Source organism: Stegodyphus dumicola, chromosome 1 (genome assembly GCF_044657685.1).
Source record: "Stegodyphus dumicola isolate Sdum_Otavi_A_Nest chromosome 1, ASM4465768v1".
Lineage (NCBI taxonomy): Eukaryota > Metazoa > Arthropoda > Arachnida > Araneae > Eresidae > Stegodyphus > Stegodyphus dumicola.
Genome location: NC_140768.1, coordinates 143,105,476 through 143,177,564, shown reverse-complemented (window position 1 = coordinate 143,177,564; position 72,089 = coordinate 143,105,476). Strand labels below are relative to the sequence as shown.

The window sequence follows — 72,089 nt, the reverse complement described above, 5'->3', positions numbered from 1 at the left end:
GTTAGATAAAATTTCTAGCATAAGTGTAATTCGGCTAGTAGATTGTTGGAAGAAGTGTTCAGTAGATAAAAAGAAAAGAAACATGTCTTTACTTCGTGAAGACAAAATGGCGGCAGGAAAAAAAATAGAGGGTTGCTGTAGGAGAGTTGGTCGCAAATTTTCGCCGAAAAATCGCCAAGTTACCATAATCTAAAGATCAACCAAAATATCTAATTTGCCCTGCTATCCAAATGTTTATGACTGAATTTTTTTTAGTCTAGTTTATGCATTCAGTTTCAAAATAATATGTGTGATCAGATTGCTTATTATTTTATTGCAGCAATAAATTTATGTTAAATAGTTTGAACAATTGTATAAAAATAAGAGTTTGCATTGTTTTGTCCAAAATATGTATGGTTGAAACATTATCTTAATCTAGTTTGTAATTCAAGTTTTTTTGGAGGTACTGTTCTGTTATTGGGACCAGAATCGGAAATGTATGAACCTGTGTTCGTAAGTATGTGCATAGATGTGTATACACAAACATACAAATATACAAGCATACATAAATACAATTCTGAACCCGGTCCTGATAACAGAACAGTACCTTTTTTTAATCTTTTTTGAATATTTTATAAAAGGATTAAGCATTTTTCAAACTGCATATCATTTTAAGATTCGACTTGCAGGAAGACAAAATATGGTCATTCAATCAAATGCTTATGATTGCTTTTAACATTTTCTCATAAATATTGTTTGCATTTTTATTGTATTTTAGATACTTTAGTTATGTAAAGTGAACATGAGAATATTAGGAAAGCTGAAGAATATGAATAGCTACCATAATACATGTATTTTTTCATCGAGCCCATTGTTTTAGAAACCAATGCACCATTATTATATTCTGGCTTATTTTATAGTTATATGCAGTTTAATTTTATGTTCATGTTACTGTAGTATTGTCATTATAATAAAAGTATTGATAATTTTTGTTGAATCTTGCAAGTTGCCTAACATTCAGAATTATTACTACCGAATTTTACTGATAGGTTTTTTCGAGTTGACATAATCTGTCTGATAAATAAAATAAACTGGTGTTTAAATTATATGCATTTCTCTTAATGTTTCATTGAAAGTGAGATGGAAATATAAATGCTATCCAGAAAAATGAATTCTTTTTGCCTGAAATAACAAACTGTACTAAATGATTAATGTTTATATCATTTTAGAAATGTCAATATTAAAGTTTCTCCCCGTTCTCTTCTTTGATTTTGAAATAATTTATAATAAAATAATATATGCATAAGTGTAATTAATGTAAAGTGTCATTCAATAATATAATTTATTTTTATTGATATTTTTATATTTCTTATCTGGGTTTTCTTTTGGTGTTAGAAGGAGGAAAAGACTGTAATGTTTTAATTAAGGAAATAATTAAAAAATTACAGTCTTTTAAATAACACAGTTACAGTAATGTTTATTGAAGCAATCAGTACTGTGCGATTGCCAGTGATTGAATAATGTTAAAATGCATTGTTCATAAGGAAATTTGCTTATGTTTGTGTTATAGATTTTATTTTGACACAAGCTGAAATTTGAATTATTGGAAGCACTTTGAAAACCCGAATTATTTCCTGAATCATTAATCAGGCCAATATATAACATACAAATTTTCATACAAAATTATTTCTTTGAGCATATTATAAAGAGCTCATTTAATTTTATTATTTGTACAAATTTTAGACAAAAGTAGCATGTAACAGTTAAAGATTTATTGAAGCCTACTTGTTACTTGTGGTAACAAAGAAGTGTGAAAGATATTGCCACATTAGCGAACATGACTGTAATGACCTTACGGATTAATAAGGCACCATAAGGAAAACGACACCAACATTTATTAAAAATTAACTTTCAAAGAATAATGAAAAAAAATTAACATTTAAAGAATAAAGGCAAACTCGGAGCACTACCTCGCTCCTACAACATAATTAACCTACAACCTGCTTCCTCTGAGGCTAACATGCCACTGTCCTCTCTCTCACTCGCTGGGCTCTGCCAGGCAGCTGATTGGCTCACCGCTGCCAGATACATGACACCCCCCCCGGTAAGATTGTGCTACGCCAAAGCGAAGCAGAATCTGAAAACTGAACCAGCAAATACAAACTTAAATTGTATACTCCACATACCAAATTAATTCAAAATATATGAACATGTATACATGATGTAATAACATACTTTGAAATAAATGCAATAAACATTCATCTCACAACAGATGACTTGATACAATACCGGAGTTCTGTAATAAAACATATATGCAATACTATTTCAAAACACACTATTATAATGCAATATTAAATGGAAACCAGTAATTTGATTTTCAAAACAGATGGAAAGTAGCTCTCGTACAATTCCGGAACAAAAGAAAGTAACTAATGCAAAGTTTTAAAACATATTAGTTCATACTTAGTTCACACCTATTTCATTCACCCACTAGTCTTGAAAGACCATCTGCATTTTTTAATTGTGCACCAGGGCAATGAGAAATATGAATAACATAGCGCTGAAGTGCCATTGCCCACCTCTGTAATTTGGCTGAATGCGGTGCCGACTTATAGAAATATAATAATGAATTATGGTCTGTGATCAGCTCGAAATTCGATCCAAACACCCAACACTCGAACTTTTTTAATGACCACACAACAGCATAAGCCTCGCGTTCAATAGTTGACCAGTTCTGCTGAGTTTTCGAAAGTTTTTGACTGGCAAAGCTGATAGGATGCAAACTGCCTTTGCTGTCTCGTTGTGACAAGCAAGCACCAACACCATATGAACTAGCATCACACTGTATGGTGTAAGGTTTTTCTGGTTCTGGAGTGTACAGTTTTGGTGCTTCACACAGTCGACGTTTCAGTTCTTTAAATGCTGATTCCTCAACATCAGTCCATGGAATTATCTCAGGAATTTTCTTTTTCGTAAGCTCCGTCAATGGGCGAGCTATTTCTGCATAATTCTTTATGTAATCACGATAATAGTTGAATAAGCCTAATGCACTCTTTAGAGCAATCTTTGCTTTAGGACTTTTTATAATTTCAATGGCTTGTAATTTTTCAGGATCAGGTTGATGTCTTCCAGCTCCTATTATGTGTCCTAAATACTTTATCTCCAAAATGTGCAAAAACACATTTCTTCACGTTCACCGTAAACCTGAGATCACTTAATGTAGTTAGCACAGCATCTAAATGTTTGAGATGCGAATTCCAATCTGGTGAAAAGATAGCAATATCATCAATATATGCTTTGCAAAAATCACTATGTTTTCTTAAGGCATCATTCATCACTCGCTGAAAAGTAGAAGCTGCATTTTTTAACCCAAAAGGCATCACTTTCCAACGATACTGGGAACGATGTGTCTTGAATGATGTTAAATCACGACTTTCTTCTTCTAAAGGTATTTCCCAGTAACCTTTCAAGACATCTAAACAGGTGATAACATTCGTGTGTCCAATTTTATTGATTAGATCAGTCACATTCTCCATTGGAAAATCAACAGGCTGGGTTACTTGATTCAACAACCTGAAATCAATACATAAACGCATACTTCCGTCTTTCTTGGCAACACATACGACTGGGTATGCTATTTCAGCTTCACTTGGCTCAATAAGACCCAAGCTCTCCAATTCCTCGATCTGTTTATCTACTTCAGGTTTCAAAGATTCTGGGATCTTATAGATATATGGCTTTTTTCTTTCAGCTCCAGGTAACAACCGAATTCTATGTTCACCAACGCTGGCTATTTGGATCTCCCCAGAAAATAACGCGATGTGCTTTAGTAAGAGCTCGTGTAATTCCTTTTGTTTGCTATCCTCTAAATGACTAATATCCACCTCGATGTTCCTTCTAGTTACTGCGCAATCTCCTTTATCTGGAGTGGTATGAATTTCCCCAAACTCAGAATCATCTTCAAATATCACTCCCACAGTTTGTGCTCGAACATAAAATTTTCTTATTTTGTTCACATGAACATGCCTCACACTCCCATAGGGTAATTTAACTTTGTAAGAATGAGGATTTACTCTTTCAACAATTTCACCTGGACCTGTCCACCTAGCATATAGCTTGTTGCTAGAGTCTGGTATAAGTAAATATACTAGATCACCATTTTTAAATTCTTTCAAACTTTTGCGACGGTTAAAATAATATGCATAAGCTTCTTGTTTTTCCGCGGCAGATAAAGAAGCGAGCTCAGATGCTTTCTCTAAATTTATCTTTAATTCTTGTAGATAATCAACTGCTGAATTACTCAGATTAAGAGGTAATGGTATTTCACCGGACCATGATGATTTTAACACAGCTAAGGGACCTCTAGCTTCACGACCGTACATAAGCATAAATCGAGATACACCGGTAGTGCAATTTGGAACTTCACGACACGCAAAAAGTAAATAAGGTATGTGCTTGTCCCAATTAACAGGATCTGTGCGAATTACATGATGTAACATTTGTTTAAATACCCGATTCCATTTTTCCACTGAGCCGTTTGATGCTGGGTAACCAGGTGTCGAAAAACGAGGATGAGTTCCTAACCTTTTTTCGAATTCTTGAGTTAATTGTGAGGTAAAATTAGTGCCTTGATCACTACAAATTATTTCTGGAATACCGGTTCTCATAAAAATATCTAAAAGAGCCTCACAAGTAGCTTTAGCAGAAAGACTTTTTAAAGGTATGACTTCTGGCCATTTTGAATGATTATCTATCAAACACTAACAATATTTATGTTTCCTTCCTGAAGGAGGTGAAATTTCACCAATAATATCTATATTTACCGTATGAAAGGGATATGGCGCGCGAACAATAGGAGTAATCGGAATTTTATCCGATTGTCTTTCCGGACTTTTTAATTGACATCTTTCGCATGTTCTACAATAATTTTCTACATCTTTGGATATGTTCGGCCAATAAAATGAAAGCTTAATTCTTTCTTTAGTTTTCCTCATACCTAAATGATTTCCAAATATAGAATCATGAGCTAATTGAAGGACTTTATTTCGATAATTCTCGAGCAAAACTAACTGTTGTATGTTTTCCCCACAAATTTTTTCTTTATGAAATAATAATTCATCCTGTAAAAAGAAATTATTCTTCCCTACTTCTGCGTCCTTAAAAGAATTTATTAACGTTTGGCAGTTTCTCTGATCGACCTTAAATTTATTCGATTCCGAATAACTGTTTAGTCTTTCATCATTCTGATTCGCAACTGAGCTATAAAAAAGATTTACATTTGACAGTTCAACGGCGCCAACCTCAAGTTGTTTTTGTTTATGAGTTTCCGGTTTCGTCTCGGGGAAGACTGTTGATTCATTCTCGTCTTCAAATATGCGATCCCATACATCTGGTGTAATTAAACATTGAACCTTTAGCTTATCTGTCAACGCGAAAAGAGCTTCTACGCGCGAATATAGACCACTGTTTGGTTTTTTGTAATAAATGGGAATAGTTGCTAACGTTGCCTCTATGACGTCGCCAAATGCGGAACTTAAAATGATTTTACCCTTACTTTCTATTTTTAAATCAGGAATTAATGTAGTGTTCAAAATTGGTATTTCCGTACCTGAATCTTTTATAGCTTCTACTTGCTTCCCTGCAATATAAATAGTAATCTTTTCCAAGGAATAAAAATTAAGTTTTCCGTCGGAACACTCGGGTTTTTGTAAATGTTTAGAATTTACATTTGTAACAACCGCATTGTCCTTCGACTTACTTGAAGTGTTAACTTTCGGTTTGACCGGGAATTTATCGTTCTGTTTATTGGACCTCTCAAATTTATTTCGCCTGTTCGGGCAATCCTTAGCCAAATGTAAACTGCTACTACACACATAATATTCTCGCGGTTTAAACGAATGTTTCTGTTCATTTACCACTAAATCTTTTCTTAGCGCTGGTGGAATATATTTAGAGTTTTTGTTGTATGAATCACGAAAATTAGCGCGTTTTTCACCTCTTATGTCATCAAAAGATTTACCTTTCGCGATGAAGTAAGTGTCGCATTCCTTCGCTAGTTCTTCTGTACGTAGCCAACTTTCACCTTGTCGAACTGCAACATGGCACGCTAAATCACTATCCAATGTTTGAAAAAGTTTGTCAGAAATTATTAAGTTAATTAAAGACTCAAAATCATTGACGTTTCTACTTTTACAATAATGGATCCAACATGATCTTAAACGAGAGGCGAACTGCAAATGAGTTTCCCCCGTCAACCTTTGAGCTTGGCGAAAATTTTCTAAACATATAATTGGCGATGGTTCATATTCCTTAAGAATTAAAGATTTAATTTTTTCATAATCTTTCAAATCATCATCTTTAATATATACTAGAATATTAGAAGATTTATCACCTATCAGTTTAAGTAAAATTTCAGACTTAAACTCATTTGGTACGTTCTTATGCTTAAAAGCCCTTTCTATGGAATCAAAAAATAAGTTCCATGCTTCACCCTTTTTAGGTACAGAAATCGATAATACCTGTACAGCTTTCAAAAGCTTATCTAATGAAAGTGTATTTTCTACGTTATTACTAGATTCGTTGCTACTTTCGATTTGCATTAAACGCAATTTCACAATTTCTTCTGACTTTTTCCTTTCTTCAACCGTAGTATTAAGAAATTCAATAACAAAATCTTTATCTTTCAAATATTCTTTAGAACTTAAAAGCTTATCTTTTAATTCTACAACTTTTAAACTAGAATCGGCTTCTTCACCTAGTTCCTTCAACACCGAAATCAAATCACTTTTAACTACTCCTTTAAACATATTTAGAAGAAATTTTCCTTAAAGTTACAACAAAAATTTCTCACCTATTCTCCAAAATCCAGTCGGCTTCGTTAGCTCTGGTTCTCGAAAGAGAGCGTGCTGTAATGACCTTACGGATTAATAAGGCACCATAAGGAAAACGACACCAACATTTATTAAAAATTAACTTTCAAAGAATAATGAAAAAAAAATTAACATTTAAAGAATAAAGGCAAACTTGGAGCACTACCTCGCTCCTACAACATAATTAACCTACAACCTGCCTCCTCTGAGGCTACATGCCACTGTCCTCTCTCTCACTTGCTGGGCTCTGCCAGGCAGCTGATTGGCTCACCGCTGCCAGATACATGACAATGACGATCATTGATGCTTAGTTTAGTAATTTAATAATATATTGAGAAATGCTGGGAACTTTCAGAAGTAGACATTTCGGAAATGATGGGCTTGATAAGAAATTTACATGGTTTTATTATTTATTCTTTAGTTAAGAATGGATTTTAGATGTTCATGTGAAAGAATTCTGTTTAATTATATGTGAAAGAATTGTTAAAGTTTGGCATTTAAAAAAATGAATTAATAATATGCAATTATGTTTTTATTATACATGTATTACTATATATTTCTAATGCGCTATGTAAATGTCAGTGCTAAACAATTGAGATACTATTGTCAGGGCAATCTTTTCTTATACATGAAAAATTCTGATACTTTCTTATCATCTGCCCTCACAGCTTCAACTTATGCTAAAACAGCAAGAGTATGCACACGATAATAGCAAACTATGAATATGCATACCACACACATGTATTTACATGCTTTATATTTAATCTTTATTTCTGAATAGTATTCCACTGGATGAAAAATATGTGAATATTGACCCAATGTATATATTTTTGTGTGTGTGCATCCTAAAATTTCTTGTTTCTTATAAAGTGCTTATTTGAATTACTACTTGTGAACAGAGCAGTAGATATGAACCATAAACTAACCATTTTGCCAATTTTCACAGCTTTCCAGATAGTCAGAAAGCACCAAAATTTGTAATAATGTTAAGTTTAAATGATGTTCTATACTTTTGTGTTAATTTTTCTATTCTATTAATTCTATTACTGTGTTATAAAACTTTCTGCAGGAATTTCAACTGGTTAAGATGTTATTACCATGTGGAGTAGAATTTGGTTTTCAAGCTAGAAAAAATTGCAGCTGAAGGATTTTGTAGAAGGTCAGTCAAACTGGTTTTAGTTAATTATAATTTAATTTTGGGTGAAGAATTCTCAAATTTATTTATCATAAGTGTCTAAAGGTCTAAATTAAATTCTGCTTGTTTTTGAAATTTTTCATGACATTCATTCTTTTATTATTATTATTATTTTTTAATTTACTAACTTATATCCAGGCACATAATGTTGCATTTAATGCCGTACCTTAAATATAGTAAAATGTTAAAATAATACATTTCACTTAAAAATGTGGTTGTGACAGTAAATTTTCTGTTACATTTAATCATATCTATAAACATTGGTATACATTATTTTTCAATAATCTGTATATTATTTTGTGCATTTCTTTTACATCCAAGATCTGGCATATGACTTGCTTTTCAAACTGATAACATGGTGTAATAATGTAATCTAATGGTTAAAGTTTACTATGGAACGGGCCAAATTTAATAAATTATTCTTTGATAGAAATTTATTCATGTGTTCAGTGTGTCTCATCTCTTTAAATTGCTAAAGTAAAGTTTATGTACTTGCATTTAGGAATTTTGACTGTATCAGAGTAATTTTGTTTCAGTTATTATAACATGCAAGGGAAAAAATTCATTCATAGCTCCGTATTTAAAATTAGTTAATTAAAGTCCTTAATAAAGAGACGTTTTGTTGTTTTTAATGTCGATAGAGTTTAATTCAAAAATATGCCACATTAAAGGTTACTTTTTAACCTAATTTAAAATTTTCATTACTTTAACATGTCCGATAATTGTTATTTTAACTCCGATATTGCAATAATATCAAAATTCCTTACTTTTTGATAGGTAATTCAAATGTAAACAAGAAAAGAAAAAATTAAAATCTAGAAGTATATTTATTTCATACCTCTAACAAATAAAAACAACACAAGCACTTTTTACTGTCTATCTGCATAGTGTGGTGCATGTCCCGTAAGACTGAGATTTGTATGGTCAAATCCATGTTTCAGTTAAAGGAAAATGCATGCACAGTCTTCTGATTTTCCCTTCGATTAAGGATTCTGTATATACTAGCATAAGAAATATATTAGTTAATGCAGTGTTATACATCAATATTTAGAGACAATTATTGTGGCTATGTTTATTATAATTTTGTTCACTGTAATGGCTGGAGAGCCTAAACCATCATGCTGTGTAAACAAAACTCAAATCTTCATCTCTGCATACTGCTCCACTAGTGTTTAAACCACTGAAATGGTGATTATGGTAGATTATCTTTGGTAAAGATAACAGTAAAGATTAGCCACATCTTCATTTTCTACTGTTACAAGTACTTCTTTGGTAAATTTCTGCGGTTAAATTCAAAAGTTTAAAATTGCATTAACATGATCAGATTCAGAGTCATAGCTAGGGTTTTCAGCGCTCAGGGACAACTGAAGATTTCGCGCCCCCTAGTGCTTGCCAAGGATGGAAAACATTTAATTCTAAAATGTTCTAACATCAGTTTGGCGCCCCTTGGATTCTGCACCTGGGGACAGATGCCCCTCCTTCCCCCTCTAGCTATGCCCCTGATCAGATTTTATTTTCTGCACGTAGCTAACAATTACATACGTGTTGTCAGATAAATGTTACCAGATGCAGTTAATTATTTTTTACTTGCCAATCTCATGAGACAAGTCTTTTTGGCTCCTGCAAGACTTTACTTTGTGTTGCAAAATAAATTCATTCTCACTCTTTTTGGACTTGCCTACACATTAAATTTAAAATAGTTTTATGAATAGGTAAGATGTGATTATCATAATTTTGTTTCTCTCTTTATCTTGGCAACTTTATATGTTGATTCAGTATCCAGGTTACCTACCAGTGGCTGATTGATAAAACTGCTCATATGTTCAGATGGTGGTTTGAGTTTATTTTCTGACATAAAAATTTTAAAAGGCATCCCCCATGTTTATTTTACTATAATCGAAAAATCAAATAATTGCTACTCTGTTTATAGGTACTAAATGTTAAAATATTTTAAATGCTTCCTTTAATTTGCATTCTAATAGTCATTTGTTTAAATTTAATTATGAATTATATTTACATATAGTAATTGTGAGTATTTTTTTTATTTTAGGTGCTGTGAAAGGCAATGACAGAGATCCAATTTATCAAGAGTTCTTATATACATAAGAATACATGGATATAAGATTGTTTTTCATGAATTCAAATAAAATGTGATAAATTGGATTAATAAAAACTATTTTGAATTTTGAAAAGTGTTTTTCCTCTGTTAATCATAATATAGTGCCATAAATTTCTGAATGTGTTTATTTTTCATCCAAATAAATAGCTTTACAAAAATTTGTCATATTAATAGATATTGCATAATTTAGCATTATTATAAATATTTATTATAGGAGATTTAGCTGAACTACTTTTTTAGTCTCTTTGCAGATGAAGTCACAAAGGTAAGCGGTTAGATATTTTTCTGTATTCCCCATTAAGTAATTTTATCTGGTAAATTACCATTACTTATATACTAAAGGTGAAAGAATAAGCTTTCCTTGAAGATACAAAAATTTGCAGATCTTTCAAAAAATTGGTATACGTAAAAAAGTTCTTAAATTGCCACATATGCGAAACTGAAAATGTTATATATGAAATAGTTCAGAAATATAAATATTTTCACTATTTTTTAACTATAATTCACTGCATTTGTTATATATAATCACAGTTTAAGGTAGCAGTGCTTTTCTCACTGTGATTTCTCATGTATTTTGATTCATAAATACACATACATAAATCCACGTATTTTGATTTCTCTTTTGAGACTGAATAAAAAATGAACTAAACATTCTCGTTGACATTGAGAGTTGAATAAAAGCTCACCTCAAAATAAAATGAATTAATAAATTTATGGAAAATTTTACATTGCATATATTGAGCAGAAAGAGTAAACTGAATATACTTAATGGAATTAATAATTGGTAGAGTTGATAGCAGAATAAAATGCCTTAATTGCATGGTAAACAGTAGATCGTTTGAAGTTTTTCTATGTTGCGTAAAATGCAGATTTAAATTTTTGATATTGATTGTCGTATAAATGGCAATTACTGTTTTATTTTGCTCTGAAATGAATGGTTAGTTATAAAATTCTGGATGAGACAACCTTTAACATGCGCTAGAATTTATAAAGTTTAATTTGGTGCTGATTTCAACGGGTAAATTTCATTTTACTGAATTTTGCGTAAAATAATACCAATGAACCATTGCAAATTATTTTCAGAACTTTTTTTTTAATCTAAAAGGACTATTAGTTTTGAAATGTGACTTCATATCGTCAGTCGTAAACTTGTTTCGCTTTTCATTCAAGTCTTGCCATTTGGCAAAATTTAACATATTTACCTTTAAAATCTAATATATTATTGACTAACAAGCCAAGCTATTTAAAAGCATTACACACAGTTCTTAACAATGCTTTTTTTTTAATTTTTAATCTGATTGATTTAAAATGCATTTAATTCATGATATATCTAATTGAAAACATTTAATATTTCTACATAATTACATGATATATTTCTTCATTTTTCAAATATATAGATATATAACTTTCTGGTGTCAGTATCTTATAAAACGTTTTGCTATTTCCACTGCCCCATCTGTATTGATAATCTATGCATTCATAAACTTTTAGCCTCTTTGAGTGACTGCTAAAATCTGAGGCCTTTCAGATTTTTTTTTTTTTTTTTAATTGTGTGAACAGAAAGATAGAATTTTAGAAGAGCTTCTTGAGTTACCTTTTGAATGATATAAAGAATTGTTAACATAATGTCAAATTTTTACAACTAAATATTAAATATATAAAAAAGCCTGCAGCATTCTCATGTTACGAAAACATATTTATTTATTCTGAGGCTAGGAATTGATTTAGTTTTAAAAATACAATTTATTCCTTTTAACAATTTCCCAACAGTGTCATCAAAACACTATAAATTCCTTACATGTTTTAAAGATGATTCATTTATGTAAAGATTATTAAATGGGTAATTTTATTATTCAATTTTTAATACAAATTAACTGAAATTAGAAAGTGATTTTGTAAAATAATTTAATTATGAATAATTCAGTTTGGGGGCTATTGGATGTTTAAAAATGATCAAAAGATTTTTAATATCTTAAAAATAAAAGCAAAATTTTCAGTTTTAATATTTTGTATTAATAATTCATTTTAATTTCCTTGGTCAGTTTTAATATATTCACAAATTCAGATTTAAAAACAAAATAAGTTGTATAAATATTTTCAACATTTCTGATTTTTCCATAGTAACCATAAGAGAACGATTTGAGACTATCTGTGTAAAAAAAAGTAGGTTTTAGATCATCACACCTTCACATACTTTCACTGGAATTTTCCTCTGTATATATACTGGGATGTGACACTAAGCAGTTGAGAGTATGTATTTAAGAGGTTAAAGGGATATTGTAACTAGTGTTTCAAATCCTGATAACATCCCATACGCTGTCGGTGGGACGTAGATAGGATGTCCTAAGGATATACTGGGATGTGACATTAAGCGCTCAGCAGGATGAGTTTAGGATTAAATTGGGATATTACGAGATGTCCTGAGGATGTAGCAAGTAGGACTTTAAATCCTAATAACATCCCATATGCTGTCGATGGGACATAGATAGGATTTTTTAGGATATAATGGGATGTGCTTAGGAGGTTTGTGGGATGTCCTGAGGATGTAGTAAGTAGGAGTTCATATCCTAATAACATCCCGCACGCTGTCGATGGGACTTGGTTAGGATGTCCTGAGGATATCCCGGGATGTGACATTAAGCACTCAGGAGGAGGTGTTTAGGAGGTTTGAGGGATGTCCTGAGGATGTGCGCATATCCCGCGAGCAATATCCTTGATCTAATTTTTATCAAATTCAATAATTTTTATTTTCCATTTCAGAAATGCAAAACTACATTTTAAATAAATCATAATATTTTTTAATTATTAACATTGATCTTAAAATGATTAAAGCAAAATATTACCATCTATAAATTATAATACAATTAACGTATATATGCAATTTTTTTAAACGTAATGTACTCAATTTGGAAATTAATATCACTTCCCTATCATATTCGGTGACGTATGATAATATAGCATTCTTAGAATATGAAGAATTTTCCGAATAAAGTACTGAACATTCAAGAGAGCACAAAATACTATTTGGCATTTCATATTTCACTTTGACGACCTTCAAAGCACTTTGGATGTTTAATTTTCTTTCTACGCGATGATCGGAGATGCATAAAAATTGTGAATAATCGAAGAGAGCAAGAAAGATTAACCATATTTCACTACGTTGGCGAGACTGACCTTGATTCCGAACATTTTCGATTTTGAACTTACAGATTTACTCGATGATTTTCGAAGCACTGTTTGAATATGCCGTTAAATCCCACACCGGAAATGAATTTGATGATTCATTGGTAGTTTGACGCAGCAGAGTTCGAAATCCATTGGGAAAAACTTGCACCAGGTTAATCCTGTCGACTTTTTATAAATATGTAATGATTTCAAATGCGTAGATGAAAACAGTGGACCTCCCAACAGCTTACGATACTGCTTAGATGACCGGGAAGAGCGTAGTGGCTTGAAGGTGGCAGAGTGGAAAGCATGATGACGCAATTTAGCACAACATATCTGGAAAAATCGCAATCTTTATTTTTTCCATGCATATCAAATAATCCTTTTTCAGACAAGATATTTCTTAATAATATTTTAATAGAATAACTCCCATTTTGAAGTACGACGTCATCTTAAGCAAGTAAGCGGCAGCACCATGGGTGCAAAGCATCTTACCAGCAGGAGAGCTAACGCGGAAAAGGGCAGAGTATCATAGAACTTCAGAGGAAGAAGGGTGGGAGTCGGAAAAGTTTCAGTTCACAGTTCTGGTTTACAATTAATTTGATTGGACAAGAGGCATCTGCATTAAAACGTTACATAAGATAGAAAAGTCTGGAATCTGTGAGATAAATTTAGGGGCAGATTACCAAATTTAGAATGTTAATTTTGAGGTCGTCAATTATTTTTTTTGAAACAGCTATCATATTTTGTTATATCTTACATGTATATGTATATATATTAATTTATTATTATTTTTTTAATTAATTTAGATGCCTTAAAATGGCAAGAGGTCTTTTTCTATACTCCTTTATTTGGTAGTTGTAGTTAAGCATGGGTATGGTGGGATTGCATACCCCTGGTATACTTTTATAAAATCTGTGGGCCAGGGTGGCCATATACTCGTGTATATAGGGAACTTTCGTCCGACATCTTGCTCAAGTATTTGCGCACGATTGCTGACGACGGGCTGCGAGAATGTAAACACTTTTTTATTTCCTTCAAGTGTTATTCTCAAATTATGCACCCTCTATTTCTACAAATTCCAATTTCACATAGCCACGCCTTCCCGCCATCTTGGGTCACCAACTGGAACCCAAATGTCAACACTTTTGATTACGCCGTATCGGCGAAGAGTTTACAGCTTGTATTTCTTTAATTTTTTATTATTTTTATATTTGCCAGCGCCTCAGGGCAATCTTCCAAAATTTTGGGTAAAAGCAGCGATGTTCACACCCTTTGCAACATCATGTCACAAGTACAAGTCATCCTACTTACGCCCACTCATTATTACCATTTTCTCTATCGGAATTTTTTGATTGCCTTTTTATAAAATTTCCTTTAATTCTTTTTCCCCTTCATAACTTATCTTCAAGTATGTTACCAATCCTTGCAGGTGCCGATGACCTGTAATAGTTCATAAGGGAATATCGGCGTCTCATACACTATTTTTAATCCGATGAAGGCGTGGCTACCTTTTAGGAAGCAGGTCTATTTTTGTTAATTTTTTTTTTTTTCTTTTACGTATTTCTCGTTACTGACAAATATTCTATTTACCGCTTGTTTATTTACTTATTTCCCCTCTTACCTTACGTTTTAAAATACTTTTAATCAATATGAATTAGCTTTTAAGAGATTTTTTTTTCTCCCATGAAGGCGCGGCTACCTTTAATGGGCGGGGCCTTCTGCCACCTTCGGAAATCTCGATATTGTTACAGCATCTGCTGATACTATTTCATTAATCTTACTCCGTTCCTTCATTCAAGGTACAACTAGCTGATATCATTATAATAAGAAGTTTTCTTTTTTTTTTTTTCCGTAAAGACTTACTTACAGGTTCTTGATTGCTGCAATACAAAGTGCTGAAACAGCTGCAACGACTCAGAAACTCAGAAATAATATTAAATTATCCTTCAAACGACGACCGGGAATTTCAAAATGAAAAACAGTTTGTATATGTATTTACCGGTAAGGTTTTCTTTACATTAGCATGCCTTGTCTTCCCAGTGGTGCTCAAAATTATATGATATATTATATACCTTGTAAGTCCAACTCCAACTTGCTTTATTTGCCGCGATTAACCTGCGAAATCGCAGGTTGTGTTCCGGCTATCGAACTTTGGTGCTTCTAGGAGCGCTGCAGGTAAGGAAATGCCAAACGTAGTTCTGATGACATGATTCTCGTCATGGACGATGAAAGTGACGGTCGTAAGAGCTCAGAGCTCCTGCACAACAATGGAAACACGAATTCGGCGCCGCCAGCTGGTACTTCTACCGCTGCCTCTCAGCAACTAAGGATCAATACTGATATGGACACGACTGCTCCTCCACCTGCTCTCCTTCAGCCATGGAACTCTCGAAAAGTGCAATCCAAATCTACGCCCTCAAAAATCGTCATACGGACTTGCTATTCGACATCCAGAGACTTCAGCGTTCTGATAATCCCTCCAAGGACCTGATGATTAAACAGATGACCGACGAGGGTGAGAAAATTTTATTTTCACTTCATACCTTATGTACCAACCTCGGAGTAAACCTCTTTACCCTTCCTGCCACAGAAGACGAATTTTTTAAAGAATGTCAGGCAAAATCCTCAAAACCCGATGTTTCGGAACACATCACTCCAAATTCTCCTAAAACAACCCCCCACTGAAAACCCTAAAACCCCACTAGAAACTCCAAAATCTGATCACAAGAAACGTACTCGCCCTACAGATGCTGAAGGGTTTGTCATACCACCAAAACACTTAATAGCTAAAAAATCCCAAACCAAACACATCTCTACTGAAAATAATAATAACATAGCTACTCCAAACTCTTTTAATGTTATCCAAACAAATACTGACAATACAGAACACACTACTCAGCAGCCGGCAGACACTCAAAAACCAAAAGTACAGGCACCTCCACCAATTTTTATCAAGCCTCGTGCTGATTGGTACTTTCTTCTTAACCAACTTAAACGTCATGCACCGACAGTCCAATCAAAACAGAATATTGACTTCCTCAAACTTAACACCTCAAATGAAGCAGATTACCGGACTGTCGTAAGATTTTTAACTGACAATAGCATCGAATTTAAATCACACACTCTTAAATCAGACAGACCACTTAAAATAGTTATTAGGGGATTACCCTCGAACACACCACTCAGTGTTGTGCAGACTGCGGTGGAAGTCTTCGGTTTCAAAATCCATAAAATTTCACAGCTCAAAAGATGGAAGACCAAAATGCCGATGCCCTTATTCTACCTCCAGATATACAATAGCCTGAAAGCAGATGAAATATACAACATCACGGAGCTACTGGGAACGGAAGTTGCCATGGAGCATTTCAAAGGTCAGAAAGGCCCTTCACAGTGCTGGCGCTGTCAAGGGTTCTTTCACTCATCCGAAGTGTGCACGCTCCCAAGACGCTGTGTGAAATGTGCTGGGCCACATCAAGCAAAAGACTGCCCGAAACCATTTGAAGGCACATAATAAATGTGCAAACTGCTCCGGAAATCATGCGGCTAACTGGCGTTCCTGCCCAAGATACCCGGGTTCAAAAGATAGATCAAATCCGAAACCGAGCACCAAACCCAGCCTGACCGCTGAAAAAACCAACGCAGACAAAATTAATCCTCAAAACAACATCCAATTCTCAACACTGTCGGCTGCACCCACACCCAGTGCAAATAATATTCGCCCTGGAGTTTCTTTCTCCGCAGCACTTACTGGTATGCAACAAGCTGCACCTCAAATTATTCCAAATTTATCGGTCCCCTTAGGAGCTAATTCGACGCTAAATTGCACCGAAATCCTTTTGGCAATTATCCAAATTTCAAACCAGCCTGGTATTGACCAGAGCAGACTTCTTTTGGCATTCAAAAACGCCTTACCGCAGCTCAGAGTGGCTCCATCTGGTGCTGACGCGGCTTACTACATCTTTGAGAGTTATATTACTCTCCAATTCTCTGATATCCCCAGACAGTAAAATTCAATACTTTGAAAGGATTGAAAAACTTAAAACTATGCACCTGGAATGCAAATGGCATTCTATCCAAATTCCATGAGTTTAGAGACTATGTGGAAGAGAATGATTTTGACATTATTTTTGTCCAAGAGACCAAACTCCAGCCAGGGAGAGCTCCCAAGCTTGCAAATTATGCTTTATACAAAAATGACAGACAAGCTTCTAATACCCGTGATGTTTATCATGGTGGCACTTGTGTCTATATTAAAAATTCAATACCACACAAAAGAATTGACACTCCGAGTATGAGTAAACTCGAGGCAACAATCATTGAAATTTTCATTCAAAATTCGCCCTCCCTTGTAATGATCTCTGCCTATCTTCCACCAGGTGGAAATTTACCTGTGGTTGATTTTAACAAATTGCTCACCTTATCCAACAATCTAATCATAGCTGGTGATTTAAATTGTCACCATCAGCATTGGCGTTGTCATAGATCAAACCCTGCTGGTCGTGGCCTTCTAAAATGGGCTCAGTGCGCCCAAATTAAAATTATTGCGCCAGATTCCCCTACTAGATATGGTTCACGGGGTGCCCCTTCATTCATTGATTTGGCACTCTTTCGAAACGTCCCTTTTGGATATCACGTGACTGTTGAAAACTGTTTATCTTCAGATCACAACCCCGTAATCATAGACCTTAACTGTACTATTTTTAATCAAAATTCTCCGGCACTCGTCTCTACAAACTGGGACAATTTTCGTTTCAAACTTAAAAGAAAAAAATTTGCCCTTCCTTGAAATTAAATCCAGCCATGATATAGACTCGGCAGTCGATCACTTAACGACCATTTTAACAGATACTCATAAGGAAGTATCAAAACCCACCCTCAGACCCAATTTTCGTAAATTACCTCAAGAAATTAAACTCAAAATTAAAGAAAAGAATAAAGTACGGAGACTTTGGCAAAGAAATAGAAATCCTGGATTAAAAATTGAACTCCGTGCTCTCCAAAATGAGATCAAGGCATCATGTGACCATTTCTTCTAATCACAATACACGAATTACATTCAGTCCCTAACGACCAATGATAACAGTCTTTGGCGCGCATCAGCCCGCCTACGCAAACACAAATCTAACATTCCGTCCTTAGCTACGGACGCACATGGGGATTCGCGTCATGGACGCCAAGAGCGACAGACGTGCGAGCTCAGAGCTCCGCAATGCGAAAACGGATACCACGAATACGGCGCCGCCAGCAGGCAATCACTCGACTTCGCAACCTTTGCAAGTACTTACGGATATGGACACTACGAACTCAACTCCTCCTGCTTCTCCTTCAGCTCAAGAACTTTCAAAAAGCGCACTTCAAATATACGCTCTAAAGACCCGGCACACTGATCTTCTATTCGACATTCAGCGTCTACAAAGATCTGAAACTCCCAACAAGGACCTGATGATGAAACAACTACAGGATGAGGGTGAGAAAATTTTATTTTCCTTACACACACTCTGCACCCGCCTCAACATTAACCTCTTCACTCTTCCTGCAACAGAAGATGAATTTATTAAGGAATTTCAAAAAACCACCAAAGCCTCTGAACCTGAAAACAATAATCCAAAATCTACCTCACCCTCATCCTCAGACCCACCCAAAGAAACTTCTCAGACTGATACCAAAGAAAGATCCAGGCCAGTCGACAGTGACGGCTTTGCAATCCCCCCTAAACACTTGATTGCAAAGAAACTACCCAACACTAAAGAAAACTCTAACAACATTACAATTACAAATTCTTACACTAACATTCAAAACGTCTCAGAAAGCACAGAAAACTTAACGCAGCAGCCGGCTGAAACTACAACACCTAAAATTCAAACACCACCACCCATCTTCATTAAACCGCGTGCTGATTGGTTCTTTTTACTAAATCAGCTACGCAGACACGCACCGACTGTCCAATCCAAACAAGACATTGAATTTCTACGCCTCACCACCACTAACGAAACAGATTATAGGACAGTCGTTAGATTTCTCACTGAAAACAACATTCAATTTAAGTCACACACACTAAAATCGGACAGACCGCTCAAAGTGGTCATTAGGGGATTACCCTCCAACACACCGATCAACGTTGTGCAGACTGCGGTCGAAGTACTTGGTTTTAAAATCCATAAGATATCGCAGCTGAAAAAATTCAAGACAAAAATGCCTATGCCACTCTTCTATCTCCAAATTCACAATAGCCTCAAAGCATCAGAAATCTATTCAGTCACCGAACTCCTTGGCACAGAAGTGGTGATGGAGCACTTCAAAGGGCAGAAAGGTCCCTCACAATGCTGGCGTTGCCAGGGATTCTTTCATTCTTCGGAGGTCTGTACGTTACCCCAACGATGTGTTAGATGCGCTGGTCCGCATCAGGCGAAGGAATGCACCAAGCCCTTCGAAGAACCCAACAAATGTGCCAACTGTTCCGGGAGCCACGCAGCAAACTGGAGATCCTGTCCAAGATTCCCTGGATCCAAAAATCGTCAACCACCAAAGCCAAGTACAAAACCCAGTCAGACCGTTGGCAACACGAACAAATTTAATATACAACACAATTCATTTCCAACACTGCCGGCTGCACACACTCCCAGTGCAAATAATTCTCGTCCTGGAGTATCCTACTCTGCTGCCCTTACGGGTATGCAACAGACTGCACCCCCACTTATTCCAAATTTATCGGTCCCCATTGGAGTAAATTCGAATCTAAATTGCACCGAAATCCTTTTGGCTATAATCCAAATTTCAAACCAGCCTGGTATTGACCAGAGCAGACTTCTTTTGGCATTCAAAAACGCCTTACCGCAGCTCAGAGTGGCTCCATCTGGTGCTGACGCGGCTTACTACATCTTTGAGAGTTATATTACTCTCCAATTCTCTGATATCCCCAGACAGTAAAATTCAATACTTTGAAAGGATTGAAAAACTTAAAACTATGCACCTGGAATGCAAATGGCATTCTTTCCAAATTTCATGAGTTTAGAGACTATGTAGAAGAGAAGGATTTTGATATCATTTTTGTCCAAGAGACCAAACTCCAGCCAGGGAGAGCTCCCAAGCTTGTAAATTATGCACTTTATAAAAATGACAGACAAGCTTCGAATACACGTGATGTTTATCATGGTGGCACTTGTATTTACATAAAAAATTCAATCCCGCATCGCAGAATTGACACTCCAAATATGAGCAAACTTGAAGCAACAATTATTGAAATTTTTATTCAAAATTCGCCATCCCTAGACATGATCTCTGCCTATCTTCCACCTGGTGGAAATTTTCCTGTGGTCGATTTTAATAAACTGCTCAATTTTTCAAATAATCTTATCATAGCTGGTGATTTAAATTGTCACCACCAGCATTGGCGTTGCCATAGATCAAACCCTGCTGGTCGTGGCCTCCTAAAATGGGCTCAGTGCGCCCAAATTAAAATCATTGCGCCGGATTCCCCCTCTAGATATGGTTCACGGGGTGCCCCCTCTTTTATTGATTTGGCACTCTTTAGAAACATCCCTTTTGGATATCAAGTGACTGTTGAAAATTGTTTATCATCAGATCACAACCCCGTAACCATCGACCCCAGCTGTACTATTTTTACTCAAAATTTTCCGGCACTCGTCTCTACAAATTGGGACAATTTTCGCTTTAAATTAAAATATAAAAGCATACCCTTCCTTGAAATTAAATCCACCCATGATATAGACTCGGCAGTCGATCACTTAACGACCATTTTAACAGATACTCATAAGGAAGTATCAAAACCCACCCTCAGACCCAATTTTCGTAAATTACCTCAAGAAATTAAACTCAAAATTAAAGAAAAGAATAAAGTACGGAGACTTTGGCAAAGAAATAGAAATCCTGGATTAAAAATTGAACTCCGTGCTCTCCAAAATGAGATCAAGGCATCATGTGACCAGTTCTTCCAATCACAATACACGAATTACATTCAGTCCTTAACGACCAATGATAACAGTCTTTGGCGCGCATCAGCCCGCCTACGCAAACACAAATCTAACATTCCGTCCTTAGCTACGGACGCAGCGGTGGCTCATTCAGACGCTGAGAAATCCGAATTAATTGCGGATTCTCTTCAAACTCAATTTACACCACATAATGAAGGAATTTTTGCGAACAGCGCAAGTTCTTTCCCACAAGATGTTGAACGTTTCCTCTCCTCGCCTTCCGCGAGAGAAATACACTATACATCCATGAGCGAGGTAAGTGAATACATTACCAAGCTCAAACCCAAAAAAGCCCCTGGTATGGACTCTATTTCTAATCGTATGATTAAAAATTTACCCACCAATTATCTATTTTTCTTAGTAATGCTTATAAATTTTATGATACAGCATTGCTATTTTCCTCAAAGCTGGAAGCAAGCACTTATTGTGCCTATTCCAAAACCAGGCCAAAGCCTTTCTAACCCTCAAAATTATAGACCTATCAGCCTCCTATCCTCGTTATCTAAGATATACGAGTTTGTGTTACTTAAACGCCTGAATGATTTTCTCCGAAATCACAACGTTCTGATTGATGAACAATTTGGATTTCGAGCAAAACACTGCACCACGCACCAGCTGCTGAGGACAGTGGAGTTCATTCACGAAGGGTTTCGTAACAAAATGCTTACTGGCGCTTTATTTCTTGACATAGCCAAAGCATTTGATAGGACTTGGCATATAGGAATTATTATCAAGCTCATACGACTTGACGTTTCGGCCCATTTAATTCATATAATTAATTCGTACCTCAATAATAGATCTTTTTCTGTACGAGTTAATTCTTTCATTTCGGCACCCCGTCCTATACTCAGCGGCGTCCCCCAAGGGTCACTTTTAGGCCCAATTTTGTTCAACATTTTCATAAATGACATACCAAAATCACCTAGTATCACTCTTGCACTTTATGCAGATGATACGGCCATCCTAGCTCAACACAAACGCCTTGAAAACTTGGTCCAAACCATTCAGAGTTATCTCTCTAGCCTTGAGCACTGGCTCATCACTTGGAAAATCAAAACTAATGTTGCTAAATGTGCTGCTATGATATTCAAGCGTAGCCCCCTCCCGTACCCTTCCATTAATTTAAAGTTTTTCGACGATTATGTTCCCTGGTCAAACTCTTACAAGTACCTAGGAGTTGTACTTGATTCAAAATTAACCTGGCGCCTTCACATTGAAAGTGTTCTCAATAAAGCAAAAGGTGCTAGAGCCCAACTTTACCCATTTTTAGCTCGCAAGAGCCAACTGTCAATTAAAAACAAAATTCTTCTCTATACATCAATTATAAGACCTGTCTTCATGTATGCATGTACAATCTGGGGTACTGCTGCAAAAACTCATGTCAAAAAACTTCAATCTTTTCAAAGTAAGACCCTACGTATGGCCCTGAATGCAGCCTGGTACGTCCGTACAGATGTGATTCATTCGGACCTAAATATTAAACCTGTAGATTACCATATTAAAAAGCTTAGTCAAAATTTATTCCTCAAAATTGAACAGATTGATAACCGAGCACTTCAGCGGATTCCAGCATACGATCCTGCTATTCGCAGCTCACAGAAGAGACCGAGAGCCGTGATTGGCCGAGAGTTTGGCATCTATCCGCCATGTAAAAGGGCAAGACACGCCCTCTCAATTTCAGTTCCAGCCCCCGCGCCATGAAGGAAGGACGTCTCTTCAGCGAGCTGCCATATAATTGCTTATTACATCCTCTGCTACTACTATCAAGATCTTCATGCAAAGTTATCAATCTGTTTACTTAAGAATCACATCTCCCGCAGATTTTAAATCTGCCTAAGAATATTTTCATCGCGATCTCAGTAATTATTTGCACTCTCCAACACAAGTCACATGCCAATGAGCCTATTAATCGTAAACTCTTTCCTATCCACTTTTTGCTTTAGTGTTTGTACTGTGTATAAAAATTATAAAAAACCAAAAAAAGTATAAAATATAAAATACAAAAAAATTTTAAAAACCTAAAAACTTATAAAAAAATTATGAAACTTAAGTTTTTTATTTCTCATCTCTATCCCTAAACTCTCTCGAGCCTGTGGCTCCCTCTAGTGTGCATCAAGTAAATCACTTATACCAAATTTTTCCTATTTCTGCTCGCTTTTAGCAATTCTGATGCGGAGGTAGATGGTTTTGAACCATAGGAACTCCGAAATTTTTAAATCATTGGCATTGGCAAGCTACGGACGCAGCGGTGGCTCACACAGACGCTGAGAAATCCGAATTAATTGCGGATTCTCTTCAAACTCAATTTACACCACATAATGAAGGAATTTTTGCGAACAGCGCAAGTTCTTTCCCACAAGATGTTGAACGTTTCCTCTCCTCGCCTTCCGCGAGAGAAATACACTATACATCCATGAGCGAGGTAAGTGAATACATTACCAAGCTCAAACCCAAAAAAGCCCCTGGTATGGACTCTATTTCTAATCGTATGATTAAAAATTTACCCACCAATTATCTATTTTTCTTAGTAATGCTTATAAATTTTATGATACAGCATTGCTATTTTCCTCAAAGCTGGAAGCAAGCACTTATTGTGCCTATTCCAAAACCAGGCCAAAGCCTTTCTAACCCTCAAAATTATAGACCTATCAGCCTCCTATCCTCGTTATCTAAGATATACGAGTTTGTGTTACTTAAACGCCTGAATGATTTTCTCCGAAAGCACAACGTTCTGATTGATGAACAATTTGGATTTCGAGCAAAACACTGCACCACGCACCAGCTGCTGAGGACAGTGGAGTTCATTCACGAAGGGTTTCGTAACAAAATGCTTACTGGCGCTTTATTTCTTGACATAGCCAAAGCATTTGATAGGACTTGGCATATAGGAATTATTATCAAGCTCATACGACTTGACGTTTCGGCCCATTTAATTCATATAATTAATTCGTACCTCACTAATAGATCTTTTTCTGTACGAGTTAATTCTTTCATTTCGACACCCCGTCCTATACTAAGCGGCGTCCCCCAAGGGTCACTTTTAGGCCCAATTTTGTTCAACATTTTCATAAATGACATACCAAAATCACCTAGTATCACTCTTGCACTTTATGCAGATGATACGGCCATCCTAGCTCAACACAAACGCCTTGAAAACTTGGTCCAAATCATTCAGAGTTATCTCTCTAGCCTTGAGCACTGGCTCATCACTTGGAAAATAAAAATTAATGTTGCTAAATGTGCTGCTATGATATTCAAACGTAGCCCCCTCCCGTACCCTTCCATTAATATTAAATTCTTTGATGACTATGTTCCCTGGTCAAACTCTTACAAGTACCTAGGAGTTGTACTTGATTCAAAATTAACCTGGTGCCTTCACATTGAAAATGTTCTCAACAAAGCGAAAGGTGCCAGAGCCCAACTTTACCCTTTTTTAGCTCGAAAGAGCAATCTGTCAATTAAAAACAAAATCCTTCTCTATACATCCATTATAAGACCTGTCTTTATGTATGCATGTACAATCTGGGGTACTGCTGCTAAAACTCATGTGAAAAAGCTTCAATCTTTTCAAAGTAAAACCTTACGTATGGCCCTAAACGCAGCTTGGTACGTCCGTACAGATGTGATTCATTCGGACCTTAACATTAAACCTGTTGATTACCTTATCAAAAAACATAGTCAAAATTTATTCCTTAAAATTGAACAGATTGATAATTCGAGCACTTCAACAGATGCCAGCATACGATCCTGCTATTCGCAGCTCACAGAAGAGACCGAGAGCCGTGATTGGCCGAGAGTTCGGCATCTACCCACCATCGAAAAGGGCGAGACACGCCCTATCTACCTCAGGACATCAGTTTTTGGGGCTTTTTCGATTGAAGGTTGCTCGTCAGCCGTCACCGAGGAAGGTCGGACATTTCGCTGCTCCTCATTTCTAGTGGATTTCACCTCGAGTTCCGGCTCGTAGCCCTGCTGATCTACCTGTCTACCTGCTATTTTAGCTTTACTTGTATCTCGCTCTGAAAAGGTTAGATTCTCGTTGAACCTCGTGTTCTGAGAACTGTAAAACGGCCTTGTGTGGGATACAAAACGCACAATTATTTTCAGACGCAATTTAAGTAGGCCGTCTGAGCTTTCACTGTTTTAATTTTGTGCATTTATTTTTCTTGGATTAACATCTCTGTGATACCTGATTGTAAGATGGCTACCTTCATTCAACAACTGGTCTCTGAGTACGGAAGATTTTCTGATCTCGTTAAAAGTAACGAGACTATCACCCCTGCTGATGAATTTGCTTACCGCATCCTAAAAAAGATGATGAATTTCATCTCCACGGAGGCGTCCACTCTAAACCCAAAGGATTTTCCTCCACTTACGGAGGAAGCTTCAAAAACTGAGGCAATGGATTCCACGGATTTCATTCAAACAAGATCTAAGAGACCACGCAGTCCCATTAATGAAAACCTGGAAGCTACGGAAAATCTGCATCACAACAAATTCTCCGCATTAGAGGATGATGTGGAAGATCCCCACTGCCCCATGACAACTGACATCTCTGCTAAGCAGGGTAAGAAGAAAAGTAGCAAGTCAAAACCTAAAGCACCAAAATTACCAGAAAGTGCTTCTAAGGTTCTTTCCATCGGAGCCATGAAATCACCCAAATCGCAGGAACCCATCTCTGGAACGCCTAAACCGCAGGAAACCATCCGCACACCAAACCCCCAGGCAGCAGCCAATGAAACTGCTACTCCAACCAATAGCTTACTTCCGACCAATGAGGAAACACGGGAAGAAGTGCTAAGTGGTTCTGCAGACACGGAAGATTTCCAAGGCCCAAGGCGATATTTTCCGGAGTACCTTTGCAACTTAATGCAATTACCTCCACAACTTCGTTAAGAAAACTGAAGTGATTAAGAATAAGCACTGGCTAAAGGGTAATGAAGGAGACCATTAAGGGTTTACGGGGAAGAAGTGAGTTAGGAGTCCGGGCTAAATCGCAGAATAGGCTGCATCAGTCGATTCTGTGTTTACTTCTCTTATGCTTGGACACGCCTTTTTATGACGTAATATTGGTTACGCCTCTTCTTCAAAACAAGTTATAAGTATGCTATAGCTTCGTATTTAAAGAAAACTTATATTATATTTTAACTGAGTTGAAATGGTAGGTTTATAATGTTCTGTGCGAGATTTTTTAAATTGTAAATCTACTTTTGTGTGTTGTGTGGTATTGTTAGCATTTAACGCAACGAATTATCTCTCACAAATGTATTATTAAGATACCAAACGATTGGAAACGATCATTAGCAAACGATTGAAAATATTGAATGCATGAATTAAAAATTATAACCGTAACTTCTGAAAATGCAGAAAAGAATTCTTTTGCTTAAAGAATGTTTTGATTATTCATGAGTGTGTTTAATTCGGTGCTTACTGCAGAATGGATGAGTATTTGAATCTGGATTTCTTTTATCAGTTGGAGCGAAGAGATAAAAAATGTGTTATTGAGTGGTGTATGGAGAAAGGTTTGATTGCAATAGCGTATAAGTGCCCGATTTGTGGAAAAAATATGAAACTAGTAGAGCGAAAAAACCGTATAGACGGTTTTGAGTGGATGTGCAGAGTTACTGGAGGCGAATGTAGGCATCGAATTTCAAGATCTGTTCGAAAGAACTCCTGGTTTGCGAAGAGTAAATTGAGCATATGTGATGTTTTGCGAGTTACCTATATGTGGTTGGGTAAGTGCGGGAATGATTTTATACGAACGGAATTACGTATTGCTAAAAATACGGTGACAGATTGGAAAAGTTTTTGTAGAGAAGTATGCATGGAGTTATGTTTGAAGGAGAATGTTAAGTTGGGTGGGGAAGGTGTCATTGTCGAAATCGACGAAAGCAAGTTTGGCAAGCAAAAGTATCATAGAGGGAAAAGAGTCGAAGGAAAATGGGTTTTTGGTTTGGTTGAGAGAGGAACAGATAAATGCGTCTTTAAAGTTGTTGAAAACAGAGGTGCCGAAACATTGCTAGAAATCATTAAAGAGAATGTTCTACCAGGATCGATTATTATATCCGATTGTTGGAAAGCGTACGACTGTCTCGAGTTCGAAGGGTATGCGCACCTGAAAGTCAATCATAGCTTGAGTTTTAAAGATCCAGAAACAGGTGCGCATACCAATAGTATTGAAGGAACTTGGGCGGCAATCAAAAGAAGTTTCCGTGGCTCTAGTAAGGCAAAAGGACAGTTTGATTCCTATCTTGCGGAATATATTTGGAGAAGGAAGCACAAGAAATCCGACGCCAGCCAACTGATGCGTATACTTCTCAGTGAGATCACAGCCATATATTCTGCAAAAGGAGAGGACTGAAGGTAAGTTTCATTTATTATTATTGACTTAAGTAAACTATTGGGTGCTTTTCTTAATATGGCAGTTTGGATGTTAGGTAGTTGCTTTATTCTGGCAGCTTTATTTTTCTTTTGTATCATTTTTCTGGACACATTTTTTGCAAACTTCTCTGATTTCTTTAAATGAAAGCAAATTTCTGAGTATATGAGCAATGGAGAATTTATTTGATGTCTGACTTTTTTAAGTAAAATAGATCGATGTTCACATGGACAAAGCCAATGTGGTGCGCAATGCCGAGTTTGTGCAATTCTGGGATGTTTTTTTAAGTGAAAATAGGTTGATGTGCACATGGGCAAAGCCAATGTGGTGCGCAATGCCGAGTTTGTGCAATTCTGGGATGTTTTTTTAAGTGAAAATAGATCGGTGTGCACATGGGCAAAGCCAATGTGGTGCGCAATGCAGAGTTTGTGCAACTCTGGGATGTTTTTTTAAGTGAAAATAGATCGAAGGGTATGCGCACCTGAAAGTCAAACACATGAAACTGATGAACTCTGGGATGTTTTTTTAAGTGAAAATAGATCGAAGGGTATGCGCACCTGAAAGTCAAACACATGAAACTGATGAACTCTGGGATGTTTTTTTAAGTGAAAATCGATGTGCACATGGGCAAAGCCAATGTGGTGCGCGCAATGCTGAGTGTGTGCGCGATGCCGAGTTTGTGCAATTCTGGGATGTTTTTTCAAGTGAAAATAGGTCGATGTGCACATGGGCAAATCCAGTGTGGTGCGCAATGCCGAGTTTGTGCAACTCTGGGATGTTTTTTTAAGTGAAAATAGATCGATGTGCACATGGGAAAAGGCAATGTGGTGCGCAATGCTGAGTTTGTGCGCGATGCCAAGTTTGTGCAATTCTGGGATGTTTTTTTAAATGAAAATAGGTCGATGTGCACATGGGCAAATCCAATGTGGTGCGCAATGCCGAGTTTGTGCAACTCTGGGATGTTTTTTAAGTGAAAATAGATCGATGTGCACATGGACACCGAGTTTGTGGAATTCTTTAATGTTTTTCGAGCGAATACTGATCGTTGTGTAAAAGGGAAAACGAGGTTGTGCGTGATATCGAGGAGTAATGTAACTTTATTTATGTGCAATGTTTAACATATCGTTTGTGTATTTTAAATTTGTATTGTTGTTTTAATTGTGAATTATATTTAAGACATAATTTTTCATTTAAATTGTATTTTTAATTTTTTGTTTTTTGATATGTTTATAACGCTTTCCGATTTACGATATATATGGATAGTCCGACGATCGACTCAACAGTAGCAAAACTGTAAACTTTAACCCTTGAAGTAACGTTTAGCTACTTTGAAGTACATTTTAATACGTAGTGTTTGGTATCGTAATTGCAAATAATATGTGTGTGTGTGCGTATGTGAAGCATAGCTTAGTGTTCCAAGTTTGTAGTATTTATTTTATTATATTATTTTCTTTCATTCTGAGAAATTAGATTTTTTTATTTATTAATGCGTAGAATTCTAGCATGCCTACACAGAATATAGCTTGATTTAGGAATTTTGGAAACTGATATGAAAGCTGTGTAATGATGTTCATATGCAATAAAAAATATTCTTTTTTTATTAACGTAAAGTATAAAATATTTAGAAATAATGAAAATTGTCTAATTATTGGTATGTAAGGAATTATGTCGTTACGTAGCAAGAAGGTAATTTGTAAAAATGATAAAATTGAAATGTTCCACAATATGAATTTAAATTTTAAAAAAATAGTTTGTTTGTATAAATAAAAAAAATTAATAAAAAAAATAATAATTTAATATTGAAGCTCTACAACTATTAGAGACTGCGACGTTGTTTATCGTTTTAATAATTGGTAGAATTCGCTCACTGTATCATGGTAATTTTAAATATAAACAATTTATTATACTTATTATCAGTAACGCCTAAACTTAAATGTTATAAATTTAAATTAAAAGTAAAGAATTTGATATTAATTTACAATAATAAACAATTTATTATTGTTATTTATAAGAGAAAATAGAAAGTACACGTAGTGTAAATGCGAGACTACATTGTGACGTCATAAGCTTAGTCCCACCCATTTAATGACGTCACGCAGCTCCTCATACTGAACTTTGTTGATGCAGCCTATTCTGCGATTTTACCGGAGTCCGCACTAGGGACGTAAAAATTCTTTCTACTTTCAACCTGTTTTACCAGATTGAAAGAGAGAGAGGTGATGATTGAAGGCGGATTCCTGAATGCATTGCATTAATGGAATCGGAAAGATTTAAAGACAATCAGCCGGGAAACATAATTTTCCAGGGCTTGGGAAAGGTATATTAGGTAATACGGAAAACCGCAGTAATTGCTAATGCCTTGGGGATGGGCTGGGGGGGGGAGAGAGTCTTGCGACTAAAGCTCGGAGCAAGGGATGGTGGAACGAAAAGAAGGGGAGAAAAGGATTCAAGAGGCGAAACAGTTCTCCTACCGCCCGTGGCGAGAGAAGAATAGGAGCAACTTTTGAAGCGGAAAGAACCGTGAAGAAAATTAACTGTAGAAAAGACGGAGAAGTTTTAAGATAGTTAAAGGGAAGGCAAGCGAGGAAAAGTGGATTAAAAAGGGGAAAAGAAATAAAAATAGAGACAGGATTAATCTGAATTACCTGATTGCAGATGATGACTGAAGATATGCAAGCTTGTACATTTGTGCAGTTTGCTGGAATCAAAAATTCATATATAAAAGTGTTTGGAGTAGCATATGGGGGAGTTAGATTTGAATGATTTGAATATTAATTTAAATTTTAATAATTAAATAGTTTAAGTTAAATAGTTAAGTTAAATGATAAAATAATAAAGAAACGTTAAAGCTATTGTAAATCTGATTTTTAATTGTCTGGACCGTGTTTTAAGAAAAGATGAGGTCTTGGCAAGTGGAGGAGCATGTTACCTATAGCAGCACGGATATAAAACCGAGAAACGAGGCCGAATTAGGTCCGCCGGGCATGTGGAAATATAGAAATAGTTAAGGGTCGCCGGGTTAGGCCCGTGAAGTGCTTGCTAATTTAAAAAAAAAAATTTTTAGAAAGAATTCCTAGTCAAGCAGACACCTCCGCTTTGGCTTCCTAGGAAAGATGTTATAAGTTCTATCAAGAACGCTCCTAGGTCGCTTAGCTGAGCTGGGCTCAGCTGGATCATAAGCAAGAAGTGAATGCAAGACTGGGTTTTCGATCTGTGTTAATCTATTAAAGAATTTGGCCGAATTTTGCCTGAAAAAGGCGTCAAGGGGAAGAATTTTGAGATCTTTATGAAGCACTTCATTACGGACGAAATAATGAGCATTTGTCAGGATACGAAGCGTGACGCTCTGGAATACTTGGATTTTTTTCAGATGGCTATTGGCAGCAGTTGACCATACTACAGCTGCATAGGTCAGGATTGGGAGGATGGTACTTTTATACAGTAGGATCTTGTTATTGAGGGAGAGGTTGCTTGTTCTTTTGAGGAGAGACATCAGTTGGGTTCTTGTTGTTCTTGCTTTTGAAATGGCATAATTGATGTGGGTATTCCAGAGCAGCTTCGCATCTAGATATACTCCCAGATATTTGTAGGATTCCACCCAGGGTACATTTTCATCAAATAATCTGAGTGGAGGGAGTTGACTATGGACATTCCTCTTTCTGGAAAAGAAAACTGTGGCGGCACTTTTTGCGACATTAATTTTGATTTTCCAGGTAATGAGCCAGGACTCCAAGTCTGTTAAATACAGCTGTAGGTGATTGAGAGTGGCATGTAATGTTGAGTGCTGTGAAATGATGGCTGTGTCGTCTGCATAGAGTGCTAGATCGACACTTGGTGTTTGTGGTATGTCATTTACATACAAGTTGAAGAGCGTAGCGCTAAGAATTCCTCCCTGAGGCACCCCAGCCAAGATAGGGCGAGGAGAAGAGACAGAATATTTAACTTTAACAGAAAAGGTACGATTAGTGAGGTAAGAGTGCATTATGTGCACAAAATTAGCCGAAATTTCAAGTCGCATGAGCTTGAATAAAATTCCGATATGCCAACATCTGTCGAAAGCCTTTGCTACGTCTAAATAAACAATAGCTGTAGGCTTTCCACTGCGAGATCCTGTATGAATGATTTCAACTACCCTCAGTAGCTGGGCCTGAGTTGAGTGTTTAGCACGAAAGCCGAATTGCTGAGGAATAATAATATTTCGGTTTCGGCAGAAATCATTCAGGTAGCTAAGCAGTATAGCTTCGTAAATTTTACTAAGTGAAGACAGAAGGCTGATCGGCCTATAATTTTGAGGGACCTTTGGGTCCATTCCAGGTTTTAGAATAGGAATGACTAATGCATTCTTCCAGCTATGAGGATAATATTTTAGCCTTAGCATTGAATTTATCAAAACTGCTAGGTAAAATATGAATTTTACTGGTAAATTTTTAATCATGCGATTAGAAATCCTATCCAGGCCAGGTGCTTTTGCAGGGGTGAGATTTTTGACAAAAGCAGAAATCTCAGTCATTGTTGTGGTGATGGGTTCCTCAGAATTTGTATCTGAGGAGAGAAATTCTTCAACTTGGTGTTGGACTTCATGCGTGTGCTCTGCACAGGAATCGAACATGAGTCCAGTGTTAGGTGAAAATTGTGTTTGAAGGCTGTCTGGCTATGCATTCAGCCTTTTCGGTGTCTGTTAATGCCATCCGGTCGTTGACCGTGCCCATTAGGGGGTGGGGGAATGTCGTGTTTTGGTTTGCGAAGCCGTGCGCTAGCAACCCAGAGTCTATCTTATCAGAAGTCTTTAAGGACTTAAGATAGTTTGCGTATTTTTCGTCTGTGTATTTCTTAATGTCAGACTTGATCTCATTCTGGATCCTTCGCAGTTGCACTCGAAAGTTTTCCAAACGTGTATTTTGCCAGTCTCTGCGAAGGCGGTTTTTAATTTTGATTTTATCTTTAATGTGATCAGGTAATTTATAATAATTTTGCCTGAATTTGGGTTTGGAAGCAGCTGTAAATGCGCTTCCTAGGGTTTGGTTGAGCCTGTCAATGGCAAAATCAACCTCCTGATTATCGTGAATTTTGATAGGGGGGAGAATACCATTTTCCAAGACATACCGAAAGTTGTCCCAATTTGTAGAGACTTGCGCCGGTAAATTTTGGTTAATTTTGGATGTTTTAAGGGTGAGGTGAACCGGATAATGGTCAGAGGACAATTCCGGAATCACTTCGATCGAATAATCTACTGGAATATTTTTAAATAAGGCCAGATCAATAATGGAAGGAGCACCTAACCCCCTGGAAACTGGTAATGGGTAGGTGTGTTTGGCGCAATAATTTGGATGCGGGCGTCCTGAGCCCAAATTTTGAGTTTATCGCCATAGTTGTTGGCAGTGACACAATCCCAACTTCTATGACGGGCATTTAAATCTCCTGCGATAATCAGGTTATTTGCTACACCACTTAATTTTCTGAGATCAGAGATAAATGCGGGTCCCTGTCTCGGAGGCATAAATAATTCGCGATGTTCGCGCTAAGTCCCTCAACCAGATGTGTCTCCTGAACGAGGAAGAGGTCCATGTGATGCTCATTAATAAAATCCCGGACTTCGTGAATCTTCTTCTTGATTCCATTGGCATTCCAGTAGGAGATCAGGAGAGTATCTTCACTAGTTGCACAGTTGAACTTGAGGCCTTTAGTTTAAGAGGCCACAGTATGCCTCATAAATATAAAATGCTCTCTCAGGCCCCGTGGAGACATTTCGGAGCCTAGGGAGAGCATTTCTAAAAGCCTCGAGGAGGATCTTGTGTTCTATACCGAATTCCGAGGCGATTTGGAAGACGCTCCGGAGGGTATCTGTGCAACTTCCATCATCTACAGTCGGGGCTGGAGCCTGGGCCGGTGGAGTTGGCTGGAGGAGAGGACTCTGCTTCGGCCCTTGCTTCGTGGCTTGCTTCATCGCAGGAGCTTGCTTCGGTTCCTTAGTAGATGATGGTAGTCCGGGATTTTTCCGTCCGGAAACGACGTCACTAAATGAGGGATCCGTGCTGCTAAGTGGAGCTTTTACCGGAGCCGGTACAAATTTTGAAATCCCGCTATCTGATCTAATAGGGGGGGTTTTATTTTTATTGGCTGGGTTTCGGGGACAGTGAAACCAGTTGGCTGCGTGCCGCCCAAGGCAGTTCGCGCAGGTGTTGGCTTCCTCCGGGTCTTTGGTGCATTGGTACGCGTAATGCGGGCCGGCGCACCTCAGACACCGGATTGGCAGTGTGCACACTGCGGAACTATGGAAGAAGCCTTGGCAGCGCCAACACTGGCTCGGCCCCTTCTTCCCAATATGTTTCTCAAATTTAATCTCAATTCCAAACATTGTGGTTTCTTCAAATATGTCATAGACATTTAAAGCAGGATTTAATTGGACTAGAAATAATGGCATTGGATAGCGGGACCTGTGCCTACGGAGTTGGGTTACAGATATGACAGAGTAACCCAAAATTTGCAGTTCTGATTTAATTTTATCCGCTTTTGCGGTGTTAGGCAAGCCGCGTAATATGGCCTTTACGGGCCGATCCTGTTTCAGATTGAACGATTTGTATTCGGCGCCCTGATTATTTAAAATTTGGGCCACCGAACGGTAATCATCTTCCGTCTGCATTTCTATACGCAGGTACTTGCCCTTCATCCTACAGATGGCCGTAGGCACAGTAGCTTGTACCAAAGACGTCAGAAATTCAAAATCTTTGGGCTCTACAAAGAAGAATGGGATTTTTCTCTTTGAATTCTTAGAGCTTTCAGTAGGGGGGGGGGAGTACCGTCGCCGGGTTGCTCCGCGAGATCACTTTTCTCTTCCACCCTAACCGCAGGTTGGGTGGGAGGCAATTCCTCCTCTGGTTGTTCACTCCAAAATGGAGGCAGGCTATTGTTCGCTTGTGGTTTAGAAGGAGAATTCGGCGCACCACGTGCAACAAGATGGCGAGGAGGCCGCTGAAAGCCCTCTTCATCGACTTTTCGTAATTTCTTATTTTTAGGAAAATCATTAGTATCCCGCGAATTTAAAGATAATTTTTGAATTTTTTTGGCACTATGGAGGATTTTTTCTGCATTTAACTTTGCAGGTTTTAGAATTGGGCTATTGGTTTGAGTTTTTTCAGAATTTTGAGTTTTATCCGAATTAGCATTATTTTTTTCCGAGATAACATCGTTAGTTAATTCTTTGGCCGATTTTAGTAATTTTTGGATGCATTCATCCTCAGTTGGGGGAATGGCAAAGAGAGGCAGATTAAGGCGTTTAGCAAGAGTGGTAAGATTAAAAAGCGTTACCTTAGATTCCTGTTGCACGCACTTGAGGTCGAAGCTTGCAAGAGGAGTAGATCTTCGAGCCCTGGACAAATTCTGCTCCAAGTCTGTAAATCTTGCCTTGAGCAGATAGAGTTGTTTTATCTGGATAAGTAGATCATCCGGATTCACTTCTTGAACTGGATCAGAGTCGGAGACAGGGACGGTCGTGTCCATCTCAGCGCTGGTATCGGTGGGGTTGCCGGCCATGATTTCCGGCGTCGCGTCACTGCAGGTGGCTTGTGGGGAGCTCATTGTCGCACGTCCTCACTCGACGAGAGACACCCTGCTAATCCGGAAGGTTTCCAGTACCCCAGGAGAAATACAAAAATTCCTCCGATTACGGTCCAGGACACAAACATCACCTGGAAAAAGCTAAATGATCTCCTTGAAAAGGAAAAATTGGACTTTAAAGCGAAAATGAAAAGCGACTATGATTTCGAAATCAAAGTATTCAGTAGCGATATGCATAGGCAGATCACTGCCTTACTGGATAAAAACGAAATCAAATACTACACGCATATGCTGCCGGACGAAAAAATGCTAGTTATCCGTAGCATTCCCTCATATACTCCTCCAACAGATGTCGGAGAAGCCCTTGTGAACCTAGGGTTCACAATCAATAAAGTGGTTCAGCTTACGAGAAAGCGCGGCACGGAAATCCAAAAGATGCCCCTATACCTCGTCATCCTGCCTAAAAGTGACAAAGCCAGGACGATTCATGAACTTGAATACTTGATGAGACTTCGTGTCTCAGTCGAGACTTACAGAGGCAGACGAGGCCCCACTCAATGCTACCGCTGCCAAAATTTTCACCATGCCCAAGCACAGTGTCACCTCCCCCCCGCGGTGTGTAAAGTGCGGACAGGGGCACGAATCTAAAACGTGCACAAAACCATCGGATGAACCAGCCACCTGTGCAAATTGTGGTTTAAGTCACACTGCATCCTTTCGTGGATGTAGTTATTTCCCCAAACCCCGGCAATATTCACAAGGAAAAATGTTGTATTCGGACAGAGTTGTCATGAATAGTGCTCAGCCACCTCAAAACAGGCAACCACCTGAAATTGCCGAGCTCAGAGCAAAACTCGAAGAGGCCAAATCATTGATAGCAACCCTCACGGCCGCTATCTCTATCTTAAAGGACACTACTACGCAGCTCAATGCTGCTGCAGTGCAAAATTCAGTCATGCCTCCTCAGAAAAATCATGACTAATCCCCATCAAAGTTTTGCTCCCATTACGATTACTCTGTGGAATGCACAGAACATTACTCAAAAAATACCAGAATTTCAGGACTTTTTAATTAGGCATGAAGTGGACATCTGCCTGGTCACTGAAACGCACGCAAATTCAAAGCACAACATCAATATCGCAAATTATAGCACCTATCGATGCGATATAATCAGACACCGTGGTGGAGGTGTCGCCATCTACGTGAAAAGGACTCTTTGCTCTGGCTTATTATCTGCGGATAATACAAAAGCATTCGAAACTGTCAGTGTTAATGTGGTTTTACCCAAAATCGGACATACAAAAATCTGTGCACTCTACAACCCACCTGACAACAAAATATCTGCGAGTGATTTACATCATTACCTGCAAGACTCAGCTCCCACAATCATTGGAGGTGACTTCAATTCAAAGCATGTGGACTGGGGCTGCAATCACAGCAACGCAAACGGACACACCATCAGAGACTACGTAGAAAATTATCCCATCTTCCTATACACACCCGAAGAAACTACATACCGCCCAAACACTCCACGCAAAAGACCTGATATCCTTGATTTTTTCCTCACTAATTTCAACATACCCCTTGCAATGGAAGTTACTCATGAGCTGACCTCAGATCATGTCCCTGTAATGGCAAGACTGGGTTACAACAAGCCGAAAGATGCAAAGAAAGAGAAAATTGTAGACTGGAAATTACTTCACAACCTTGCAATTACATCCCCCATAAACCTGGGTCCTCTAAAAACCACAACTGATATAGAGAGAGCTGCAAAAATTTTTACGAACTCTCTTCAGGATTTCCTTGCATTAGCAACTACAGAAAAGAGGCATTCATCTCATTACGGCGCCCTACCCATGCACATCAGAGAATTAATCAAGCAACGGAACAGAACCCGAAAACTCTACAATCACACCTACCTAAGGGATCCTACCTTAAAACCAATTATCAATAGACTCACCAGAAAAATTAAATCTAGTATCCAGCAGCATCGAAACGAATCCTGGAATTTAAAAATTGAAAACTTAAATCTTGAAGACGGTTCCTTCTGGAAGTACATTCGTAAACGGAAAAACCCTACAATTAGCACCCCTCCAATCAGAACGCAATCTAACATTGCGTACACCAATGAAGAAAAAGCTGCAGCTTTTGCCGATCACCTGACCCAGCAATTCACGCCCAACGATTTCCCTGCAGACCAAACAAGCATTGCCGCCATTACTGACCACGTCAAAAACTGGCTCAGTGCACCATGTGAACAAACTGGGATCAAACTCACTACCCCAAGTGAAGTGAAAAATATAATCAAAAACTCAAATAATAGAAAAGCTCCTGGACCTGACAAAATCTCAAATAAACTACTTAAACAGCTCCCGCACGGTGTCATCTGCAAACTAACATCTATCTACAACGCCTGTCTCACGAGCTCTTACTTTCCAAATGTATGGAAACACGCTTCGATCTTTCTTATTCCAAAACCCAAGAAGCCACCTGACAAACTTACCAGCTACCGACCTATTAGTCTCCTGTCTACACTGGGGAAGATTTTTGAGCGAATTATTTACAATAGACTGCAAAACCACCTTGACTTCATCCCAAAAGAACAGCATGGATTCAGGAAAGGACTCTCGACCACCCATCAGCTGGTTCGTATTTCTGAATTCATAGGATCGGCGCTCAGAAATAAACAAAGTATTGCTTTCCTCATGCTAGACGTGGCCAAAGCTTTTGACCGCGTCTGGCATGAAGGCCTCATCTATAAGCTTATACAACTGCATATCCCGAGAGAACTCGTCCTCATCCTGAAGTCGTTCCTCGAAAATCGAACTTTCTCAGTTAGACAGGGTGATCATCTTACTAATTCTTATCCTATCCTAGGAGGGGTCGCCCAGGGTAGTATCCTAGGACCCATTATCTATATCATTTACGTCTACGACTTTCCTACCTTCTCAGAAGACTACAATTTTCAACTTGCCTGTTACGCGGATGACACCGCACTTATACAAAAATCCAGGAAACCTAACAACGCTCTCGTCCAACTCCAAAAGAAAATGACCCAGGTAGAAGAATGGTGCACGAAGTGGAGAGTCAACATTAATGCTGACAAATCCCAAATTCTGCTTATCCGGCGCTACAAGCACCTGGATAACATTTCCACTACAGTTACCCTATTTGGCACACCAATCCCGATTGTAACTCGGGCCAAATATCTCGGAATTACTTTCAATAGAACTTTCACCTGGTCTACGCACATCAACATCACCAGGGGGAAAATCTTCGGCATCATGTGCAAACTGTTTCACCTCCTGGCTGAGTCTTCAGGTCTGAGCCTCAATAGGAAGAGACGAATATACACAGCAATCATACGATCCATCATAACATATGCATCCCCAGTCTGGGCAAATGCCAAACAAAACGATCTCAAAAAGCTGCAGATTATCCAGAACAAGTTTCTCAGAATCATCACAGGAGCCCCATATTACATCAGAAATAAAAACCTGCACCGAGACTTAAAAATTGAATATGTGACAACCTACATCAATAAGCTTAACGAAAACTTCTACAAAAAAGCAAACCATAATAGTACAGCAGACTTCTCCAACATTTTAAATTACGAAATCATAGAGGACGATTACTACAATAGACCCTTCACCGCCCATACTATTAACATGTTAAATTCCCACACAAATTAAGCAGCATTCACTAGGGTCAGTTTCTGAGAGGGTGACCACCTCACGTGATCGACCTGACCACTGCAAAGATCAAGGATCAAGGAAGTGCAATTTACGGAGTTCATAGGCAATTACGCCTTTACCTCCACATCTTCAAAGGAAATTTAATCGTTCGAAAGAGGGTATTGTCAAATAAGGTAAAAATTTTGATAAGCCGAATGACTTGGAGTAAGTGCCTTCACACTGAGTCAAAAAAAGGCAAAAAACTCAGAAGGTCTTAATTTTGCGCCGAAAAAGGGCCAGAATAATTTAGATAGGGGCAGCCATAAAAATTTTGACTGGAAATATAAAAGGTGAAGTTTCCTTGAGCCTTGATAATCATTATCTTTGCATACGTCAGATGAAGGACACGCAGGGGAATTCCGATGCGCGCTCTTCGAGGTGGGGGGGGGGGAGGGGAGAACCTGTTTACAGGTCGAAAAAGTGGTTCTGTCAGTGATCAGCTGGGAGGGAGAAGTTTCATTTTATTTTTGACCGCTAGTCATTGCGGTTTTTAAAAGCCAAAAAGGACGCTGTTAGGCGCCTAAGAAAGTTCCTTCTTAAAGGAAGAGAGAAGTTAAAGTTTAAAGAATATTTTTCAGTTTAGGAGAGAACTTTTTCAGTTTTATTTTAATTGAAAGATTATAGTAAGTTAAATCAGTCCTATTTGACTGTGATGTTTCTTGTTAAAGAAACGTTAAAGAGGTTCCTCGAGTTAATGCCGTGTGCATTAAAGAACTTTAGAGGCGGGGGGGGTTAAGGAACGAGAGGAAGTTATTCACGTGGTTATCAGTGTGCTCATATCTAGCCCGTTTAAATGGCAGAGCCGAATATTCCCTATTAAGTACCGCTCTGGGCCTTTTTCGGGAAGAAGCAACTGCAGGATCGTATACGGGTAGCATATGAAGCACAGGATTTGCGACACGTTGAATATTTTTGAAAAATTTTTCCGAAAGTCGCTGTATATAGCGATTAATGGGCATAATTTTGAGGTCGTTATGAATCTCTTCGTTCCGTACAAACCACGGAGCTTTTAGAATTTGCCGAAGCATTTTAGATTGAAAAATTTGGACATGTTTTCTGTTAGTCAGTGCGCATGGGCCCCATACGGGACACGCATACGTAAGAACCGGCCTAATCATTGATTTGTAGAGCAAGATTTTGTTATCAGTTGACAGGTCGCTATGACTAGCTAAGAGGGGGCGTAGGGCGGTTTTGACAGCTGTCGCACCCGCTATCATTTTGCGAATGTGAGGCTGCCAAGTTAATTTTGAGTCTAGTAAAACACCTAGATATTTATAAGAAGAGACCCAGGGAATGGGTTCACCGAAGAGCATTAAGTTGGGTAAATTTGGGATATTTCTTCGGATGAACATGGTGGCAGCACATTTTGCGACATTAATTTTGATTTTGTACAGACCGAGCCAGAGTTCTAAGGTCGAAAGGTAACTCTGCAATTGTGAGATTACCTGGAGGGTGTTGGAGTGTTGAGAAATGATGGCTGTATCGTCTGCGTATAATGCAAGATCGATATTTGGGGCCTTAGGAATATCATTTACATAAAGGTTAAAGATTGCGGGGGCGAGGAGACTTCCTTGAGCCACCACAGCATAGATTGGGCGGGGAGAGGAGAATTCGTGGTTAACTCGCACGCGGAAACTGCGTCCGGTCAAGTACGAGTTAATAATTTTAATGAGATGAGCCGAAAAACCAAGCCGCATGAGCTTGTAAATAATCCCGTCATGCCAAGTCCTGTCAAAGGCTTTGGCAACGTCTAGATAGACAATTCCAGTTCTCTCTCGCTTACGAAAGCCTTCATGAATGAATTCCACTACACGGAGTAACTGGTGTACCGTGGAGTGTTTAGGTCGGAAGCCGAATTGTTCCGGGATTAGTAAATTTTGATCCCGACAGAATTCATTCAGGCGATTAAGTAAGACAAATTCATATATCTTAGAGAGAGAAGATAACAGACTGATGGGTCTGTAATTGACGGGCAGGTTTAAATTTTGTCCCGGTTTTGGAATGGGAACGACTGCTGCAATTTTCCAGCAGTCGGGGAAATAGCTTCTCCTGAGCATTAAATTTATGAGGACCGTGATCCATACGATAAACATAGGGGGGAAGTTTTTGATCATGCGATTCGAAATAGAGTCTATGCCAGGTGCCTTGTCAGGTTTCAGTTTGTCAATGAAAACCATGACTTCAGAAGGGTCCGTCGGCCTGAGTTCAGGAGTGGTAGGTTGTATTAAAATTCTTTAACCCGTGCTTGTATGCGCCCCTGTGTAACCGGACGGTTACAGTAGGAGTCGTGGTTTGTTGTGAATTGGGTTGCAAGGCTGTCAGCTATGACATTTGCCTTTTCTGAGTCGGTGTAGGCCATCTGCGCGCCATCGGCCGTTTGAAGGGGCGGAATGTGTGTTTTATGTTTGCGTAATCGGGCGGCTGCGCGCCAAATCGATTTGTCTTCAGTCGTTAGGGACTCAATGAATGTTTTCCACTCCGCTTGTTTTAATAAGCGGGTTTCGGTCCTTATCTCGTTCTGTATCTTGCGAAACTGGGCACGGATGTTGGGATCTCGTGACCTTTGCCAAATTCTTCGCAAGTAATTTCGCTGCTTAATTTTGAATTTAGTCTCAGGTGGGAGCCTAGCACCTGGATGTTTACGTGGCTTTGAAGCCACAGCTCTCGCTTCTTTCAGTAAAGACTCCAAACTTTTGATATGCCTGTCAAAGTCCGAATTGCTGGAAATTTTGATGGGAGGGAGTGAAGTTTTTTCCAAAATAAATCTAAAGTCGTCCCAGTTTGTTGAGACTTGCTCCTCTAATTTTGAGTATCGATTTTGAATATCTAGGGATATCAAAACGGGGTAGTGATCAGAGTCCAATTCCTGAATCACTTTTATCTCATGCCGAAAGAATATGTTATAAAAGGCAGCCAGATCAGGAACTGCAGGGGACCCTCTATGAGGGTAAAAGGTCGGGAGGGTAGGAGCTATGATCTGTACATGGTTACTCTGGCACCATGAATTTAGACTAATACCATACCTGTTCCTGTTAGAACAAAACCATGCGGTATGGCGTGAATTTAGATCACCAGCAATTATTAGATGATTTGAAATATTCAAAATTTTATCAAAATCACTGACAGGAAAAGTTGGCCTTCCACGTGCTGTAGACAGTGGAGGTAAATAAGCTGAGACTATTGTCAGCGGGGAGGAATTTTGAAGGAAAATTTTGATGATTGTCGCTTCCAAAAAATTTAAATCAGGGGTCGGTATCATGTGGTGCTTTAACGAACGCTTCACATAGATACAAGTGCCGCCACAGGGATTTCTGCCCTGTGACACCCTGTCAGTACAATAAATGTCATAATTCCCAATTTTGGGAGTATTCCCTGGGGTAAGGTGAGTCTCTTGGACTAAAAACACGTCAATATCGTGCTCTACTATAAATCACGTACTTCGTGAATTTTTGAAGTTAAACCATTGGCGTTCCATGTGCAAATGGTCAGTTCTCTGATGGTGTTTGAACTGTTATTTATACAATTGAATTTTATGCCGTTGTTAAAGGTTCATCACTGAAAAACAGAAGACATGGGTCTAATAAAGCCGAATTAGGTTGAAAGCTCAACATAGCTTTCATAAATATAAAATGCCCTCATTAAAGCATCTGCTTGCCTGAGTTTAGGCATTGCTTTTTTGAAGGCAAGGAGCAGAATATGCTTGTCTACCGCTGGGTCGCGGGAGATTTCAATTAAGCATTTTAGTGTAGATGAGAAGACATCGTCTGAATCATTGCTACACTCTGCTGTGGCTGACACTCCTGGGGCTGCAGGGGCTTCTGAAACCGGCAGTCTTGGATTCGTGGATTTGAATCCGTGCTCAGTGGTGTTCTTCACCATCTGTGCATAAGATGGTGAACTGACGTTGCTCGGGGGAGCAGGCATGGGCCGTCTTGTCTCAGCATTTGCTGGGGGCTTAGAAGAACCCTGAGGGGGGCTGTTTGAGCAGCTGCCCTAGTCCTAGGCGCGGAATTTTTACCGCGAGCCCGTTTGTTGCCTGGGTATCGGGGACAAGATTTGTACGAAGCTGGGTGATCTCCACCGCAGTTGCAGCAAGTGGCTGGTAGATCTAATCCTTTGGTACACTCACGTGCCCAATGGGGTCCAGAGCATCTGACACAACGGATTGGAAGAGTGCAGAGTTCCGAAGAATGTAAAAAGCCCTGGCACCGAAAGCACTGAGTAGGGCCCTTGCGGCCGCGGTAACGCTCAATGCTGATCTCTGTGCCCCACATGTCAGTGACGGCAAACAGATGATCGAGGAAGGGGTGAGGGATAACTTGTAAATATACAAGTGGCATTGGATGTCTGGAGCCAGGCTGAGTAAGCCGAACGATGCGATGCACTTTAAATCCCATAGCCTCAACTTCCTCTTTGATATCCCCGATTTCAGTTTCAACAGGGAGGCCTCTGATGACAATTTTGACTGGCCGGTCCTGCTTTAAGTCGAAAGTTTTGAACTGGATGCCGGCTTGCTTCATCCAGCGGGTAACCTCCCTGAACTCCAGCTCTGTCTGAACAAAAATTTTCAGATAAGGTCCAGTCAGGATGCTCCGTAAGTATGGGGCAATTTCTCTCATGAAAGACACTTGCGTCTTCCAGTTTTTGCTGCTTTAGAGATGTATTTCCGGAATCTCAGACTGCGGTGGGGGGGGTACGTTCCGTGCCTGCTCGGAATTAACTCCCTCACTTCTACTTGCAGTAACATTTTCTGCTTCGTTAGAATGCTCATTGATTAAAGAATTTTTAATCTTTTCATATTTGTTGGTATTCCTCTCCTTTTTAGGAGTAGCATTTTTTTCGGTGGCTGTTAATTTAGAATTTTGAATAGAACTATTTGTATCTTTAGCGTTCAAAGCCAAATCATCTATTGTAAGATCCACAATAGGCGCCTTCCCTTGCTTTCGAGCCGCGGGGGTGATAAACCCGTCTGAGTCTATTGTCTGGTTCTTTCGCTTCCGCGATGACGTAGACTGGACTAGTTTCCCCCGCACCGCGTGCGTGGGAATAGATGCCTCGTGCTTGCAAGGATCTTCTGCGGATTGAGCGGCGGCCATCTTGGCTAAGCGCTCGCTCTCCAATATATTTAAAAATTCCGCTCTGGTTGAGGGAAGATGAAAAATTGGTACATCTAGAGCGTTAGCAATGTCATTAATCTTGTGAAAAAGTGACTTACCCGCCCGGTCGAGCTGATCATATCCATTAGTGTCCAACGGAGAAGGAGTCCGCTTCATGAAGCTCTTCTGCCGCTGAATCGCCTCGAACTGTTGTTTCAGGTCGTAGAACTGTATTACGAGGTTCATGCGCTCGTCATCTGGCGACGCCGATTGCACAGAGGGAGCATGATCCCTGGTTTCACTCATATCCTGGTCAATAATTACATTATTGTCACAAAAACTCTGAGAATTGCCCTGCGTTGGCGGGAGCTCGTTACACGAGCGACCGTCACCCTCGCTGTCCATCCTCGGAATCCACTGCAAAGAGTCTCGCTTCAAACAACCAGAGCTGTCTTCTGATTCGCCAGCCCATGATCCTGTCTCTCCGCCCACAGACTGCGAATTTCTTTTAACCACCATCACCGCCACCAGAGGGCGACACACTTGACTGATATTACTTTTTATTTTCCTCTCACTCACAGCTCCCTCCATGGGATTTATTCAGGTTTCTCATCACCATGCCCATCGTGGATTTACATCAGGTTTACAGGGAAGTACTGCAAATGCAGTAGACCCCCTGTATAAATACTTCTGTATCAAAGTATCAAAGTATCTCTACCTCAGTTCCAGCCTCCGCGCCATGAAGGAAGGACGTCTCTTCAGCGAGCTGCCATATAATTGCTTTATCACCATCACTACCTGCATTCAAGTTCTTCTAGCAAAGTTATCAATCTGTTCGCATAGAATCACATCTCCCGCAGATTTTTAAAATCTGCCTATGAATATTTTCAACGCGTTCATATTTATTATTTGCACTATCCTACACAAGCCACATGCCAATGAGCCTATTAATCTTAAACTCTTTCCTCTCCGCTTTTTGCTTTAGTGTTAGTATTGTGTATAAAAAATTTACAAAAACCAAAAAAAGTATAAAATATAAAATACAAAAAAATTATAAAACCTAAAAACTTATAAAAAGATTATGATACTTAAGTTTTTATTATCTTATCTCTATCCTTAAACTTTCTCGAGCCAGTGGCTCCCTCTAGTGTGCATCAAGTAAATCACTTATGCAAAATTTTTCCTATTTCTGCTCGCTTTTAGTAATTCTGATGAGGAGGTAAATGGTTTTGAACCATAGGCACTCCGTAATTTTCAAATCATTGGCATTGACGTAGTTCTCGTGGAGACAGGATAGCAGATGAAGGGGGTGTGACCAATGTCACGTGATGAGCGATAAGACATCTGATTGGTGATGAGGTATCCAGGCATCGTAGCGCTGTAAATCTGAAGTTTTACAATAGTTATACATAAAATAGTACTAAATCAGTTCATAAAAGGTGTGTGTTGCAGTCATAAATGCAGAAAATAAAATACGATTCCAAAAAGTAAAATAGTATATACAGGAAAAATATAAGTAATATCTTGTGGGCGTGGCTGTGTGTGTCACATGATCATCCGGCTAAGATTTCTAAACATCATTATTTACAAGTCAAATAAGTTTTTCAGAGTACTACATACTTAAAAGCACAAATTATGTTGGAAAATCCTGGTTTCCACTGAGTAGAAAAGCGGCATATGGACGGAGGTGCCTGTCCTCGTGTAAAATTTCATAGTGAAATAGGTTGAAAATGTCCATATGTTGGCACTCCTTAGTGGCGCCATAAAATGCCATGTTAGTTCTTAAATATTCCACTATTGTATCCATTTTTAAATCTTCATGGAGACGTTTGTTCTTCACATACGGGTGTGCATTTGTGATAATTCTTAAAAATTGGTTTTGCACAACTTGTAATTTTTGGATTTCACCCTTCGTAGCGGTAGTCCATGCTGGCGAAGCGTACGTCATGATGGGTCGGATTGTGGCTAGATAAATAAGTCGTTTCTTGTCCAACGAAAGTTTTGAATATTTCCCTATCATAGGATTCCGAGGATGGACAGCGAGGGTGACGGTCGCTCGTGTAACGAGCTCCCGCCAACGCAGGGCAATTCTCCGAATTTTTGCGAAAATAATGTGGTTATTGACGAAGATATGAGTGAGACCAGGGATCATGCTCCCTCTGTGCAATCGGCGTCGCCAGATGACGAGCGCATGAATCTTGTAATCCAGTTTTATGACCTAAAACAACAGTTCGAGGCGATTCAGCGGCAGAAGAGCTTCATGAAGCGGACTCCTTCTCCGTTGGACACTAATGGATATGATCAGCTCGACCGGGCGGGTAAGTCACTTTTTCACAAGATTAATGACATTGCTAATGCTCTAGATGTTCCAATTTTTCATCTTCCCTCAACTAGAGAGGAATTTTTAAATATATTGGAGAGCGAGCGCTTAGCCAAGATGGCCGCCGCTCAATCCGCAGAAGATCCTTGCAAGCACGAGGCATCTATTCCCACGCACGAGGTGCGGGGGAAACCAGTCCAGTCGACGTCATCGCGGAAGCGAAAGACGCAGACAATCGACTCAGACGGGTTCATCACCCCCGCGGCTCGAAAGCAAGGAAAGACGCCTATTGTGGATCTTAGAATAGACGATTTGGCTTTGAACGCTAAAGATAAAAATAGCTCTATTCCAAATTCTAAATTCACAGCCACTGAAAAAAATGCTACTCCTAAAAAGGAGAGGATTACTAACAAGTATGAGAAAATCAAAAACTCTTTAATCAATGAGCCTTCTAATGAAGCAGAAATTGTTACTGCAAGTAATAGTGAGGGAGTTAATTCCGAGCAGGCACGGAACGTTCCCCCCCCACCGCAGTCTCAGATTCCGGCAATACATCTCAAAAGCAGCAAAAACTGGAAGACGCAAGTGTCTTTCATGAGAGAAATTGCCCCAAACTTACGGAGCATCCTGACTGGACCTTATCTCAAAATTTTTGTTCAGACAGAGCTGGAGTTCAGGGAAGTTACCCGCTGGATGAAGCAAGCCGGCATCCAGTTCAAAACTTTCGACTTAAAGCAGGACCGGCCAGTCAAAATTGTTATCAGAGGCCTCCCTGTTGAAACTGAAATCGGGGATATCAAAGAGGAAGTTGAGGCGATGGGATTTAAAGTGCATCGCATCGTTCGGCTTACTCATGCTGGCTCCAGGCATCCAATGCCACTTGTATATTTACAAGTTATCCCTCACCCCTTCCTCGATCATCTGTTTGCCGTCACTGACATGTGGGGCACAGAGATCAGCATTGAGCGTTACCGCGGCCGCAAGGGCCCTACTCAGTGCTTTCGGTGCCAGGGCTTTTTACATTCTTCGGAACTCTGCACCCTTCCAATCCGTTGTGTCAGATGCTCTGGACCCCATTGGGCACGTGAGTGTACCAAAGGATTACATGTACCAGCCACTTGCTGCAACTGCGGTGGAGATCACCCAGCTTCGTACAAATCTTGTCCCCGATACCCAGGCAACAAACGGGCTCGCGGTAAAAATTCCGCGCCTAGGACTAGGGCAGCTGCTCAAACAGCCCCCCCTCAGGGTTCTTCTAAGCCCCCAGCAAACGCTGAGACTAGACGTCCCATGCCTGCTCCCCAGAGCAACGTCAGTTCACCATCTTATGCACAGATGGTGAAGAACACCACCGAGCAGGGATTCAAATCCACGAATCCAAGACTGCCGGTTGCAGAAGCCCCTGCAGCCCCAGCAGTGTCAGCCACAGCAGAGTGTAGCAATGATTCAGACGATGTCTTCTCATCTACACTAAAATGCTTAATTGAAATCTCCCGCGACCCAGCGGTAGACAAGCATATTCTGCTCCTTGCCTTCAAAAAAGCAATGCCTAAACTCAGGCAAGCAGATGCTTTAATGAGGGCATTTTATATTTATGAAAGCTATGTTGAGCTTTCAACCTAATTAGGCTTTTTTAGACCCATGTCTTCTGTTTTTTCAGTGATGAACCTTTAACAACGGCATAAAATTCAATTGTATAAATAACAGTTCAAACACCATCAGAGAACTGACCATTTGCACATGGAACGCCAATGGTTTAACTCCAAAAATTCACGAAGTTCGTGATTTTGTAGTAGAGCACGATATTGACGTGTTTTTAGTCCAAGAGACTCATCTTACCCCAGGGAATACTCCCAAAATTGGGAATTATGACATTTATTGTACTGACAGGGTGTCACAGGGCAGAAATCCCTGTGGCGGCACTTGTATCTATGTGAAGCGTTCGTTAAAGCACCACATGATACCGACCCCTGATTTAAATTTTTTGGAAGCGACAATCATCAAAATTTTCCTTCAAAATTCCTCCCCGCTGACAATAGTCTCAGCTTATTTACCTCCACTGTCTACAGCACGTGGAAGGCCAACTTTTCCTGTCAGTGATTTTGATAAAATTTTGAATATTTCAAATCATCTAATAATTGCTGGTGATCTAAATTCACGCCATACCGCATGGTTTTGTTCTAACAGGAACAGGTATGGTATTAGTCTAAATTCATGGTGCCAGAGTAACCATGTACAGATCATAGCTCCAACCCTCCCGACTTTTTACCCTCATACAGGGTCCCCTGCAGTTCTTGATCTGGCTGCCTTTTATAACATATTCTTTCGGCATGAGATAAAAGTGATTCAGGAATTGGACTCTGATCACTACCCCGTTTTGATATCCCTAGATATTCAAAATCGATACTCAAAATTAGAGGAGCAAGTCTCAACAAATTGGGACGACTTTAGATTTATTTTGGAAAAAACTTCACTCCCTCCCATCAAAATTTCCAGCAATTCGGACTTTGACAGTCATATCAAAAGTTTGGAGTCTTTATTGAAAGAAGCGAGAGCTGCGGCTTCAAAGCCACGTAAACATCCAGGTGCTCGGCTCCCACCTGAGACTAAATTCAAAATTAAGCAGCGAAATTACTTGCGAAGAATTTGGCAAAGGTCACGAGATCCCAACATCCGTGCCCAATTTCGCAAGATACAGAACGAGATAAGGACCGAAACCCGCTTATTAAAACAAGCGGAGTGGAAAACATTCATTGAGTCCCTAACGACTGAAGACAAATCGATTTGGCGCGCAGCCGCCCGATTACGCAAACATAAAACACACATTCCGCCCCTTCAAACGGCCGATGGCGCGCAGATGGCCTACACCGACTCAGAAAAGGCAAATGTCATAGCTGACAGCCTTGCAACCCAATTCACAACAAACCACGACTCCTACTGTAACCGTCCGGTTACACAGGGGCGCATACAAGCACGGGTTAAAGAATTTTAATACAACCTACCACTCCTGAACTCAGGCCGACGGACCCTTCTGAAGTCATGGTTTTCATTGACAAACTGAAACCTGACAAGGCACCTGGCATAGACTCTATTTCGAATCGCATGATCAAAAACTTCCCCCCTATGTTTATCGTATGGATCACGGTCCTCATAAATTTAATGCTCAGGAGAAGCTATTTCCCCGACTGCTGGAAAATTGCAGCAGTCGTTCCCATTCCAAAACCGGGACAAAATTTAAACTTGCCCGTCAATTACAGACCCATCAGTCTGTTATCTTCTCTCTCTAAGATATATGAATTTGTCTTACTTAATCGCCTGAATGAATTCTGTCGGGATCAAAATTTACTAATCCCGGAACAATTCGGCTTCCGACCTAAACACTCCACGGTACACCAGTTACTCCGTGTAGTGGAATTCATTCATGAAGGCTTTCGTAAGCGAGAGAGAACTGGAATTGTCTATCTAGACGTTGCCAAAGCCTTTGACAGGACTTGGCATGACGGGATTATTTACAAGCTCATGCGGCTTGGTTTTTCGGCTCATCTCATTAAAATTATTAACTCGTACTTGACCGGACGCAGTTTCCGCGTGCGAGTTAACCACGAATTCTCCTCTCCCCGCCCAATCTATGCTGGGGTGGCTCAAGGAAGTCTCCTCGTCCCCGCAATCTTTAACCTTTATGTAAATGATATTCCTAAGGCCCCAAATATCGATCTTGCATTATACGCAGACGATACAGCCATCATTTCTCAACACTCCAACACCCTCCAGGTAATCTCACAATTGCAGAGTTACCTTTCGACCTTAGAACTCTGGCTCGGTCTGTATAAAATCAAAATTAATGTCGCAAAATGTGCTGCTACCATGTTCATCCGAAGAAATATCCCAAATTTACCCAATTTAATGCTCTTCGGTGAACCTATTCCCTGGGTCTCTTCTTACAAATACGTAGGTGTTTTACTAGACTCAAAATTAACTTGGCAGCCTCACATCCGCAAAATCATAGCGGGTGCGACAGCTGTCAAGACCGCCCTACGCCCCCTCTTAGCTAGTCATAGCGACCTGTCAACTGATAACAAAATCTTGCTCTACAAATCAATGATTAGGCCGGTTCTTACGTATGCGTGTCCCGTATGGGGCCCATGCGCACTGACTAACAGAAAACATGTCCAAATTTTTCAATCTAAAATGCTTCGGCAAATTCTAAAAGCTCCGTGGTATGTACGGAACGAAGAGATTCATAACGACCTCAAAATTATGCCCATTAATCGCTATATACAGCGACTTTCGGAAAAATTTTTCAAAAATATTCAACGTGTTGCAAATCCTGTGCTTCATATGCTACCCGTATACGATCCTGCTGTTGCTTCTTCCCGAAAAAGACCCAGAGCGGTTCTTAATAGGGAATATTCAGCTCTGCCATTTAAACGGGCTAGATATGAGCACACTGATAGCCACGTGAATAACTACCTCTCGTTCCTTAACCCCCCCGCCTCTAAAGTTCTTTAATGCACACGGCATTAACTCGAGGAACCTCCTTAACGTTTCTTTAATAAGAAACATCACAGTCAAATAGGACTGATTTAACTTACTATAATCTTTCAATTAAAATAAAACTGAAAAAGTTCTCTCCTAAACTGAAAAATATTCTTTAAACTTTAACTTCTCTCTTCCTTTAAGAAGGAACTTTCTTAGGCGCTTAACAGCGTCCTTTTTGGCTTTTAAAAACCGCAATGAATAGCGGTCGAAAAAATGAAACTTCTCCCTCCCAGCTGATCACTGACAGAACCACTTTTTCGACCTGTAAACAGGTTCCCCCCTGCCCCCCACCTCGAAGAGCGCGCATCGGAATTCCCCTGCGTGTCCTTCATCTGACGTATGCAAAGATAATGATTATCAAGGCTCAAGGAAACTTCACCTTTTATATTTCCAGTCAAAATTTTTATGGCTGCCCCTATCTAAATTATTCTGGCCCTTTTTCGGCGCAAAATTAAGACCTTCTGAGTTTTTTGCCTTTTTTTGACTCAGTGTGAAGGCACTTACTCCAAGTCATTCGGCTTATCAAAATTTTTACCTTATTTGACAATACCCTCTTTCGGACGATTAAATTTCCTTTGAAGATGTGGAGGTAAAGGTGTAATTGCCTATAAACTCCGTAAATTGCACTTCCTTGATCCTTGATCCCTATCATAGGATATAAACATTTCATGACTTTAATCGCTTTATCCCTGATTTGTTGGATGTGATGCTGCCATGTGAGCTTGTCTTTGATGGTGATGTCCAGATATTTGGCTTGTTTCACGATAGGCACAGCCTCGTTAAAAAGATAAACACTTTGCCTGATCGGAACATTTTTCTTCCTTTTCCTTATGAGTAGGAGCTGCGATTTTTGAGCGTTAATTCGTATCTTCCAATATCCACACCATTGTTCTATGGAGGGAATCGTGTCTTGGAATTTCCGAATAGCATGATTGATGTTAGCAGACTTCACTGCCAGGGCAGTGTCGTCTGCATAACAGGCTAGCATAGAATTATGATTTAAATGCAATCTCGGAAAGTCTGAAACGTAGAATAGATAGAGTATAGGGCCAGTCACAGAACCCTGTGGAACACCGCTAGTCATTATTTTAGTGCTGGATAATTCATTTTTTACCGAGACTCTGAATGTCCGATCCCTGATAAAAGAATGGATTAGCATAATGAGTTCTCTGTCCAGTTGAAGGTCAATTAATTTAGCAATTAAGCCCTCATGCCAGACGCGGTCGAATGCTTTCGCCACGTCTAGCATGATTATAGCAACATTAAGTTTGCAGTGCAGAGCTGCACCAGCGAATTCGGTTATTCGGACAAGTTGCTTCGTTGTTGAGAGGTGAGCACGGAACCCAAATTGTTCCGGCGGAAGATGCTGAAAATATGGTTTCAGTCTATTCAGGATAATTCTCTCAAAAATTTTGCTTAAGCCCGGCTTTAGACTAATAGGACGATATCCGTCTGGTCGGCTGTGATCTTTAGCCGGTTTAGGTAGTAAAATAATTTTAGCAATTTTCCAAGGTGTTGGAAAGTAAGAAAGAGCAAGACAAGCATTAAAAATACTTGTCAGGCTGCAGATGATGTTAGGCGGCAAATTTTTAATTGCTGTATTGCTGATTTCATCAATTCCTGGAGATTTCGTTTGTCTCAGGTGTTTGATAATATTAGTCGTTTCAGTAGGAGTGGCATATTTAATTGGAAGTCTGACTGAAGGGGCGTTGAGCCAATCCCTCACTCGTAGGAGGGTCTTTAATTCGAAATCAGAGTCATTTGGCCAATCATTTGGCGAGAACTGTTCTTGGAGGTGTGCTGCGAAGATTTCTGCCTTTTCTTGATTGGAGATGGCAATATTACCTCTGTCATAGAGGGGTCGATTACTTGTGAAGGAAGTTTTAAAATTTTTGATTAAAGACCAGAATGTACCTTCTCTAGAATCCAGATTTAACATTTTATCATCCCATAGTTCTTCTTTGAAGGTTTTAATGGCCTTCTGAATTTGCTCATTTTTACGATTTATTTCACGTTTAAGTTCCGGGTCCCACGTTAAATGATAACATTTCCTGAGTCTATTTCGCTCTCTCATAAGCTGTCGTATATTAAGGGGCAGTCTGAAAGCCTTATCACGATTAGTAATTTCAGTACTGGCTTCCTTAATTGCACCTTGAATGCTTTCACTTAAGGCATTAATTACGGTGTTTATGCCTTGTTTGGTATTGAGATTTTGCAGTCGAGGAGGTGAATTTTTCATGATATTGCTGAAGAGATTCAAATTCGTAATTCGCTTAGTAGAGAACTCAGAAGTTTTTGTCACTCCTAATGTTGCGATTACGGGGAGGTGGTCAGAGGACAATTCATGAAATACTTCCATTGCAACGGGAGTATATCAGAAAATTCAATTCTATTATGAAGCCGCGTGTATTCTGGTGGGGCATGTAGCGCCACCGGATGCTGTAAAATATATTCATGGAGAATTTTACCATTTAGGTTTGTTCGACGACAGTTCCAGTCTATATGCTTAGCATTAAAGTCCCCGGCAGCAAGGGTAGGTATGTCATCCGGTAGAATGCTATTTAGAAAATTATCACATAGTCTATTCGTTGGAGGGTTATACACAGCACAAAAATTGATGTTATTAAACACAGGAAGAGTGACACACACAGTAGTTTGCTCACAATTTAAATTTCTTGAATCAGATATAAGACAAGATGCATAATTACGTTTCACATATATTGCCACACCACCACCTCTGTGTGAAAGTCTATCACAGCGGTATGAATTATAATTTGCAATTCTCAGGCGCTGGCATGGTTTTGCATGAGTCTCTGATATGATTGCAATGTCAATATCATGCTCACTTAAGAAATGGTGCAGTTCAGTAATTTTGGTGGGTAGCCCGCAGGCATTCTATATCATTATTTGTACGGGAGTACACTTTTTCATGTAATTAGCCATTAACAGGGGCTGCAGGAGTATGATGAGATACGTTTGATTTTGCCATCAGAGTAAAACCTTGTAAGTTACAAACTAAAACTCCTTTATATGCTCATTTACAAAATTATGCTGGGTATCTATATATTCCAAACTTATGTTAATTTTGTTTACTTCACGTTACATTCCTAATCACAGGAATGTTTTTTTCCCTTTTTTTTTGGGGGGGGCGGTTTTTGACACATCCATACACACACACCAATGGACGCTTTAACATATTGTTATATTTTCTACATCTCTTCCTTTTCCTCTCGAGGCCCATCTTTTTTTTTATCCTTTCCTTTCTTCTCTTAACTACTATGGGCCATTTATTTTTTAATTTATTTTGTCCCAATTTTCTTCCAAACCTTTTGAACTCGTATAAAACAATACGAAGTTCTTTTTACTCTTCTCTGGAAACCGAAATTGCCCCCCTTTCTATATCCGCTATTCAATTCACCTATAGATGGCGCTTTCACACATTAGTATGGCGGATAAAACTCGGTATTTTGATTTGTGATTTGACTTCGTACATTCAAAAATGGAGTTACTTAGCTCTTCCGAAATGTTTGATTTTGTTCAAGGAGGCGTAAATTCTCGCTGTATTACTGAAGCAGAGAGCATTTTAAAAAGCTGATCATTTGGTAATGCACGGAATTTTACTTGAAATCCAATGTACAAGTTTTGGCTTTCTATTTAAGGATAAGTTCTATAGCGTCCTGATCGCATGAAATCGAAGGACATTTCATTGTTCAAAAAGGACAAATAAAAATTTTAAAAAAAAAATTCTTGTTCATGTAAAGGAGGAACTGCTGGCTGTTGTAGGAAATTGTGTCGCTGTTTTATTGTATTGTGACAGGTAGCTGATTTTAACGTTCACTGATTGTAAACAAATGATTTCATATGTGTTTTACTAGGGATTTCTAGAAAATCTGTGCAGTCAAAAGTGTTTTTTTCCCCCATAAAAATGATATTGAATCATTATATGTATACTAAAAATATATTGATCTATTATATGCATCTATTGTATTTATTATACACATGATAGCACTAATCATCAAATGCAATTTTGAGAATATCAACAAGCAAAGCACTTAAAAATGAAAAAAAGACACTTGTTATAGAACTATTAATATTCTGTATGTATTATAGAAAATACATGCAATGAATAATACCATGACCAAACATTTCAAAAGAAAAAAAAAAGCAGATTAAGTATTACCTACCTCAGTACTTGAGAAAGCAATTGTGGCATATAACATGCAGTTAACTTTTGATTACATGATATTACAAGCATTTTCTTTAGTTTTGTCCTACAAGTGGTTTAAACAACTCAATACTGGTAGTTTAATCTCAGCTCAAATCCTGGTGAACAAGCTGGCTGTGCAGTTTTTATTTTTTTGCATGTGTTTTGTGAATACGAACCAGTTTTCCCCATAAAGTTCTTCATAAAAGCATTCTTCTTCAGGCTGATAACCAATGTGCTTAGCCATATTCAAATAGCCTAATCTAACCTTACCTTTTCTTTAGATTCTATATTCACATGTTATATCTTTATCTGTTAAGATTTGTTCATAACAGGATCACCAGGCTTCTACCAACCTGGCAGGAGCATACTCAAAACATGTCAAAACCATGTGATTTATAACAAAATCGATCATGTTGTCCTTGCAAACCTTTATAAATGTTCCAAATTTTCTTAATAATCTTATTATTTAGAAATGTGTTTATTGTTGTTTTTATATGAACAAAAGCATTTAAATATATCAATTTTAAAAATAATGGAAGTGTTCTTTTAATCAGTTTTGATTTTCTAATGCTGTTTTTAATTAATAACTTTATATCTGAGCCAAAAATTCAAGAATAAGTCTATTAAAAAGGTCTGTGTGATAAGTCTATTAATTAATTACATTGTATGAACTTCAACATCTTTGAATATGAAACACCGAACTAACACTTTGAATATGAAACATTCTATATGAAAACACCGAGTCCATTCCAATCTAATAGAAGAATAAATTATACTTACGAATTCACAGTACGAGCTTCTCTGTATTATATTACACAAAGATTAGAAACCAAGTCTCCACATAGGAAATCTTACACTGATATGATGGTCTTGTATTGAAACAGAATTGTAGCAACAAAGATGATATGAATTACATTATGCCAAAGAATTATTTCATCTTAAATAAATTATAGCATTTAGTTTAACCAAAGACTCACAAAACAAAATTTCAGATTTGGGTTAATCTTTGGATTATGGTAACTTAACGATTTTTTGGCTAAAACTTGGCGACCAACCCTGCTACAGCAACCTGCTAGTTTTTGTTCGGACGCCATTTTGTTTTCAAGAAGTAAAGGCATGTTTTTTTTTTTTTACTCAACATTTCCAACATTTTTTTCCAACAATCTGCTAGCCGAATTACGCTTATGCTAGAACTTTTATGGAATAAAAGTGCTTAATCATGACGAAGATTAGATGCGAAATTGGGACAAAGGGCAGAATCGCCCACTGCTTGCCGCGTTTTTACAAATTGCACATACACGGTATCATCCATGTACACGTCGACCTATTTTCACTTAAAAAAACATCCTAGAATTGCACAAAAATGGCATTGCGCACACTCTTGACTGTATCCATGTACACTGCTAAAGTCCTAGCTAGTAACCTTTATCGCCTTACCAAAATGTCGCAAAACTACCTGTTACCATATTCCAAAGATTAGCCCAGATTTGTTGTAAAATTGGTGTCATGTTTTTCCCTATGCTATAATAACTCCACACATTATCTACATATTTTCTTGTCAGTCAAGAAGATTGATGGAAATATAGTCCTTTCAAAAATTATTGTAACAGATATTTCTTTTTAAGTTACATGATCAACAGAAACTATAGAGATATAGCATATAAAAAAACCTTGAAAAATTATTTGTGGAAATTTGGGAGGAACAGATGCTATTTATTTGGTTAGATAATCAACAGATAAAAGTGGTTTATTAAGGATTTCTCAGTGTAATATGAAACCACCGAGAATTTATGAGTACGTTTTGATATTATGCTTATCCATTATTGGAGCTAATGTACATTGTTATCAGTTTTTGTTAGCCAAAAATGGTCGAAAGTAGAGTAAAAATATTAGGAGTTTGACGATAATCATCAGTATACCATAATGTATTTGCATAGAAATATAATACCCAACAGCCAAAAATAAATTAAACTTATCAAATGAATTTTAGTATGCCATAATGGTTTCATGGGAAAATATAACATACCTCTTAAACAACTACAATCATTATATACAACAGCCATTTCATTATAAAAAAGGCATAAATTATATTAATCAGATAAAATTTTTTGTAAGAGCTTCACTATCTGGTTATAATTTTTAAGCAAACAAGAAGCCATTTCCAGTACCATAATATAATTTTCATAAGAACTATATCATTCCATCGCAGAATATTAAAAGCGTTTTGGTAGAAACAAGAAATTTTATGGTAATTTTCCAACCATATTCTAATATTCAGATTGTAGATTTTAAAATTTTATCATTTAAAAAGTACAATTTCATAGAATGCAAATTTTGGTACTTTTCCGTTTCGCAAATACTTTTCCAGCGCAAATCTCGCCAAGCAGACTTTATTAGCGACAACACACAGTATACACATAAAAATATAGACAAATATTTGTTCTAAGAATTTTTTATTTTAAAGGTATAAACATTTAAATGTCATTTAAAATTTTGTAAAAAAGCCAATAAATTTTCAAAAAGACATTAATTTAAGAATTTACTATGCTTTTATAGTAAAACATCCTGATTCGCCGGTTCACATCACGTGACCCCAAGTGATCTCATTTCACGTAAAGTACACTACAAAAATTCAGTTCTCTCAGTAATTATCTACATTAATTTCAAGTTAAATCTTAATTTGGAATACAAGTTTAAATGCAAGAATTATTTCAGTTCGTACGATTTCAATAGCTTAATCAGAAATTATGTAAAACCACAGTGCTTTACTTTGCTAGTGCATACTGATTAGAATTAATGAATTTAACCTTTGACTTTGTCTTTTCTATATTTTTGCCATTGGGTGAGAGGTATGATAGCATCCTAATTCACATAATTACCGCCCGCGAAGACCACCAGCAGCCGAGCGGTTACGCCGCTGAACACTGGTAGTTCGGTCCGAGGTTCGAATCCTGCGAACGGGCTGGCTGCATGGGTGTTTTCGTGGTTTTCCCCATGTGTAACTTGTATACGAGCCAGTTTCCCTTATAAAGTCCTCCACAAAGGCATATAGCCTCCAACTAAGTTCTTAGAATGAAGATCTTCATTTTTTTGAGATAAAATGTTTGTCATTTTTTGATTATTAATTTCTTAAAAATAAAGTTTCACTACATTTAAAAAATATTTTATATAATTTTGTTACAAATAGATTATAGATCTTATTATTAAAGTCTCATTCAGAAAGTTTACTTTTAATTAATGGATAGAGCCCTATTTCAATGAAAATCATAAGTGTACGAACACTTTGGTAACCACTGTAGTTCTATTAGCAACTCGAAATATATATTGTGATATATTCTAAAAGCAAAATCATGTAAAACATAATGATATAAATTAAATGTATATAACAAATATATAAAGCTCTATAATGAATAATGATCATAACCGTATAATAAATGTGAACACACGTTATATCACGGTAAATAACACTGCTGTGAAATGAAGAATATTTCATTAGAAATTTACCTTTATATATATTTGATAACAAAATGTTATGAAAACAGGTTATGCAACTTAAGAAGCAAGTTATATGAAATGCCCGTTAAGTTTCTGCAATATCATGACACCGTAAATAAGCATATCATAAGACATATTACCAAGATAAATATAATTTGTTCCTTCTTTTACATCAATAATAAGTTTTTCTTTAAAAATTTTAGCACTAAATGCCAAAACAAATTTATTATCGGTGCCTTTGATGCAAGGTCACACGAAGATAAATTTGATTTAGCAAATTTCTAAAAACATTAACATCAAAAGTGTTAAATTACAGCAACATCTATTAAACTATTTTTTTAAGCAATTGCCTGGTAAATTTTAACTTTTATATAAAAACTGAATTAAATTACAAATAAGTGACTAAGCTTGTACAGTATTCATGTTCATACATTGGAAATAAATTGCACTTAAATGAAAGAGCTGGAAATATAGTCTGCATGATGCATAAAATATGATCAAATCTATTTGTTAAATATTTGAATGAATGCTTACTTTCAGGGATGTAGCTAGAGAGGGACAGTTTTATATATCACTAGCAGGCAAGCCCGCTACATGAGGGAAGGGATGCTTTCGTGGAGCGCCCGCTTTATTCACGTTAGGTCACTTGATTTATGTATGCAATCACAAGATATATGCTAGCTCGCATGATTGCTAGCGGGTAAGCCCACCATTTGAGCGGCCTGAAGCCTGCTTTCATTGGCCTTTATTCGAAAGTTGGACCGAACTACCAGTGAAGCGCGCTTTCATTTGACGGGATTTAAAATTTGAAGCAAACTACCAGTGTTCAGCGATTTTTTTCCTGGGCTGCGCCCGCTGTATTCACATATGCATCCACAATTTCTGGACAGTACGCCGGGATTCAAAAGTTGGACCGAACTACCAGTATTCAGCGATTTTACCCGGGCTGCACCCGCTTTACTGACGTTATGCATTCACAAGATACTGCCAACATGTTACACATGCGGAAAATCACGAAAACACCTATGCAGTCAGCCCGCTTGCTGGGATTCGAAAATGGACCGAACTACCAGAGTTAGCGCTTTATTCACGTATGCATACAGAAGATAGTGCTTAAACGATACACATGTGTAAAATCAAGAAAACACCCATGGAGTCAGCCCATTTGTCGGGATCGAAAGTTGGACCGAACTACCAGTGTTCATCAGTTTTGCACGAATATGCATCCAGAAGACACTGCATACACGATACACATGCAGATTTTTATATATCATTCTAAAAAATAACTTAAGATTGATTTGCAACATTTTGTATAAATAAAGATATTTTTACCAAAGAATTAATATTATTTTCAGACTTTTTACTGTTGCACTAAATGTAGAAGCTGAACAATTTGAATATTTCATCTAGCCTCTTCATTTAATGATTTAATGTATTTTTACTCCTCCGAAATATTTTAATGACAAATTTATTCATTCATTTACAATGTTTATCAGATAATATCAAATCAATATGTATATCTAGTGTAACCAAAGGTTTTTATTATCTTTAGCATTTTTTATATGTACTATAATTTTCTTAGTAAAAGTGCTGTATGCAAACAATTACATACTGGCAATGAAAATTTTGAGATTCTGCCAGTAAAAAAAAAAAAAAAAAAAAAAAAAAAAAAAAAAAAAAATCGCTAAATCTTCTTAGCACTGATGAGGCATCCAATATGCATATATTTTCGATGAGGCTTATAGTTACAGGTATCAACACTGCATAGAATCGACACCAATTCTAGTTACGAACATATAAGCAACACGATAAAATCAAATTTTTATAATGACAAGAGGTAAGAGATAATAGGTAAGAGAATTAATGCATATTTGCCCCAGAAATACAATTAAGATAGAATATGTTTGAGATAATAAATATGGTTGCATCTTTAAATAACTATGCAAAATCGGTTGATCTTTACAATATGGTAACTGGTAGTTTGGCGACATTTTGGAGGCGATAAAGGTTACTACCTGGGACTTTGGTAATAATGTGAGCAGTACTCAGTTCCGATTACGCATTATTTTGTGTGAGGGAAATGAGAGATCATGGGATATGTCATGTGATATTAATGGACGAATTACGGTTCTTTAATCGGAAAAGGGGGGAAATCGGGAAAAAATCTGGAAATTTTGTATTTGGCTTTATTCTGTGTTGTGTGAAACAGTGTTCGTGAATTTTTGGATCCCATGGCCGTAACTAAAGTGAATTCGAAATGGGTATTTATGTATGTATTAATTTAATGTCTGTGCTCATTTATATTTTAAGTAGCGTTTTTGAATTTAATTATATTTTAATTAAATGATAGTTATTTTGTGAATTTTATGTTTCTAGGAATTTGGTATACGTTTTAGTTGAAGTAAACGTGCATGGAAATAATTTAAATATTTGACACTAAGTATTTGTAATGTTTGCGGTATGAATTCGTTGGTGATGTTTATAATATAATAGATAATTTAGAGGTAAATTTTTTTGGATATTTTATTTATTTTATACGTGGAAATGTTTATATTTGGAAAGGGTATATACTTTTTCGTTATTAGGTAATTTCATATATGTTCTCTTTAACGGGTTTAAAGATTCAGAAAATTGTCATGTATTTTCGTGAAATTTTTCTAATTTATGAGAAAAAAGCAGTGTACATGGATATAGTGAAGAGTGTGCGCAATGCCATTTTTGTGCAATTCTGGGATGTTTTTTTTAAGTAAAAGTAAGTCGGCGTGTACATGGTTTAGTGATATTTTAATTAAATGATAGTTATTTTGTGAATTTTATGTTTGTAGGAATTTGGTATACGTTTAAGTTGAAGTAAACGTGCATGGAAAGAATTTAAATATTTGATACTAAGTATATTTGTAATGGTTGCGGTATGAATTCGTTGGTGACGTGTATAATGTAATAGATGATTTAGAGGTAAAAGTTTTTGGATATTTTATTTATTTTATATGTCTAAATGTTCATTACTTTTTCGCGATCAGGTAATTTCATATATGTTCTTTTTACCGGGTTTAAAGATTGAGAAAATTGTCATGTATTTTCGTGAAATTTTTCTAATTTATGAGAAAAAAGCAGTGTACATGGATATAGTGAAGAGTGTGCGCAATGCCATTTTTGTGCAATTCTGGGATTTTTTTTAAGTGAAAATAAGTCGGCGTGTACATGGTTTATGTGTATGTGTTATTTTGAAAAACGCGTAAGGAGTATGGTATTTTCCCCAATTTTGCAGTGAATATTTGTCATGATTAAGCAGTTTTGTTAGATAAAATTTCTAGCATAAGTGTAATTCGGCTAGTAGATTGTTGGAAGAAGCTTTCAGTAGATAAAAAGAAAAGAAACATGTCTTCACGAAGTAAAGACAAAATGGCGGCGGGAAAAAAAAATAGAGGGTTGCTGTAGGAGAGTTAGTCGCCAAATTTTCGCCAAAAAAACGCCAAGTTACCATAATGTAAAGATCAACCGCAAAATCTTATTTCTTGCAACTAAAAGGCTGTGTATTCATGTATTATTCTTATTCTACTAAATGTTCTACACATTCTTATTCTACTAAATAAAAGCTTGTTATAAATAAAACAGGAATACATAAACAATCTAATAAATTACTGAACTGATCCAAATCCACTGTCCTTGCTTTTATTTGCTAACCTGTATATCTGTATACACATGTCTGTGTACGCTGTTTAATTTACTCCAAAGTTATTTAGTTATATGGAATCATATTTTGAATAATGGCTGAGAAATGAAATTACTTAAAAGTCTCTCCCCTATCAATATTTATCACTGAACAAATACTTGGGTGTTTTACATTACAGAACAACAGATTTTCTCGAAAAAGATACATGTGCCCGTTTGATACTTCAAGTGAGAAAAAATACTTTCATCATTAGCTAATTTTCACCATGGATAAATTTTTTTAAGCTACTTTAAAAACTTTTTATTACTAATACTTACTTCAAAACGAACACTGCTATAAAAGATAAGAAAAAACATTTAACTGTGCTCAGCGAGTAACAATGGTATGTATATCATTTTATAAGAAATTGTTTGGTGCATGCTATTCTATAGTGGAAAAGATTTGATATCTGTAATACTTTTTATACTATTACTCATACTAAATCATCATACCTATTTTCTGAACTGGAAATTTTTTATGCTAACTATCCTGAACCAGTGTAAACAGTTCTAAATAGTTTAACAGGAAATGACTCACACACAGAAATTTCAACATTACTAGAATATGAAATTCAAAGTTCATCATTAACGTTAAAATAATTAACTTTTACTTTTATATGTGTCATTCTATAAATTTTCATTTAAATCATTGCTAACATAAACTGAAACACAATTTAAATTTCTGCAGGTAAAATATGCATGAAAGTATAATTGTATATGTATATGTATATTAATAATATTTAAGAGATTAATGAGCTATAATGATTTATACTTCAATACACTAATATGCATGTTTACTTTCGAAGAATACACATATACGTTTATATGTATGATACACGAGAAAGAAATTTTGCATATATAAAGAAAACTTTTCTTACGAGAAAAAATGTAATCAGTTTTTTTTTTTTTTTTTTTAAATGCTTAGAACGCACGTTCATATAATGTCCCACTTTCTTTCCAATTCGAAATACGCGAATCCACCCTCTTCGTTTTGCTATCTCGTTCGATATTTTTCGAACCAAGAATGCGATAGAAGCATAACTCAGGTTCCTTGCAAGCTCGTGATTTACACTGATGTACACAACAAAACATGCGGTCTGTACTTCTTTTTAAGTTATACATATGCCCACAACAATAAAAAATAAAACGTTTAATTACTTTTCGATCACAACACGCTTCACAAACTAGGTAGCATTGTCAAAAGTAAATACCGAGCTTTAATGTTTCCACCTTTTAGCCACTAGATGGCGTATCAGAGCGCTGGAATCACGGATACCTTTCCTTCGCACCTAAGCTTGATTTTTCGCCCATCGGTGCAGAAAGACTTAGCGGGTGCAAAACAAGACATCTGTGTATTTTGTCTGTCTACACGTTGTTAACCGGGCATCTTCTTGCTCCTCCCACTAAATGGCACCATCTTATTGGTTATAATGAATGTCAATCACGCATGACGTTCAGATGTAGAGTTTTGGTTTCGGGTTACTAGAAGAAGACCTCTATGTTTGTTATGGTAATGCAGAGCAACTCAAATGTCGCCAATTTGTCGTGATTTTGGGATCCTCGCGCATTTCTTCGTTCTTTACTGAAATATGAAATTTTTTGTTCGTTATTGTTCGTATGCAGACAGAAATTTTTCAGAAACTAATCACTAATTTTAATGCTTTAACGTATTAAACGCTATTTTATAAGAAGAAGCGTTTACAGTATACTTTGAAATACTTTTTAATCACTTAATACTATAACAATAATTCGTAGCACTGAAATACTTTTTTAAGTTTTTTTATAGTATTTCCTGAATTAAGTTTTTATCAGGATCATCAAAAGTCTTTCGATATGAAGAATGGTTTATTAATCTTTGAACAAATGTAATTTCAAAATATTAGTCCTAATTTTATTTTCTAACATCTCATAGTTAGATTGTTCTTTTATAATTTTGAACTTACGTTATCTTTTCTCAAATAAAATTCGTAAATTGTGAATGATCAGAATAGCTATTACTCTACACTGATTTCAGCACGTTTTTATAACACAAAACAAGTATAATAATAAATTTTTAATAATTTTAATTTAATTTGGTCCTGTTTTTATATTGTAACAGGTATGCAACAGCAAAATATCCTTGATTCAACTTACTTATGTAATATATAAATTATACTTTATAATTGAGATTTTCATCAAATTTCTATGCACCTCATACAATTAGTTAATAATAAGTAAATGGTGTATCATGCTGTATATGGTTAAACTTTGTAAAGAATTAAGAAATCAAATTGCATGGTTTCAAATTTTAAATAAACTGTTTAAATCTCTTTTAATTAGCAAATTAAAATGGTTTGGATCAATTTATGTTACTTTTGTTTTGGATAAGTAGTTATCGTTTCTTTTAGAATTTTCTGTTCAATAGCTCGTTTTAATAATTAAACATATGTTTGATTTGAATCCCATCAGTGGCCAAGCAGTAAAGTTACTGAATACTAATAGTTTGACTTGAGTTGGATTCCAATCGAAAGGGTTGGCTACATGAGCGTTTTTGAAAATTTCCAATGTGTAACTTGGATACCAGCCAGTTTACTTTAGAAAGTCCTTCACGAAAGCACTCTTCCCTTTTGACAAATAGCACTCACATGCTTTGCTGAAGAATTTTCTGTCGAATAGCTAGCTTCATTTATAAAGCAAACTGAACTATGTTTGATTTGAGATTAATTAAAAAATGAAAGGCAACTAAAAGCTCATTATCATTTATTTACATTTTTTAATTTTTCTCTTCAAGTTAAACAGCAAAATACAACTAAGTTAATATATAATGGAAACTAATACATAATGATCATATGGGATATTTTCTGGGCATTTGATATAAGAAATACAAAAATAAACTGTTGATTGACTTCTTAAAAATAAACAGATTTAAAGATTTTATTCCAGTTATTTGAAAATTAGTATATATATTGATTAAATCTGTGCAAATTAAAGATTAAAACTTTAATGTGCAACTGATTTAATAGCAGAGTATGTAACACTGATTTCTTGAATTTATGGGTTCCTGTGCTAGGTGAGAAAATGCTGACATCCTTAGCTATTTATAATTCATTCTAAGGAAGCATTAGATCTCTGTATAGTTAATTTTCTTTTTCAAAAATGTACATTAAGATGGTAAATAATGATTTAATGTTTCTGCTTAGTTACTAGAACTTGTATTTTAAGGTTATTTTAAGATCAACTCAAATATTACCAGTTTATCGTGATATATTCTTTGTAGATGTATTCTGTTCCTTTCAAAATCTTTGTTGATCATTTACTTGTAAGATAGTTATAAAGTATTTTCTCCTGTCCTTCCACATGTCTTCATGGTGTAATTGAAAACATACTCGATGCATATTCAAGAGGTCCAGGGTTCCTGCGAGAACATTGCACATTTTTCACACCTCCTGCTTCAAAATAATCTAATGACGTCACATAGTACTTAATTGTTCAAAAGCTAGTCAATAATTTTAATGCTTTTGCCATTTTGTAGGGAGAAACATTTATATTATAATGTGAAATATTTTTATAATCACTTTAAATTATTGAAAAATTAGTAATTATATTTGTTATTTAATAGCTGATTTAATAACAGAAGTGTTAGTGCTGTGGTTTCGTTAATTTTGGTTCCATTTCCAGCTGAGGAGATGCTGATGTCCTTAATTCTTTCTAATTCATTCTAAAAAATCATTAGATCTGTGTATAATCAAGTTTCTTATTCAAAAATGTACATTAAAATGCTAAATAATGATTTACTGTTTCTGAGTTAAATTATAAAAATAATCCAATTTCTTTGTGATGATCTTGCATTTCATTATTAGCTTAAAATGTATTATGACATGGATATGTATTAGTTTATTACTCACACATTTAAAAAATAAATACCTTAAAACTTCCAAAGACTTTGATATAACTAAAAGTTCAAGATAGTGTGGTATCTTGATATTGTGCATACATCAAAATTTTAACTAAGCTTTACACATTTGAGCAATATAATCACAAATTAGATAACTGACCTAAATTTCTGTAACATAACATTTAATGATTATGATAAAGCACACGATGACTTAACTATTTAAAGATAAAAATTACCTTTATGGCTAGTATTCTATTTAGGATCCAGAAAAACCACAAAAGCACCTTTACGGCTAGCCCATTTCTAATGATTTCAATGTGCTTTGAGCTATTAATGTGTGTATGGAGAACCCCAACATACTGCTCTTTTTTACCCAAAAGACTTCTCCTTATCTAAGAAATTAAAATTTTTCTAAAAGACATATATTTCATACATAAAATGAAACATTTAAGTGTTTTTTTTTTTTTTTTTTTTTTTTTTTTTTTTTAATATTAGATTTACCTAAAACATTTTAATGAACACTATATATTATATTTAGGTTCAAGTCATAGAATAAATATTAATTCTGATTATTGATTTAGTCCTACATGTAGCTGAGTAGTTAAGACTGCTGAATGCTGGAAGTTTGATCATAGGTGAAAGTACTGGCTGTATGGTTTTTCGTGGGTGTAACGTAAATGTGAGCCATTTTTTCTTAGGGAGGCAGATAGCCCTCCTGTTCTTTGCTGTATTCAAATATCTTAATCTAAACTTTTATTCATTTTTTTCATTTAGTGAATATGGCAGAGATAGTTATAATTCTTATGTATTACAGTGCAAGGATAAATTGTTGGTAATAAAAATAAACAAATAAGTTTCATCTTTACCCCCTCCCCTGTGTGTGTGCATGCGTAAAATTTTGATTTTTCCATCTAAATTTGTTTTTGTGTTTAATTATTAAACTTGAAATGTCAGTTTAATGCCGCATATGTAACTCAAGTGTATTTTTATCCAACCACAACTCTTTTTTTTAACTGCAGTGTGTGTACAAAACTTATTTCATTTTACTTTGGATTCACTAAAATTTTTAATTCGATACTGCCATTTTACTTCTGCAAGATGATTGTTTTCAGGGATAATCAAATCTTGAGCTTATGAGAAAACAAATCACTCACGGTAGTTCTAGCTTAAGGAACAATGTAATAAAAAACATGAGCATTTCTTAATCTTTTTCTTGAATTTTCATTGGGCTACATTTTGTTATTCTATTGAAGTATTTATCATCCTTGCTGCATAATAATTGCCAGTTTTCATAAGTTATAATTCAGTGTAGTGTAATATTTAATTTATCTTCCACATTAAAACTTCAAAAATAATGAGCATCCTTTTTTATATCTTTATTTCATTTTGATAATAATTAAGAGATAGAAGTCTTCAAAGGAATATAACTGCAATTTGTTTTAAAATTTATTAAGATCTATAAAGAAGGCAATACAAGAACATGTCATATGCATAGGAATTTTGGTCCTTGTTCAGTAGCAAGAGGTTTAAAAAAGGAAGAGAACATTCTGACTAGCTTCCCAATGTAATCTATATATCTTCAAGATTTTGCCATCAAGAAACTTCCTGAATTCTAAAAATTATGTCACCTATACTTCACCAGGTGACTAGTCCTGTGTTTTAGACACCATACTCTGACAATACTGAAGGAGAATTGTCCTTTCATTAAGCTCCATACTTTGAATGCTGTTTTCAACTTTGAATTAACAATTTATTTTATTAATTTGATCTGAAGTGTATGAAATCGGGAAAATTTATCTTATATTAAAATAAAAAAAGAAAAACAATATTTTTATTTGCATGCATAAAAGACCTGGGCAGTTTGGAAACATACACTAAAGTTTTAGCATTTTCCTAAAATATGATTAAGTAAAAATAACCCCGACTTGACAATATCCTGATTTAATGAAAAATTTCATGAATTATGTCACACTTTGATTACTATTAATTGTTTGAAATGATACTTTTGCATCCTTAATTAACAAACTTAATGACTCTAGCACAGGGAATTAAAAAAAATTACTGAATTTAATTCAATGAACTTTTCATCAATTCATCAAGTCACTCGTGGGCAAAATTAAGAGAATTTGCAAATTATGTCTATTTTTAAGAAAAGTTTTGAATCTAAGGTACTAATTATGCCACCAAAGAATTATACAAATATTCAGAGTTGAATACGTAATCATACATGTGCGTATCTGCGGAGCTATGATCGTGAAAAGAATGTCAGCGCATGAGGGGTTTTCAACAATTCATTACAATACTGCAAATTAATCTGCATTGTGATTGCACCTGTATATATTTGTGTATATTTGATATCTCCTTTTTTAATATCTAAATTGTATTACACTTCATTTGTATTCTTATTTCACTGCCCCTTTGCTGTGTACATCAGAGACTTCGAGGATTTTTTCATTCCTCCATTTCATGAGTTCTACAACCACTAGTTGGCACCACATTATAGTAAATCAACTATCTGCATGTTGGAAAATTTTTTATCACCAGTTCGGACTAGCCTCCACTTCTGCGATGGAATCAAAGAGTTAAATGCAATGGTAGCCACAGTAATTTGCTATAGAATGTCGCCGATTACGGTGTGTATGTATAAAGACAATGGCCTAGAGAGTGCTCCCAGATTCGAGTAAAAACCAATTAGTTACATGCATGTTTCAAAGCCACGCTTGGCGATTAAAAGTAGATTCTCGCCAGATCAATCAGAAGCGCAGGTAGTTAAAGCTCAATGTGACACACAGTGTTGTCAGCAATTTATGGAAATAGTTTCAGGACATTGAAAAGTTCGACCAAGATCCACAACCAAGGTCCAAAGCCGACCAAGATCCACAACAACGATTGAAGCTCACTATTTGCCTCTCAGTGCTGCAACACAGAACTGCTACAGATTCACAACTCTCACATGAGCTGTATGCTGCCACTAAAATCCGAGTTTCACGGTTTACAGTTGTCTGGAGGCTTCATGAGATAGGTCTGTATGCCAAAAGACCGGCTATTTGCGTTCCGCTCACTTCAATACACATACTTCAGTGCGTGCTTTTTACACGAGCCGAGATATGCCTGGCCATTGATTCTTATTGTGTCTGGAAAGGATCATTACGGTGGTGGAGGTGTAATAGTTGGGCAGGTATTATGCTGAACGGCACCACACCCCCTTCATGAGTTTGACAAAGGCTTTCTGATTTCTATGAGGTATAGAGGGGCAATCTTTCAGGAGCGCAGTTAGTCCGGTGTTCCTGTTAATGGATGACAAAGCTCGTCCACATAGAGCTCAGCTGGTCAACAATAACCTGGAAAGAGTGGATATTCGCCACCTGGCTAAACAACGCAACTGAAATAATATATCCCTATAAAGCATGTCTGGGACGCTCTTAGGAGGGCAATTTTCCCCCCTCCAAGAACCATTCTGGAGTTGAAAACTGTCTTGTTGCAGGAATGAGACCTACTGCCATAGGGGCTCTTCATCTGCGTCCTGTCTAGTATGCCGTCACGCTACACGACCTGTCTGGCTGTGGAAAAAACCATACCTCATATTAGATCTTAGAGAGATGTGAATTTATTTTACCGATGTTTATTTAGAGCTTTATTGATAATCATGAGACATAAAATGACTTGGAATGTCACATTCCTTTCTCTGTTATAAATGTTTATTCATAGCGTAATTTAAATATTAATTCATATTCAGCGATTTAAGTGATTTACAATAAATTTGACAGATGAACTCCTGTGTAAATAGAAAGTTTAAGAAACATTAATGAAGTTCTCCTATATTTATGTCTTTATTCTAAACAACGCAACACCTAACTGAAATAATATATCGTTAGTTTCGCTTTCAGTTTCAGGATGGTTTTAAAAAATTAAGTTATTGCAACTTTTTAAAAAATTAACAGTATTCAGGATCTTACCTGTTTTTGAGGTGATCCTCTCTACTTTTCAAGGTTCCATATGATTTCGATCTTGTGCGAAAGTGATTTTCAGTACCGATATTAGTCTTAGAAATATTTTGTTCTTTTCAGAGAATGGACGCAACTAGAGAGTTTACTGCATTTTGTTTTATTCCGTCACAAATAAGGTGATGAACGATTTCATCACATTTGAATATTTGTGAATGATTTCATGTTATGCCCTGTTAGTTAAATAAAGGGAAACTTTTTAAAAATTATTTCGTGTGATATTTGAATATGATGCAAATGTTATGCCATTTTTTTAATAATATTTAAAGATAATATCCACATTTTTTTTTTTTTTTTTTTAGTTAACTTTTAACAGTTACCGTTATTGAATCTAAGAATCTCTAGAAACTATGCATTTTCATCTCACAAATATAATAAATAATGTAACTGTTCAGTAACAGACTGACAATACTTTTTATAAATTTTATATAAGTTTGAATAATTCGTACATTAATCAGTTAACCAGATTTTTAAATCGCTATAATTTAAACACCTTTTTTTTTAATATGCTTGGCACTTTTTTCATTTTTGGTATTGCGAACTTGGTATATAAAATTATTCGAATTATCGAAAACGGTTTAAAAAAATTATATCTGAGAATGCAGGTCACAATATAAAGAATTATCGCATTTGGCCTTTGCCTGTTCTCATGACTAGCATGTCCAGCTGTCATGAAGACCAAACATTAGCTTATTCTTGCTGATTTTTATGGCAGTTTATGTAGCACCGATGTGCATAATAAAAAAAAAACTGCCCATTAAATTATTCATAAGTCAAATAAAACAGTTTACACAGTTCTGTTTTAAGCTGTACGGATATTAAACTATGCACAATTAGCTAAAAAATTATTTTATTTTAGTAACTGAGTTTGTACATGCACTTTAACACATTGACTGCCATGTACATCATGGTTGATTCATAGCGGCGTTACTTTTCGGAGCCATGCTCATCGAATGTGACTCAAATTTTGTATTGTTTGAAGCTGTGTGAGTCATCGGTGCTTCACAAATGGACCAATTTATTTGGTTAAAATTATTTCTACGGATTCAGAAAGTTGTTCGTATTCTTGGTTTCGGGCCTCTGGAAGCTTTTTTTCATAGATTATTATGTGATTTTAATATAGATTTTGCTGCGATAAGTAATCATTATTTATGAAGTAAAACAACAAAGTTATAATTAAATGGGTGTTACGCCTGCGTGCGCATTTCATTCCTAGCGCAGGCGCATGCGCCTTGAGCTCTTGGAGTTTGTGACATGAGATTGTGAGCGAAGAGCGTGAGAGAGAATTCGTGGCTTCGAGTGGCCATGAACGATGTAAATTAATGAGAATAAAAGTGAGATATAATACAGTTCATTGTTCCTGAGTTTATTGAATTATAGTGTAGTGCCTGTGCAAAACATCGTGGTCCGTCATGAGCCAGAGATCTATGGATTATGAGTTATTTACAAGTAACAAGTAAGTCAGCAGTTTCGATTTAAGAATAAAGTGCCATTTTGTTATTTTGAGATACTGTGTAAGAGTTTTGAGAAAATTTATATACTGTGTTTTAGTAATTGAGAAGAATTACTTATTATCTTGTGTTATTTCATTAAGAGTACAATGTTGATAAAAGGTGCACTTAAAGAGGATTTAAAGCTATCGGCTTTAGAACTGAATATAGAATTAAGTGAAAAGATAACTGTTACAGATTTAAATTTAGCGATTAAAAGTAGTGAAGCTTTTAAATCCGATCCAAATTCGGTAATAGAGTTGAGTAATTTCATAGTAGAGCATCGTAAACCTGAAGAAGCTAAAGTATTACAGTTAGAACAAATTAAATTAGAGAGATGTAAAACAGAACTGGAAATTGCGAGC

General features: G+C 37.0%; 1 protein-coding gene across 1 annotated transcript; it reads left to right on the top strand.

The window, feature by feature from the left end:
• Positions 1–26,741: 26,741 nt before the first annotated feature.
• Positions 26,742–27,708, top strand: LOC146999285 (uncharacterized). Its single transcript, XM_085811285.1, has one exon. It carries the CDS (start codon positions 26,759–26,761, stop codon positions 27,680–27,682), a length of 924 nt encoding a protein of 307 aa, XP_085667411.1. The 5' UTR covers positions 26,742–26,758; the 3' UTR covers positions 27,683–27,708.
• Positions 27,709–72,089: the final 44,381 nt, after the last annotated feature.

What these genes read in the sequence shown, in the direction of transcription:
- LOC146999285 (XM_085811285.1), top strand. Translation starts at nt 26,759, where the DNA reads ATGGATGAGTATTTGAATCTGGATTTCTTTTATCAGTTGGAGCGAAGA.